Source organism: Balaenoptera physalus, assembly GCF_965194825.1.
Source record: "Balaenoptera physalus genome assembly, chromosome: 15".
Taxonomy (NCBI): domain Eukaryota; kingdom Metazoa; phylum Chordata; class Mammalia; order Artiodactyla; family Balaenopteridae; genus Balaenoptera; species Balaenoptera physalus.
The window spans coordinates 55,017,487-55,089,575 of NC_138894.1; positions in this window are offsets into that span (position 1 = coordinate 55,017,487).

The following is a 72,089-nucleotide window of genomic DNA, read 5'->3' on the forward strand; positions in this document are numbered from 1 at the left end:
AAACTGTTTTACCAGTTTACACTACATCAGTAACATATGCCAGCTTGAAATGCTGTACATCTTCACTAACACAGGAATTTTCAGTGTTTTTATTTTGCCATTTTAATGGGTGTTTAGTGGTCTCAGTGTTGTTTAAATTTGCATTTTTCATTTGGTCAGAATTAATAATTCTGGCCAAATGTATATGCTCTTTCGCTGTTTGGGTATTCTCATTGATGAAGTTCCTATTCAAGGCTTTTGGCCAGGTTTTATCTTTTAAAAAATTAACTTGTAGTTTCTTACATATTCTGGTTATGACTACTATGTCATATATGTGAATTGCAACTGTGTTTTTCCACTCTGTGGTTTCCATTTGTGCTGTTTTAAAGATGTCTTTTTAATGAAGTTCTAAAATGTTATTTTTTTTCCTTAAGCATTCCTTTAATGTTTTTCATATCCTGCTTAAGAAACCTTTCTTTCTCAAGTTCTTGAAGATATTATACTCATGTTTTCTTTTGAATCTTTATTATTTTACCTTAAATACTTAATTTCCTTCTTGAGTAAATTTTTTGACTAGTGAGAGCAAGTAATATTTTTTTTTTCTATGCTGTGCTGATATTCAATGGTTCCAACACCATTTACTGAAAAGACTAACACCTAACTTGCTCTCAACTGCACAGCAGTCGTTGTATAGATTAGGTGACTATGTATCTGTGGGTCTGTTTCTGGGATCACCAATATTTTCAGTAGTCCTTTTGTATACACATGTACCTATATCACATTATCTTAATTATTGTGGTTTTATAGTATGTCTTTACTTTGGTTGTATAAGTATTCCAATTTTATCTTCTTTAAGACTGCTTTGGCTATTCTATATTTCTTGTATCTTCAATATTTTGCTTGATCATTGAATATTGAGTGGTACTGAATTCAATCTATAGTCAGATCAATTTAGGGGACGTTGAAATGCTAATACTGAGTCTTCCCATTCATGAGCATCTATTTAAGTTTTTAATTTTCCTTAGCAATATCTTAGAGTTTTCAGTGTGGATATCTCGCTCAGTTTTAGTTAGATGAGTCCTAGATATTTTATGCTTCTAGATGTAATTTTAAAAGGTAATATTTATATAATTTGCCACTTGTTTGTTGGCTAGTATATGTAGATAAAATTTTTTGGTTTATCAATTTTGTGCACATTAACTTTACCAAATTCACCTATTAATTATAAATGTTTATTGATCCATCTGAAATTTTAAAATAAGTAATAAGGTCATTCTGAAAATAGCAATGGTGTCACTTCTTCCTTTTTAATTTTTAAACCTCTTAGCTCTTCTTTCTTTATTGCACTGGTTAATACCTCTAGTAAAATGTTGTATAGAACGGTAGTCGTGGACATATTTGCTTCCTACCCAAGGCAGGAGAAAAGCACTCAGTAGTTCCCCAGTATGATGTTAGTAGTAGACTTTTTTGTAAATAGCTCAGATTATGGAAGATTCTTTCTACTCTTAGTTAGCTTAAAATACTTTTTATTTTGTTTTTTAAATAAATGAATATTGAAATTTATTAAAGAACTTTATTCCTTTATTAAGATCATCATGATTTTTATCCTTGCTGATCCACAAATGGTTAGCCAACCTTGCATTTTTGGAAAAAAAAACTATTTGGTAATGGTTTTATCATGTTTGTATATCCCTATATTTTTAGGTTCATGATATATTGGTCTGTAACATTTCTTTCTTGTAGTTTTCTTGTGACTTTTGATGTTAGAGTTGGGCTAGCCCTATAAAATGAGTTAGAAAGTGAGCTCACATTTTCATTTTTTGGATAAATGTGTGTAATACTGATATTATTTTTCCCTTTAATATGTGGAAGAATTTATCAGTGAAGCCATCTGGGGATAGAAAGTTCTTCTCTCCTTCCTTCCTTCTTTCCTTTCTACCTTCCTGCCTTCCTCTCTTTTTTTGGAAGATTTTGGGCTATAGATTCAGTTACATCAAGAGTCATTGAATTCTTCAGCTTTCATAATAATTTTTGGCAGTAGAATTAGTTCAGTACCTGCTAATCTATAATGACCAGACAGAACACTGTTTCAATTCTTTTTTAAATTAAGAAAATGCTGTTAAAGTATTTTTGTGTACATGTAAGAATTATTGAAAGATATTTTTTAAGTGGTTGCAGCTTTTAACTCTGGGTAAAGTGATTTAGTGACTGTTCACTTGTCTTCATATTCTTATGTATTATCTGATTTAGTTTTCAAAAAAAGGTACATATATGATTTTCATTCAGAAAAGTAATGAGATTTATTTCTTTAAAAAGTTTTAACAAGAAAAATATAGAAATATTTATGTTACTTTTATTCAGAACTTGAGTTAGAGTACTGTTTTAATAAAAAAACATAGCTGAGACAATAAAGATAAGACTTAATATTAACAGAAGTTGAAAGTGTTTTCTTAGTTTTCATCACTGTGACAATCAATACAAGCCCTTTGGAAATAGAAACCATTTGAACCCTAAGTAGCAGCATACTGTTAACTGTGTCAACGATTCCTATGATACCCATTACTTTCATAATCTGAATCATTCTCTTGATCCCTCAATTCATGTGTAAGATGCCAAATTTTAATGGGGAATACATTTTTCTATTTTATTTTTTCATGCATGATTGGAGGCAGAATTTAACAAACAGATCAATAACAACTCTCCATGAGAATAAACAGCATAAGAAAACAAAATCCCTTCTCTCTAATAAGCCAGGAAAGGAGACAATACCTTAGTTATGCTAAAGCATGGGTACCTAATAGAAGCAACTATTTAGTCCTTTAAATTATAAAAGTATGTTTACTAAAATTCTAATTTAACAGGTCTAAGGTTCCTCAAGTTAAACACAATGTTTATCCAGACCCCAAGCACCCTACATTTTTAGTGCATGTCCTCACAGCTGGTGTCATGACTTTGTTAAATTAATATTTGTTAAGTAGACCCCAGGATGTCAGATGGTGAACCAAGTTTCAACAAAAGATCACAAAGGAAGTGAAATACAGAAGTTTGTTACACATCCACAGCAGCAGGAGGAGGTACACTGCATGCCTCCAGGGACCACACAGGGAGGTCAAAGCAGGGTGCAGACTGAGAGACTTTGGCAGGACATAGAGCACATGCCTTTATTAGGGTTCATGGGTGGAGTGCTTTGAGGTTCCCCAGGCTAAGGCCTGATTGGTCCATTCAAACCAGAAAAGTGGGGCTTTGCTGAGCTTCACAGTAGTCTTATCTAAGAGGAGCACAAGGGGAAAGCCCTGGAAGGCAGGGGACAGTGCTTATCACAAGGGCTGTAGGGGGAATCAAATCAGGAACTTACGTTTACTTGTGACTCTATGTTATGTGCTCAAGGGAGGGGACTGTGTCAATTCAAGGCCCCTGCAGGCCTCTTGGCCACTCAAAATGGATGCCGAAGCAGTGATATTATGAAGTAGTCTAACTACACTCTTAAGAGCTGGTGACTTTGAAGGCTTATTCCAGCCCCGTGCATGTTTCCTAGTCACTTGGAACAGGAATCACAAGCTCCTCCTCTCTTACAAGATCTGAAAGAATTATGTAGCAGGTCTTATCCAGGACTGCTACTAGGGAAACACCCTGACTAGAGAATCCCTCTATTACTTGCAAGAATAAGTTAGGGAAGTTATTAGAACCTAATATATCATTCACAGTTCTTATTTGGGATCTTAAAATTGGGTCTGGGTAGCTGGTAGATACAGTCCTGATTTATTGGTAAAGATGTTAATAATAAGCATACCTGCCTTCATTCAAAGTGGATAAAAGCCTTAGAAAGAGGACACTTAGAGCCACTCTTTCCTGTGGAATCTAGTGTGTAATTGTCATATAAATGTAATGACCTAAGGCACACCCTAATGAATGATAAGGAAAGTGTAGAGGATATATGTCCACTTTATTGCTGCATATACCTATGTTGACACTGAATGGGTAAACAGCAAAGGGGACAGTTTAGTATTGCTTCCTTCCAAATTTAATAATCAGCAAGTTATGTAGAACACTTAGAATTGAAAAAATGCTGATGAGACCAGAGGGCCATCTACCTCGTACACACTAAGCCTGAAAATATACTGCTAATCCTGACCCTTTTAATCATGTATCATTCACACCAACCACCTCAAGATCATTTCAGCTGGCGAGTGTTTCACAGCAACCATTACTGATGCAAGTGTTAGAGTTTGCCAGGGGAGAATTGGGAGAAGGATTTTAAAACCCACTGGAGTTTATTTCTTTTCCCTCAAAAACATTTTCTATAATGGCTATTTTTTTTTGTATTGGCTTCATTTGAAAGTTTCATAAAAATTAGCACTCTGTATACTTAATTGTTCTGGAAATTGGCTGCCAGGGCAGGAAGGAAATCTGGAGTGATTTTTCCTGGGACTCTGTAACCCATGAGTTCAGAACAGACATCACTTGGTGCTTCAGGAACACTGACATCAATGGTTATTTCATTGGTACTAGCCCTGCCTAAAAACCTATGAGTATGAAAGCATGCTGGAAGATAAAAAGATACCTGCCACACATAGCATAAAGGAGGATGAGTCAAAGACATGTTTGCTGACTCTAATTGGGATGTTTTGCTGACTCTAATTGGGATGTTTTGCTGACTCTAATTGGGATGTTTTGCTGACTCTAATTGGGATGTTTCTAGGCAATCACCTTGGAGCACTTGCAGTAATTCAGAGGCAGTGGCCTCTGAATATTTTCACTCCTCTTAAGAGAAAATTTGTGCCCATTAGCTGTCACTTCTCCATTGCCTCTCAACTCCCTAACTTTAAGTCATCAACAATCTACTTTCTCTATTCTGGACACAGCCTATTCTGGATAGTTCATATAAATAGGATCATACAATATGTGATCTTTTGTAACTGGCTTCTTTTACTTAGCATATTTTCAGGATCAGCCATATTGTGGTACATATTTCTTCTTTTATTTTTTTTAATTGGCAAATAAAATTTCATTGTGTGGTTATATTACATATATTTATCCACTCATCAATTGATAGACATTTTGATTGTTTCAAATTTTTGACTACTATAAATAAAAATGCTGTGAACATTCGTGTGTAAATATTTGCGTGCATGTATCTTTGTATCAATATTTATCTTGTATATGTATGTTAAAGAAAAATTGCACCTAATGCAGTTAAACAGGAAAGGAAGATTTTATTCAAGACTACTGCAAAAAAGAAGAGAGACTCAATTCAATTCTGCTGAAACAAAAGACAAGAGGATTTTTAAATGTGGGGGTGAGCTAATGGAAAAGTACTGGAGGACATTGTTGGAGAGGTTGGTCAATGTGATTAGGCCATTAGTGTTTCATAATTGTCTCTTATGAAAGTAAGGCTCGATATATTGGTTCAAGATGGCAGAGTAGAAGGACGTGCTCTCAATCCCTCATGTGAGAACACCAGAATCACAACTAACTGCTGAACAATCATCAATAGGAAGACACTGGAACTCCCCAAAAAAGATACCCCACATCCAAAGACAAAGGAGAAGCCACAATGAGATGGTAGGAGGGAAGCAATCACAATAAAATCAAATCCCATAACTGCTGGGTGGGTGACTCACAAACTGGAGAACACTTATATAACAGAAGTCCACCGACTGGAGTGAAGGTTCTGAGCCCCACATCAGGCTTCCCAACCTGGGGGTCCGGCAACAGGAGGAGGAATTCCTAGAGAATCAGACTTTGAAGGCTAGGGGGATTTGATTGCAGGACTTCGACAGGACTGGGGGAAACAGAGACTCCACTCTTGGAGGGCACACACAAAGTAGTGTGTGCATCAGGACCCAGGGGAAGAAGCAGTGACCCCATAGGAGACTGAACCAGACCCACCTGCTAGTGTTGGAGGGTCTCCTACACAGGCAAGGGGTGGCTGTGTCTCACCGTGAAGACAAGGACACTGGTAGCAGAAGTTCTGGGAAGTAGTCCTTGGCATGACCCCTCCCAGAGTCCGCCATTAGACCCACCAAAGAGCTGGGGTAGGCTCCAGTGTTAGGTTGCCTCAGGCCAAACAACCAACAGGGAGGGAACCCAGCCCCACCCATCAGCAGACAAGCAGATTAAAGTTTCACTGAGCTCTGCCCACCAAAGCAACAGCCAGCTTTACCCACCAACAGGCCCTCCCATCAGGAAACTTGCACACGCCTCTTAGATAGCCTCATCCACCAGAGGGCAGACAGTAGAAGCAAGAAGAACTACAATCCTGCAGCCTGTGGGGGTGGGGGGGGAAACACTCACAGAAAGATAAACAAGATGAAAAGGCAGAGAGCTATGTACCAGATGAAGGAACAAGATAAAACCCCAGAAAGACAACTAAATGAAGTGGAGATAGGCAACCTTCCAGAAAAAGAATTCAGAATAATGATAGTGAAGATGATCCAGGACCTGGGAAAAAGAATGTAGGCAATGATCGAGAAGATGCAAGAAATGTTTAACAAAGACCTAGAAGAATTAAAGAACAAACAAACAGAGATGAACAATACAATAACTGAAATGAAAACTATACTAGAAGGAATCAATAGCAGAATAACTGAGTCAGAAGAACAGATAAGTGACTGGGAAGACAAAATTGTGGAATTCACTGCCACAGAACAGAATAAAGCTAAAAGAATGAAAAGAAATGAAGACAGCCTAAGAGACCTCTGAAACAACATTAAACGCAACAATATTCGCATTATAGGGGTCCCAGAACAAGAAGAAAGAAAGAAAGGACCAGAGAACCTATTTGAACAGACTATAGCTGAAAACTTCCCTAACATGACAAAGGAAATAGCCACCCAAGTCCAGTAAGTGTAGAGAGTCCCATACAGGATAAACCCAAGGAGAAATATGCCGAGACACATAGTAATCAAATTGGAAAAAATTAAAGACAAAGAAAAATTATTGAAAACAGCAAGGGAGAAATGACAAATAGCATACAAGAGAACTCCCATAAGGTTAACAGCTGATTTCTCAGCAAAAACTCTACAAGCCAGAAGGGAGTGGCATGATATACTTAAAGTGATTACAGGAAAGAACCTACAACCAAGATTACTGTACCCGGCAAGGATCTCATTCAGATTCAAAGGAAAAATCAAAAGCTTTACAGACAAGCAAAACCTAAGAGAATTCACCACCACCAAACCAGCTCTACAACAAATGCTAAAGGAACTTCTCTAACTGGGAAACACAAGACAAGAAAATGACCTACAAAAACAAACGCAAAACAATTAAGAAAATGGTCATAGGAACATACATATCGATAATTACCTTAAACGTTAATGGATTAAATGCTCCAACCAAAAGACACAGGCTTGCTGAACAGATACAAAAATAAGACCCATATATATGCTGTCTACAAGAGACCCACTTCAGACCGAGGGACACATACAGACTGACGTGAGGGGATGGAAAAAGATATGCCATGCAAATGGAAATCAGAAGAAAGCTGGAGTAGCAATACTCATATCAAATAAAATAGACTTTAAAATAAAGATTGTTACAAGAGACAAGGAAAGACACTACATAATGATCAATGGATCAATCCAAGAAGAAGATATAACAATTATAAATATATATGCACCCAACATAGGAGCACCTCAATGCATTTTGCAACTGCTAACAGCTATAAAAGAGGAAATCGACAGCAACACAATAATAGTGGAGGACTTTAACACCTCACTTACACCAATGGACAGATCATGCAAACAGAAAATTAATATGGAAACACAAGCTTTAAATGACACAATAGACCAGATAGATTTAATTGATATTTATAGGACATTCCATCCAAAAACAGCCGATTACACTTTCTTCTCAAGTGTGCACGGAACATTCTCCAGGATAGATCACATCTTCGGTCACAAATCAAGCCTCAGTAAATTTAAGAAAATTGAAATCATTTCAAGCATCTTTTCTGACCACAATGCTATGAGATTAGAAATCAATTACAGGGGAAAAAAACGTAAAAAACACAAACACATGGAAGCTAAACAATATGTTACTAAATAACCAAGAGATCACTGAAGAAATCAAAGAGGAAATCAAAAAAACGTAGAGACAAATGATAATGAAAACACGACCATCCTAAACCTATGGGATTCAGCAAAAGTAGTTCTAAGAAGGAAGTTTACAGCTATACAAGCCTACCTCAAGAAACAAGAAAAATAAATAAACAATCTAACCTTACACCTAAAGGAACTAGAGAAAGAAAAACAAACAAAACCCAAAGTTAGCAGAAGGAAGGGAATCATAAGATCAGAGCAGAAATAAATGAAATAGAAACAAAGAAAACAGTAGCAAAAATCAATAAAACTAAAAGCTGGTTCTTTGAGAAGATAAACAAAATTGGTAAACTATTAGCCAGACTCATCAAGAAAAAGAGGGAGAGGACTCAAATCAATAAAATTAGAAATAAAAAAGGAGAAGTTACAACAGACACCACAGGATACAAAGCATGCTAAGAGACTACTACAAGCAACTCTATGCCAATAAAACGGACAACCTGGAAGAAACGGACAAATTCTTAGAAAGGTATAACCTTCCAACACTGAACCAGAAAGAAATAGAAAATATGAACAGACCAATCACAAGTAATGAAATTGAAACTGTGATTAAAAGGCTTCCAACAAACAAAAGTCCAGGACCAGATGGCTTCACAGGTGAATTCTATCAAACATTTAGAGAAGAGCTAACACCCATCCTTCTCAAACTCTTCCACAAAATTGCAGAGGAAGGAACACTCCCAAACTCATTCTATGAGGCCACCATCACCCTGATACCAAAACCAGACAAAGATACTACAAAAAAAGAAAATTGCAGACCAATATACCTGATGAATATAGATGCAAAAGTCCTCAACAAAATACTAGCAAACAGAATCCAACAACACATTAAAAGGATCATACACCATGATCAAGTGGGATTTATCCCAAGGATGCAAGGATTCTTTAATATATGCAAATCAATCAATGTGATACACCATATTAACAAATTGAAGAATAAAAACCATATGATCATCTCAATAGATGCAGAAAAAGCTTTCAAGAAAATTCAACACCCATTTATGATAAAAACCCTCCAGAAAGAGGGCATAGAGGGAACCTACCTCAACATAATAAAGGCCGTATACTGCAAACACACAGCAAACATCATTCTCAATGGTGAAAAACTGAAAATATTTCCTCTAAGATCAGGAAGAAGACAAGGATTTCCACACTCACCACTATTATTCAACATAGTTTTGGAAGTCCTAGCCATGGCAATCAGAGAAGAAAAAGAAATAAAAGGAATACAAATTGGAAAAGAAGAAGTAAAACTGTCACTATTTGCAGATGACATGATACTGTACATAGAGAATTCTAAAGATGCCACCAGATAACTACTAGAGCTAAGCAATGAATTTGGTAAAGTTGCAGGATACAAAATTAATGCACAGAAATCTGTTGCATTCCTATACACTAATGATGAAAAATCTGAAAGAGAAATGAAGGAAACACTCCCATTTACCATTACAACAAGAAGAATAAAACACCTAGGAATAAAACTACCTAGGGAGACAATAGACCTGTATGCAGAAAACTATAAGACACTGTTGAAAGAAATTAAAGATGATACCAACAGATGGAGAGATATACCATGTTCTTGGATTAGAAGAATCAATATTGTGAAAATGACTATACTACCCAAAGCAATCTACAGATTCAGTGCAATCCCTATCAAATTACGAATGACATTTTTTACAGAACTAGAACAAAAAATCTTAAAATTTTTATGGAGACACAAAAGACCCCAAATAGCCAAAGCAGTCTTGAGGGGAAAAAAACGGACCTGGAGGAATCAGACTCCCTGACTTAGACTATACTACAGAGCTACAGTAATCAAGACAATATGGTACTGGCACAAAAACAGAAATATAGATCAATAGAACAGGATAGAAAGCCCAGAGATAACCCCACACACCTATGCCTCAACTAATCTATGACAAAGGAGGCAAGGATATACAATGGATAAAAGACAGTCTCTTCAATAAGTGCTGTTGGGAAAACTGGACAGCTACATGTAGAAGAATGAAATTAGAACACTCCCTAACACCATACACAAAAATAAACTCAAAATGGATTAGAGACCCAAATGTAAGACCGGGCACTATAAAACTCTTAGAGGAAAACATAGGAAGAACACTCCTTGACATAAATCACAGCAAGATCTTTTTTGATCCACCTCCTCGAGTAATGGAAATAAAAACAAAAATAAACAAATGTGAATTAATGAAACTTAAAAGCTTTTCAAAGCAAAGGAAACTACAAACAAGACGAAAAGACAACCCTCAGAATGGGAGAAAATATTTGCAAACGAATCAACGGACAAAGGATTAATCTCCAAAATATATAAACAGCTCATGCAGCTCAATATTAAAAAAAAAAAAAAACCCAATCCAAAAATGGACAGAAGACCTAAATAGACATTTCTCCAAAGAAGACATACAGATAGCCAAGAAGCACATGAAAAGCTGCTCAACATCACTAATTATTAGAGAAATGCAAATCAAAACTACAATGAGGTATCACCTCACACCAGTTAGTACGGGCATCATCAGAAAATCTACAAACAACAAATGCTGGCGAGGGTGTGGAGAAAAGGGAACCTTCTTTCACTGTTGGTGGGAATGTAAATTGATACAGCCACTATGGAGAACAGTATGGAAGTTCCTTAAAAAAACTAAAAATAGAATTACCATATGACCCAGCAATCCCAGTGCTAGGCATATACCCATAGAAAACTATAATTCAAAAAGACACACGCACCCCAGTGTTCACTGCAGCACTGTTTACAATAGCCAGGTCATGGAAGCAATCTAAATGCCCATCAACAAACGCATGGATAAAGAAGATGTGGAACATGGAATATTACTCAGCCATAAAATGGAACGAAACTGGGTCATTTGTAGAGACATGAATGAATCTAGACACTGTCATACAGAGTGAAGTAAGTCAGAAAGGGAAAAACAAATATCATATATTAACGCATATATTTGGAACCTAGAAAAATGGTACAGATGAACTGGTTTGCAGGGAAGAAATTGAGACTCAGATGTAGAGAACAAACTTATGCACAGCAAGGAGGGAAAGTGGTGGCACTTGGGGGTGGTGGTGTGATGAATTGGGAGATTGGGATTGACATTTATACCCTGATGTGTATAAAATGGATGACTAATAAGATCCTGCTGTATAAAAAGATAAACTAAATTCAAAAAATAAATAAATAGAAAATAAAATAAATAAAATAAGCTACAAGGATATATTGTACAACACAGGGAATATAGCCAGTATTTTATAGTAGCTATAAATGGAGTTTAATCAAAAAATTGTGAAGTACTATATTGTATACCTGTAACTTACATCATATGGTACATCAACTATCCATCAATAAAAAAATAAATAAAAATTTAAATTAAAAAAAAAAAGAAAGTAAAGCTCTTTCAGTCCCACAGGGACTGGGATATAGGGGCAACTACCTTCTTAGATTATTACATTTCACAGGAATGGCTCCCACATCGTTCAGAAAGATATTACTGAATTCTAAAACTGGTTAGGGCTGGTAGAAGGTTTGCATTGCAAAAGAACAGAGAAAAATTGTGCAGTTAAACATTTTCTAAAGTAAATGCTCTAAGAAAATGGAGGTCAGTGGGCTATAGTCAGGAAGAAACCTGCCTAAATTTTAGTCAAGCTGAAGGGAAACTTAAGGCTGTCCAGATCATAAACCTAGGAGTGGAGTTGCTGGGTCATGTGATTACTCTCATTTTAACTTTTTGAGGAACAGACTGTTTCCATAAGTGGCTGTGCCTTTTTACATTCCCAACAACAGTGTATAAAAGATACAAATTTCTCCACATCCTCACCAATGGTTGTGATCACTTGTCTTTATTATTATTATTATAGCCATCCCAGTGGGGATTAAGTGGTATCCTATTGTGCTTTTGATTTGCATTTTCCTAAAGACTAATAATATTGTTTTCATATGCTTATTGGCCATTTGTAAATCTTCTTTCAAGAAATGTCCATTCAGATCCTTTGTATATTTCTCAGCTGGGTTATTTCTCTTTGTCACTGAGTATTTTCCCTCTATTATTGATTTGTAAGTGTTTGCATGTGATTTAATTTCATTAACATATATTCTGGATAATGGAGATGACAGGAGAAATCTTTTCACATTTCTAATTCAATTTGTCCTATGTAGACACTGAAAAGGGTGAAATTGCAAAGAATTATATATTTCCACATAAAAATACTGCCTTAAAAAATTTTTTAAACATCTTTACTGTAGTATAATTGGTTTACAATGATATGTTAGTTTCTGCTGTGTAACAAAATAAGTCAGCTATACATATACATATATCCCCATATCCCCTCCCTCTTGCGTTTCCCTCCCACCCTCCCTATTCCCCCCTCTAGGTGGTCACAAAGCACCGAGCTGATCTCCCTGTGCTATGCGGCTGCTTCCCACTAGCTGTATATTTTACATTTGGTAGTGTATATATGTCCATGCCACTCTCTCACTTTGTCCCAGCTTACCCTTCCCCCTCCCCATGTCCTCAAGTCCATTCTGTACGTCTGCGTCTTTATTCCTGTCCTGCCCCTAGGTTCTTCAGAACCATTTTTTTCTTTTTTTTAGATTCCATATAAATGTGTTAGCATACGGTATTTGTTTTTCTCTGACTTACTTCACTCTGTATGACAGATTCTAGGTCCATCTGCCTCACTATGAATAACTCAACTTCGTTTCTTTTTATGGCTGAGTAATAGTCCATTGTATATATGTGCCACATCTTCTTTATCCATTCATCTGTCAATGGACACTTAGGTTGCTTCCATGTCCTGGCTATTGTAAATAGAGCTGCAGTGAACATTGTGATACATGACTCTTTTTGAGTTATGGTTTTCTCAGGGTATATGCCCAGTAGTGGGATTGCTGGGTCCTATGGTAGTTCTATTTTTAGTTTTTTAAGGAACCTCCATACTGTTCTCCATAGTGGGTGTATCAATTTACATTCCCACCAACACTGCAACGGTGTTCCCTTTTCTCCATGCCCTCTCCAGAATTTATTGTTTGTAGATTTTTTGATGATGGCTATTCTTACTGGTATGAGGTGATACCTTATTGTAGTTTTGATTTGCACTTCTCTAATGATTAGTGATGTTGAGCATCCTTTCATATGTTTGTTGGCAATTGGTATATCTTCTTTGGAGAAATGTCTATTTAGGTCTTCTACCCATTTTTGGATTGGGTTGTGTGTTTTTTGATATTGAGCTGCATGAGCTGTTTGTATATATTAGACATTAATCCTTTGTCAGTTGTTTCGTTTGCAAATATTTTGAGGGTTGTCTTTTTCTCTTGTTTATGGTTTCCTTTGCTGTGCAAAAGCTTTTAAGTTTCATTAGTTAATTTGTTAATTTTTGTTTTTATTTCCATTTCTCTAGGAGGTGGGTCAAAAAGGATCTTGCTATGATTTATGTCATAGAGTGTTCTGCCTATGTTTTCCTCTAAGAATTTTATAATGTCTGGCCTTACATTTAGGGCTTTAATCCATTTTGAGTTTATTTTTGTGTATGGTGTTAGGGAATTTTCTAAATTCATTCTTTTATGTGTAGCTGTCCAGTTTTCCCAGCACCACTTATTGAAGAGGCTGTCTTTTCTCCATTGTATATTCTTGCCTCCTTTATCAAACATAAGGGAACCATATGTGCATGGTGTTATCTCTGTGCTTTCTATCCTGTTCTATTGATCTATATTTCTGTTTTTCTGCCAGTACCATACTGTCTTGATTACTGTAGCTTTGTAGTATAGTCTGAAGTCAGGGAGTCTGATTCCCCCAGCTCTGTTTTTCTTTCTGAATTTTGCTTTGGCTATTCAGGGTCTTTTGTGTTTCCATACAAATTGTGAAATTTTTTGTTCTAGTTCTGTTGAAATTGCCATTGGTAGTTTGATAGGGATTGCATTGAATCTGTAGACTGCTTTTGGTAGTATAGTCATTTTCACAATGTTGATTCTTCCAATCCAAGAACATGTTATATCTCTCCATCTGTTTGTATTGTCTTTAATTTCTTTCATCAGTGTCTGATAGTTTTCTGCATGCAGGGCTTTGGTCCCCTAGGTAGGTTTATTCCTAGGTATTTTATTCTTTTTGTTGCATTGTTAAATGGGAGTGTTGCATTAATTTCTCTTTCAGATTTTTCATCATTAGTGTGGAGGAATGCAAGAGATTTCTGTCCATTAATTTTGTATCCTACTATTTTAGCAAATTCATTGATTAGCTCTATAAGTTTTCTGGTAGATCTCTAGGATTCTCTATGTATAGTATCATGTCATCTGCAAACAGTGACAGTTTTACTTCTTCTTTTCCCATTTGGATTCCTTTTATTTCTTATTCTTCTCTGATTGCTGTGGCTAAAACTTCCAAAACTATGTTGAATAATAGTGGTGAGAGTGGGCAACCTTATCTTGTTCGTAATCTTAGTGGTAATGGATTCAGTTTTTCACCATTGAGAACAATGTTGGCTGTGGGTTTGTCATATATGGCCTTTATTATGTTGAGGTAAGTTCCTTCTATGCCTACTTTCTGGAAGTTTTTTATCATTAATGGGTGTTGAATTTTGTCAAAAGCTTGTTCTGCGTCTATTGGGATGATCATATGGTTTTTATCCTTCAATTTGTTAATATGGTGTATCACATTGATTGATTTGCGCATAATGAAGAATCCTTGCACTCATGGGATAAACCCCACTTGATCACGGTGCATGATCCTTTTAATGTGCTGCTGGATGGTTTTTGCCGGTATTTTGTTGAGGATTTTTGCATCTATGTTCATCAATGTTATTGGCCTGTAGTTTTCTTTTTTTGTGACATCTCTTTCTGGTTTTGGTATCAGGGTGGTGGTGACCTTGTAGAATGAGTTTGGGAGTGTTCCTCCCCCTGCTATATTTTGGAAGAGTTTGAGAAGGATAGGTGTTAGCTCTTCTCTAAGAGTTTGAGAAGGATAGGTGTTAGCTCTTCTCTAAATGTTTGACAGAATTCACCTGTGAAGCCATCTGGTCCTAGGGTTTTGTTTGTTGGAAGATTTTTAATCACAGTTTCAATTTCAGTGCTTGTGATTGGTCTGTTTATGTTTTCTATTTCTTCCTGGTTCAATCTCAGAAGGTTGTGCTTTTCTAAGAATTTGTCCATTTCTGCCAGGTTGTCCATTTTATTGGCATATAGTTGCTTGTAGTAATCTCTCATGATCCTTTGTATTTCTGCAGTGTCAGTTGTTAATTCTCCTTTTTCATTTTTAATTCTATTGATTTGAGTCTTTTCCCTATTTTTCTTGATGAGTGTGGCTAATGGTTTATCAATTTTGTTTATCTTCTCAATGAACCGGCTTTTAGTTTTACTGATCTTTGCTATCATTTCCTTCATTTCTTTTTCATTTATTTCTTATCTCATCTTTATGATTTCTTTCCTTCTGCTAACTTTGGGGAGTGTTCTTTTGTTCTTCTTTCTCTGATTGTTTTAGGTGTAATGTTAGGTTGTTTATCTGAGATGTTTCTTGTTTCTTGAGTTAGGATTGTATTGCTATAAACTTCCCTCTTAGGACTGCTTTTGCTGCATCCCATAGGTTTTTGGTCCCCTTGTGTTCATTGTCATTTGTTTCTAGGTAAGTTTTGATTTCCTCTTTGATTTCTTCAGTGGTCTCTGGGTTATTTAGTATCGTACTGTTTAGCTCCATGGGTTTGTAGTTTTTCCATTTTTTTTCCTGTAATTGATATCTAGTCTTTTAGCTTTGTGGTCGGAAAAGATACTTGATACAATTTCAATTTTCTTAAATTTACCAAGGCTTGATTTGTGACCCAAGATATGATCTATCCTGGAGAATGTTCCATGAGCCCTTGAGAAGAAAGTATATTCTTTTGTTTTTGGATGGAATGTCCTATAAATACCAATTAAGTCCATTTTGTTAATGTATCATTTAATGCTTGTGTTTCCTTATTTATTTTCATTTTGGATTATCATTCCATTGGTGAAAGTGGGGTGTTAAAGTACCCTACTATTGTTGTGTTACTGTCAATTTCCCCTTTTATGGCTGTTATCATTTGCCTTATATATTGAGATGCTTCTATGTTGGGTGCATAAATATTTACACTTGTTATATCTTTTTGGATTGATCCCTTGATCATTATGTAGTGTCCTTCTTTGTCTCTTGTAATAGTCTTTATTTTAATGTCTATTTTGTTTGATATGAGATTTGATACTCCAGCTTTCTTTTGATTTCCATTTGCATGGAATATCTTTTTCCATCCCCTCACTTTCAGTCTGTATGTGTCCCTAGGTCTGAACTGGGTCTCTTGTAGACAGCATATATATGGGTCTTGTTTTTGTGTCCATTCAGCCAGATTATGTCTTTTGGTTGGAGCATTTAATCCATTTACCTTTTAGGTAGTTATCGATATGTATGTTCCTATTACCATTTGCTTAATTGTTTTGGGTTTATTATTTTAGGTCTTTTCCTTCTCTTGTGTTTCCTGCCTAGAGAAGTTCCTTTAGCATTTGTTGTAAAGCTGGTTTGGTGGTGCTGTATTCTTTTAGCTTTTGCTTGTCCTTAAAGGTTTTAATTTCTCTCTCTAATCTGAGTGAGATCCTTTCTGGGTAGAGTAATCTTGGTTGTAGGTTTTTCCCTTTCACTTTAAATATATCCTTCCACTCCCTTCTGGCTTGCAGAGTTTCTGCTGAAAGATCAGCTCTTAACCTTATGGGGATTCCCTTGTATGTTAGTTGTTGCTTTTCCCATGCTGACTTAATATTTTTTCTTTGTATTTAATTTTTGATAGTGTGATTAATATGTGTCTTGGCGTGTTTCTCCTTGCATTTATCCTCTATGGGACTCTCTGTGCTTCCTGGACTTAACTATTTCCTTTCCCATATTAGGGAAGTTTTCAACTATAATCTCTTCAACTATTTTCTCAGTCCCTTCCTTTTCTCTTCTTCTTCTGGGACTCCTATAATTTGCATGCTGTTGTGTTTAGTGTTTTCCCAGAGGTCTCTGAGAGTGTCCTCTATTCTTTTCATTCTTTTTTCTTTAGTCTTCTCTGCTGTAGTTATTTCCACTATTTATCTTCCTGGTCACTTATCCATTCTTCTGCCTCAGTTATCCTGCTATTGATTCCTTCTAGAGAATTTTTAATTTCATTTATTGTGTTCTTCATTGTTGTTTGTTTGCTCTTTAGTTCTTCTAGGTCCTTGTTAAATATGTCTTTTATTTTCTCCAGTCTATTTCCAAGATTTTGGATCATCTTTACTATCATTACTCTGAATTCTTTTTCAGTTATGCTGCTTATTTCCTCTTCATTTGTTTGGTCTGGTGGTTTTTTACCTTGCTCCTTCATCTGTTGTGTATTTCTGTGTCTTCTCATTTTGCTTAACTTACTGTGTTTGGGGTCTCCTTTTCGCAGGCTGCAGGTTCGTAGTTCCCATTGTTTTTGATGTCTGCCCACAGTGGATAAGGTTGGTTCAATGGGTTGTGTAGGATTCTTGGTGGAGGGAACTGGTGCCTGTGTTCTGGTGAATGTGGCTGGATCTTGTCTTTCTGCTGGGCATGTCTGTGTCTGGTGGTGTGTTTCGGGGTCTCTGTGAAATTATTATGATTTCTGGCTTCCTCTCTGCTAATGGGTAAGATTGTGTTCCTGTCCTGCTAGTTGTTTGCAGGGGGTGTCCAGCACTGGACTGCTTGCCATTGAGTGGAGCTGGGTCTTAGCATTGAGATGGAGATCTCTGGAGAGCTCTCGCCAATTGATATTACAAGGGGCCAGGAGGTCTGGAGGTCCAATGTCCTGAACTCAGCTCTCCCACCTCAAAGGCTCAGGCCTGACACCCAGCCGGAGCACCAAGACCCTGTCAGCCACACGACTTAAAATGTACTGTGATGTTCCAAGGAAGAGCTGAACTTGATGCAGGAAGATCAAATAGCAAACCAGTTGGATAATGCATAATATGGTTCTGCCTCCCGTTCATTTATCTCATCCTGATAAAGGGTGAAGCAAATTGGAATTCATCTAAACCACACATCTCGAAGCACATCTGTGTCATCTGTCATTCTTCCAGTGGTTAAAGCAGTACATATAGGCTAAATTATTTTTTAGTCAAAGCCAAACAGAAGCTCCGGCTTCTCCTCTGGCTTCCTGCACTGGTGAGGATGCTTGCATCCCAGGCAGGGTGGGCAGCGGTGGAGAGCACCAGACACACTGTCCCACAGAGATGCACCAGACCGGGCTCCCACTGGTCCGCACTGCTGCAGCATGCCAATATATAATTTTTTTACTAGAATTATATCAGATGAAATAAAAGGAATGGTAACATTTTATTAAAATTCAGCTTATTTAAAAAACTAAAAGTGCTTGCTAAAAGTATCTGTGATATTGTCCTGGTACTCAGGATTATTTTTTTTCACCTTTATTCCAACTTTTTTAGGTTATCCTGAGTTGTTAACATGTCACCTTGGACCTAGAACTCAGTCCTCTCTAGCACTTTTGAAATGATGCATAATTGCCCAGGTGTATTTGGTTTCAGTTTGACTTTAGTAACTGACTCTTGGATTGCTCCAGCCTCTACAGGCAAGACTAGTACCACTCCTCCCTCTGCCTGCTCCTAAAATCAGTATTCTTATCTCCTGCATGGCCAGGCTAGTGGAGAGGAAATTGAACACAGGGCAAGTGTATGTTACATAGCAGAATTGAGGGAAGACAGGGGATGGTCTCCTGAGTGACAAAATAATTGCAGAATGGTGAAGAGTATTGAAATAAAAGGATTTTTTTCTCATTTTTGGTTTGTTTTATATGTGAGCAGTTTCATTATCAGCTTTTACCTCTCAGTAGCATACAGACATCATCAGAAAACAATACACATTGCATAAGTAGTGTCCACATTTTGATTTAACGAAAATGTAAGTAGTCTTTGTTTTTAATAGTTTTTTCCCTGCCTCCCATGTGACTTTACAATTTCCTCTGGTTAAGCACTGTGAAAAAAAAAATTAACTTCAGATAAATTTATACATCCTCACTAATTTCTATTTTGAACTGTTAGAGAGCCAGTCTCCAGGATCTCTTTGCTTCCAAGCTGGAAATATTGGGGGAAATTTATTAAATAGTATTCTAGTAAGGGCACCCCCCTCAGGGAAATTTACAGAGATAAATAAGCACAAAAAGTGCCTCACAGATGATTTATGAGACAAAATGAAGCTGACTAATAGAATCTTTACATGGTAATACCCAAAAAGAAAGGAAATTATTTTCTCTAAAATAAAAGATACAATAATACAATAGGCTTTTTTATGATAACAAGTGATCACAAAAATCTATTCCTGGCTGGTGCTTAATAAAAAAAAAAAATTAGAAAAAAATGTAAAAAACAGCAAAAATTTGAGGTTTATATGTGACTGGTTAGCTTAGTTTATTAAAATGTGGTATTAAGCACAACTTAAACCAGTTCATTATAAAAATAAGAAAAATGAGGTTTATAAAGGTCAAGTAAATTTTCCAAGAAGGGACTTATGATTAGTGCCCTCTCACATATAAATTCTGTTATTTTCTCTTTTTCATACTGTTATTATATGTTATTTTTCCCTATCCTTTTCTATAGCACACAGATTTTATGTCTCATATATTTTTGTGTCATCTATATGCCAGACACTATATTTTGTGTAAGTCATTCATGATTTCAAAGTGAATATTTCAAAATGAGTATTAGTATTTCACCCTTATTTTATAACTGAAGAAACTGAGGCTCAGAGGAGTTATGCAGATTCCCTAAGATCCCAGAGTTAGTTAAGTGGCATGATTAGGATTGTGATCCAATATGGTCCTATCAACCAAATCTAGTAATTTTAGCAGATAGTAATGATTCTCTAGCTTTACCTCTGCTAAAGATCAAAGCAAGAGGTATAGTAAGGTAAATTAGCAAAAATCCTGCTTCAGTGTAATAAAGATTGATGTCATTGCTCTATAATAGGTATGTTATTGGATTATATAAGTAGACAAAAACAAAGAATGAAAATCAAACCATAAACACATCCATATCTCTTGGAAACAAGTTTAGTACCACATGGTATTTTATAATCTCTCAGTGGAATTATGAAAGTAAATACATATTATTATATATAATATATATGTATATACATATGTATTATGTGTGTGTGTGTGTGTATATATAGAGAGAGAGAGAGAGCGGGGGGGGGAGAAAGTGTATAGACTTTCACTTCAGACCATGATAATTAACAGGAATTGGATTTACCCTCCCACTTTAAACTATTGGAAACCAGAAAACTATATGAAACAATGGTTTTCAGGTATTGGATAACTGCTGTTACCCTGAGACATGGAAAACAAATGAGATAAACTCTATAATTGCAACAGCTTACTTTCTGGAGGTAGTTTCCAGGCAACAACAGAGAGAGCAGAAAGCCAAACTAACCTCAGAAGTCTCAGTGAATGGAGAAAAAAAATAGATTACACTTTGGATAGACTAAGTTGCCCATAATTTGTGGGACAGACTACTGGAGTAAAGGGAGCCATGCATACACACATGCACAGACACATGCGTAGATAGAGTGAAAGCGAGAGGGAACTTGAGAGAGAATTGAGAGAGGGAGAATGCATTAGAGATCTGAAGAGTTGTCACCCTAAGTCTCAAACTGACTATTAATTATGCATGACTGAGAAGTGACTAGCGAAGGCTGGAAGAAAAAGAAAAAAAAAAAAAAAAACACCAGAAAGTAATAGACCAAATAATTTCTTGAGTTCATACAGGGATGGGTATAATTTTTGTTCCCTCCAGCCAGAGTTGAAAGATCATATAATATACAGGATATCTGATAGAGTTCTCAAAAGGATATCACCTTATATAAGGAGATAAATTATCACCTGACTAAAGAGTGCTCTGGTTTTACCTTAACCAAGTAGAAAAACAAGTCTTGAAAGGATCTGATTCCAAATACAGGCATACCTCAGAGATATTGTGGGTTTGGTTCCAGACCACCTAATAAAGTGAGTCACAAGAATTTTTTGGCTTCCCAGTGCATATAATAGTTGTGTTTAGATTATACTGTAGTCTATTGAATGTGCAATAGCATTATGTCTAAGAAAAACTGTGCATACCTTAATTTAAAAATGCTTTATTGATAAAAAATGCTAACCGTCATCTGACAATGCAGGGGTGCCACAAACCTCTGATTTGTAAAAAATGCAATATCTGTGAAGTGCAATAAAGCAAAGCACAGTAAAGCGAGGTATGCTTGTAACTCAATTGCATATCAAAACAAAGTATATAATACTAGTTAAAGAAATACAACACAATCCAGAAACTAATAATGCAATGTTCAAAATGTAGAGCATACAATCAAAAATTACTAGGCAGGCAAAGAAGTAAGAATATATGATCAATAATCAGGAAAAAATCAAACATAAACAAATACATAAATAACATTGATAACCTACTAGACCAAGTAATCTTTAGAACAGTGTGAAACACTGAAAATAGAATGAATGGATTAATAAATTGTCTTATAATATAATTATTTTTAATTCTACTGTGAAAGAAGACATTTTATAATTATTATTGATACCAAAAAAGAAATGTATCTTTATGTTCTAGAGCAACACCAACTCTAAAAATACAACAGTATGGGAAAGACTAACTAATAAGAAACTGTAAAATAGTTTACAAAATAGGAAAATGTTTAAAATATTGTCATGTTTTGTATTATCAGAACTGTAAAATATGTGCACACAGATAAGCTACTGGTTGGAGTGAACAATAATACTTTATTTCAAGAAAATATTATAAGTGCAATTATTCTTTAAGGTAAGTTAGGCAATACATATATAAAAATCCTTAATAATATTTATAGGCTTTGAAGTAGTACTTTCATTTCTAAGAATTATCCTAAAGAAATAATGATATGTACAAATATACTAAAAATTGTTTAATCATTATTTGGAATAGTAAAAATTGAAAGCAATGTAACATATGTTATCAAGTGACTACATTCATTTCATCAAGTCATCTGGTGAGATCATATGCAGATAGTCTTAAAACATAGCTAAGATAATGAGAAAATTCTGATAACAAATAAATTAAGTAAATTACGATTTCAAAAAATATTTTTTTTCCAAAAAATATTTTTATTTTTATTGTCATTCTTATATTTTTACAAAAAACTATATTTTAAAAAGCACCTTTAAATCAATCTCTCCCTTTCTCATGTTAAGAATGGTTGTATAATTAAGAATGGTGATATAACCATGAGTTATTTTTATGATAGCTTTATATTTATCTGTGGTTACTTTCTGTAGTTTTTACTGTTATATGTATAGTGTTTGTGCAATTTTTAAAGCAGCAGCATATTCAGTCAATAAGTTCAAAATTATAACTAAGTGGTGGAGGTCAGAATTGATTTTTGGTTGTGGTAATAATACCACAAATTGGTATTTGGTTGTGGTAATAAATACTAACAGATTTTGGTTTGTTAGGTTACCAAAGAGATACCTTATTGATTACTGCCTTTTGAAGGTCGTAACAAGATCCTGCCTACTTTCTAAAAATGTCAACTAACTTAAGGACCCAGGTTAATAATTCTTATTATTCATTCTTTAACTTCCCATGACAAAGTTTTTGTCTATCTATCTATCTATCTATCTATCTATCTATCTATCTATCTATCTATCAAGTTCTACCTTGGCAATAGAGGGTGTTAGAAGATCAAGAATTTTCTGGTTTTCCTTCCAAGGTCCCTAATTCTACAATTGCTGACTAGAAAACTACTCCCTGTGCGGTTGCTGTGAAATATTACCTCACATATTGATCTTCTAGACTATTCCTCTTTTTCACTAGACATCAATAATTGCTCTATTGTTATTCTATCTGCATGCCTTAATTAATTTAGGTACTGCCACTAAGATTAGAACCTCAGATATATAAAAACATAATTTCTTTTTTTCTGATATATAGATCTTTTAAAATATAATCTAAACTGAAAGCAAAATAAGACATTATACATTCTGTTAACATTTGGCAGAGAGATTGCCACAGCTTATAGGGTCATAGTCATATATTCATACAGAGAATTACCAGAAAAGGTAAATCTGATGCAAGATAATTTCTTTTTATGAGGTTTTTCAGGTGACCAGTTCAAAGCTTCATTTTAATAGATTAGAAAATGATGCCTGGAACTTTTAGGCAACTCATTTTTTACTGCATAGCTAGCCAGTGGCACAGGAAGTACTGGAAGCTAAAGGGTGCATCTTAACCCAGCCATCCTTCCAGTACACGAAAAGTCTACATGGTGAGGGAAAGAAATATTTGGTTGAGCGTATCACCTTATGTTAAAAATGAAGAGACTGAAGAAAAATTGATCAAAGTTGCAAGACAGTGGCAACTATCTTGGAGTATAATCAGGTTTCATGATTAACAGCAGGATGCTACTTCTCTACAAAATTTCTTTGTTTCCTAATAGCTTGAGACTTTAAAATATCACCTTAGCTACAGCACACCAAAGTTTCAGAAAACAATTGTAACTTCATCTCCTATAGGCAAATTTTACCCTAAACATTTTTTGAACACCTACTATGTCAAGAAGAATGATAAATACATGCAAGTATTTCACTGATTTATATCAACAGCCCTTTAAGTAGTGTATTTTTCCATCTTGCTATGAGAGTAAGTAAAAGGAGAAACTTTCCCAAGGTAATTACTCCTCTTTTTTAATGGGTTAATCAATAGTGAAGCCAGGATTGGCACCCAGAACTGACTGGCTTCAGAGCCTTATTTCTTAACCACCATATGGTACACACAGATTCCACCTGCATCCAGTCATGGAAACTATTCTGTCATTTCTGTATGTGACCATCTCATTTTTTCTTCAATTTTCAATTTGTTTTGGCCTAAATGAGGCCTAGGTTCCTTCAGTTACCTATTTCTTTTCCTCACCTCATTCCATTAATTCTCATAGAAGTTCTCAACTGTCTTTGGAATTTGCATAATCTGTTATGTCAGTGTCTTAGGATTTTCCCTCATGTATTACATTGACAGATACCACAAATGTCATAGCTTAGAACAGATATCAGCAGACTACAGTCTATGGGCCAAATATAGACCAGTATTTGTTTTTGTAAATAAAGTTTTATTGCAGCATACCGTCGTGGCCATTTGTTTATGCGTTGTCTATTGCTGCTTCCATGCTGTAACAGCTGCGTTAAGTAGTCATAACAGAGACCATGTGGCACACAAAGCCTAAAATATTTATTATCTGGACCTTTCCAGAAAAAAAACAGTTAACTACTCAAAGTCCCATCTGTTTGTTACTGTCAGTGAGGATATATGTACAGAAACTGGGAGTAAACATTTCAGAAATTCGCGTTGCGATTTGACAGATTAATAGCATGTCTTTGAATCTAATAATAACAAAAAGACTTGGGCTGTTTTTTGTACTTCTTTCAAAATTTTAATTTTACTGATAATATATTTATTGCACTTTACAGAAATATTCGGATTGAAATTAAGAAGAAGATAATACTTGGTTTACACAGTGTGGGAAGCACTAGATTATAGTTTCTTCCCTAGCTGTAGACCAATGAAGTAAATATTCCTTTAACTTTTTTCTTGAGGATTTCATCCAATTAATTTCCAGTTTAGTTAAACTTTTTCAAGGACAGACCCTACTAGAGCAAGAGGAATTTGGCTGATCAGATTAATATATAGCCATGAAGAAATATGCTTCTTATTATCGAATTCAACTTACATAAAGCTGAAGAAGAAAATATGATTCTAAGTGTTTTTGTACGCTGTTAGTTTTTTGTGAATGTCTTCTCTGTCTAGCTGTGGATAATCAAAAAAAGTTAAATCTGGTTGTCATTTAGATAGCCTAAGTTACATAAGGTGACATTTAGCTTAATGATTTCAATTTTCTTCCATCACTACTTCCACTAAATTGCTCCAACTGTAATATTGCTACATTGTACTTTATGTGAAGAGCAAAATTATAGCATTCAAATTAAGAAGTGTTTGCTCTGCTTTATCTTCTATGTGTTTTTCAAAAAGAATACAACTTATTAACAAGTAGTCAAATAAATACAACTTGCAAATGCTTTTTTCTTCAGCAAGGTTAAAAGAATATTCTGGCTTCTCACATGGAAGTTCTTCCTACTGAAATTTACAATCCAGCCTAAGGTGTTTGGGAGAAATATGTTTAACACTTATTTCCGATGAGATAAGCATAATTGACTAATTTGCAGAAAAGAACCAAAGCTAACATTTGTATCATATTTTTCATATTTTATTGTTTATAAAGTCCTTCATATATGGCCCCATTTTTTTATAGGATCTTAAATCTCACTTCACAGAAAAGAGGCAGGGGCAACGATTGACTTGTGCAGAATCACACAACTAGTGAAGGATGTGGGACTTGAATTTGTGTTTCCTGAACTCAGTCTTCTGTTTCTCTGTTGTCTAACTTTACTCTGCAGTCTCATCACCTGTGCTCTCGACATGAAACTTCTTTGCCTGGCTTTGTTTACTGCATGTTGACTTAAGGAAGCTGTATCAAATCCCTCAGTTAGCATGGTAAAAATCCAAACCCTTTCAAATGTTCACTACTCATGAATGTTCATTCATTGGAAACCACTACCAAAACATGCTGGGTTGTTTTAGGCTCTGAGGTATAAAGAGAAGAAAGAGTTCAGATGCATGAGAGAAACTGAACTTCTAAAAATGTTGCAAGTAATTGACATCCCTAGTGCCACTTTCTGAGTTTATGTACATATAATCCCACAATTCCAGAATAATCTCATTCCCATAAATGAAGCATCCTAAAATTGTAGTAAAAAATTTCTGGCATTGGTGGGTTGGCTATGACTCTGCGGAAAATGCAATTCCCCTAGAGAAAACTTTTGATATGGAAAATAGCTCGAATTTATCCCAATGCCTCTCACAGTTAGTTCTTTACTAAATGGGTCTATTAATCTCAATATTTCTAGGATAATTGTTTGTGGCTCAGTGATAAATAGCAAGGCACCATCTGTACATAAAACCTCTTTATATTCCTTTTCTCTCATTATTGTAATTTGATGCTAATGCTATTCTTTTTTATTTATTTATTTATTTATTTATTTATTTTTGGCTGTGTTGGGTCTTCGTTTCTGTGAGGGCTTTCTCTAGCTGCGGCAAGCGGGGGCCACTCTTCATTGCGGTGCGCGGGCCTCTCACTATCGTGGCCTCTCTTGTTGCGGAGCACAGGCTCCAGACGCGCAGGCTCAGTAGTTGTGGCTCACGGGCCTAGTTGCTCCGCAGCATGTGGGATCTTCCCAGACCAGGGCTCGAACCCGTGCCCCCTGCATTGGCAGGCAGACTCCCAACCACTGTGCCACCAGGGAAGCCCCAGATGCTAATGCTATTCTTAAGGCCATACTTTTGTTGGTAAAGAATAGGTACATGCTCTTCATTGAGTCTGGGTGAATTAACACACACCAAACACATTTCCTAATTTATCTTTTGTGGGGAACTCTTCTGCTGTAAAAATTAACAATGAGTAAGGATTTGTGTAACCAGTTCACTTAAGGTGGCAGTTCTAGTTCACCTTGTACTGGGGTTGTAGCCACAGTGTATATAGTACAGATAATTAGACAGTTTGGGTGGCTGAATAATAAAGATGTTCATACCAGTAACTTATTTGTAAATGGTAAATTGTATAGAACATTTAAGTGATTGTGACATTGATAGTCAGGGAAAAGAAAATTCATGTAGGTAATGACCTGTTTTCACATGCTATTTATGACCAAATGGAAAATTTAACCATTGTTAAATTTCATCAAAATAACCTCAGTGTATTTATATCCATAATGTGCTTAATTCTGATTATAAAAGAGGAGTAACATTTGTCACCAGTTTTTCCTAACACTGAAATCAAATGTTGTTGTCAACATAATCCGTATCCTTCTATGGGGCAATGACTTTCAACATAGGGGGAAGGTGCCATATATCATAACAAATCTTGTACACATTAAATGAAGTATCTTAATTTCCATTTCACAGAAAATGTGCAGATGCATTGATTAACTTGTTAAAGAAAATCTGTATTGACTTTTCTTTCCTCTCCTGCTTAAAAATCACTATTCCACAGATTTATAAAATGGGAGATAATAGTTCTTCACTATTTATCATCTCTATTTCTTCATTTCTTTCTGTGTGTATTTGCTAAGTGGGAACAGCTGGGCATTATCTTCATAAACTATTTCTTTTCATGTACCATTGGGCTTCAGAATCATTCCTGCATTAATCAATTCATTTACTTTTTAAATATCCTGAGCATATTCTATACTGTGTATCTTGACAAGCAGATTTACCTCTCTGTAAAATTTCCTTAAGACTGTGTGCTGTAGATATAATAACTTCTATTTTACTGATGAGAAAGAAGGACCAGAAAACTTAAGTGAATAGCCCAAAGATATATATCCAGTAAATGAAAAAGAAAGAATTGGGAAATTAATCTTCTAAAATTAAGACTTGGGTTCTTTCAATTCTTTCCAGTTGCTTCTCAAACAAATGTTATGAACTTATTTGGACATGTCTCTATGACATCTCCAGAGAAGGACAGAGAAGCATTAGAAGTAAATGCTTATGGTCTTAGAATATGAAGAGATAGAAAATGGAAATAATATTTACTGAATACTTTTATTTTCAGGTACTTTATACTTGCGGGTTTTTTTCCTAGTCTAATTTTTAGTTTTTTAAGGAATCTCCATATAGTTCTCCATAGTGTCTGTACCAATTTACATTCCTACTAACAGTGTAGGAGGGTTCCCTTCTCTCCACACCCTCTCCAGCATTTATTGTTTGTGGATTTTTTGATGATAGCCATTCTGACGGGTGTGAGGTGATATCTCTTTGTAGTTTTGATTTGCATTTCTCTAATAATTAGTGATGTTGAACGTCTTTTCCTGTACCTCTTGGCCATCTGTATGTCTTCTTCGGAGAAATGTCTATTTAGGTCTTCTGCCCATTTTTTGATTGGGTAGTTTTTGTGATATTAAGCCACGTGAGCTGTTTGTAAATTTTGGAGGCTAATCCCTTGTCTGTCACATCATTTGCAAATGTTTTCTCCCATTCTGTGGGTTGTCTTTTTGTTTTGTTTATGGTTTCCTTTGCTCTGCAAAAGCTTTTGAGTTTAATTAGATCCTATTTCTTTATTTTTGTTTTTATTTCCATTACTCTGGGAGACAGATCAAAAAAGATATTGCTGTGATTTATGTCAGAGAGTGTTCTGCCTATGCTTTCCTCTAGGAGTTTTATAGTGTCTGATCTCAAACTTATAGGTTTTAATCCATTTTGAGTTTACTTTTGCATATGGTGTTAATGAGTGTTCTAATTTCATTCTTTTACTTGTAGCTGTCCAGTTTTCACAGCACCATTTATTGAAGAGACTGTCTTTCCTCCATTTTATAGTCTTGCCTCCTTTGTCATAGATTAATTGACCATAGGTGCATGGGTTTATTTCTGGGCTTTCTATCCTGTTCCATTGATCTATATTTCTATTTCTGTGCCAGTACCATACTGTTTTGATGACTGTAGCTTTATAGTATAGTCTGAAGTCACAGAACCTGATAAACTCCAGCTGTTTTTCTTCCTCAAGATTGCTTTCACAATTTTGGGTCTTTTGTGTCTCCACACAAATTTTAAGATTTTTTTGTTCTAGTTCTGTGAAATATGCCTTTGGTAATTTGCTAGGGATTACATTGAATTTGTAGATTGGCTTGAGTAGTATAGTCATTTTGACAATATTGATTCTTCCATGAACATGGTCTGTCTTTCCATCTGTTTGTGTTGTGTTTGATTTCTTTAATCAGCGTCTTATAGTTTTCACTTACAGGTATTTTGTCTCTTAGGTAGGTTTATTTCTAGGCATTTTATTCTTTTTGATGTGATGGGAAATGGGATTGTTTCTTTAATTTCTCCTTCTGATCTTTCATTGTTAGTGTATAGAAATGCAACAGATTTCTGTGTATTAATTTTGTAACCTGCAACTTTACCAGATTCAGTGATGAGCTCTAGTAATTTTCTGATTTCTTAAAGATAGATTGTTTGCAGTACGGTGAAGATGTAGCTTTTTTTTCTAGTTCCTTAAAACATTATGAACATTAGGTGTTGGATTTTATTAAAGGCCTTAACAGCATTTAATTTTCTGATATATTTGATACATTGATTGTCCCTGCATTCCCGGGGTATACCTACTTAATCATGGTATATTATATTGCAGTTATTCTGTGGAATTCAAATTGTTCTTATTTCATTAAGTATTTGTGCATCTATATCAACCACTAAGACTGGTTGTGAATTTACAGTTCTGTTCCATATTAGGTATCTGCTAGTTGTGCAATATGCATAGAAATGATTTTCCTTTCTTTTAAGATTTGAAAAAATTCCTCAATTTGGATAATTCAGTGATAAAAAATATTTGTACCCAGATTCATTTTGAGAGATAATTTTGTAATATTTTATTTGAATACTGATAAATTCTGTTATTCTTTGTCCTCTCCAATTTTGATTGTTTATATTTTCTTTTTTTTTTAATTTAAATAAACTTTTTATTTTAGCATAGTTTTAGCTTAACAGAAAAATTGTGAAGATAATAAAGTTTGTAAACATCCAGTTTGCTCTTTTTTTAACATCTTACATTAATATGGTATCTGTGTTCATTGATTAATGAATCAATATTGATACATTATTATTAACTAAAATCCATACTTTATTCAGACTTTCATAATTTTTTCCTTATATCTTATTTCTAATTCCAGAATTCCATCTAGAATATCACATATTTAAGAGACAGGTCTCCTTAGGGTTCTCTTACTAAGCTATTTTATTGAGATTTTTTTCAGAAGAAGCAGTTGTACAATATGCAGTGATAATTTAACTGATCTATTTTCTGTGTCCTTGTTGCTAGTCTTAATTTATTTTTCTCTCTTGTTGTTTTGATTAGACTTTCCAAATTTTTTGGATATTTATGACTGTTTAAAAAAGAACTACATCTAGTATTTATTAAGTCTAGCTTTTTTTTTTTCTCATTCCCTGTTCATTAATATTGAGTTTTACCTTTATTATTGCCCTTCCTTAGGAATTTTTTGGTACTTTTACTTATTTCTAAAAATAAATGCACTGTACTTATTTTTACTCATATAATAATACATAAATTTAATATTATGTGTTTGCTGATAAATGCATCTTGAATATATACTATAGATTTTCATATCTGAGTCTCATCTTATTATTTAATTAAAAATTGGTAACTGTGTATTTCTTATTTGACCCTAGAATTATATATTTCTTAAAAAGAACTTTATTTTGCTTATTAAAACTTAAATATATTATCAATATCAATAAGCCTTTTAAAATTAATTTTTACAGTGACGTTAATTTGTTACTATACTTATTTTTCTTTTATATATATATTAAAATATGTATGATATATAAATAAATAATGTAATATATGTCTGATAAATATAAAATATAAAGTTAGGTGAATTTATCTAACTTTAACTTTTTGTCATCAAAGTTTCTACACCACTTTGGTTTTAGCAAAACTTTTATAGATATCAAAGGATTGGATATTAACTCTTAATCCATACCTAAAAGTTTTGCATTTTAGAAGTGATTTTAGCCCATCAATGATTTTAGGAAATGAAAAACATTTTTCTGAAATTTACGAAACATTTCATGTTTTATTTTTTCATTCATTATAATCCCTTTTTATATCTTTGTGCTTACTCACACTTTTTATTTCCCTATATAACTAATATTTATATATTATACCTTTTTAATATACTGTGCTTTACTTAGAAATTTTTGACAAACTACTTTGAACAAAACTTCCTGTTATTCTTTCTGTAAAAACAAAAGTTATATGTTGGTTTGTTCACAGTATAAAATGAGAAATATATCATACACTTATTTTTCTCAGTATCTTACATCACACCTTTGTTTTCTATGATATAAGATTTTCAAATCAAATTTTGTAAATACGCATTATCTTGAACAATATTTTCTTTTAAAATATATTTATAATATTTATATATTTATAATGTTAATAATCATATGTATGTGTATATATACCCTGTGTTTATGTGTATGCATGTATGTGTTTTCTAATCCTGTTGCTTACAGTGTATTGGGAAGTTTTAATTTTTAAATTATAATTTTGAGCATTGTGGAATATAAATGCATTGTGATCAAATATAAATTAATGAATATAATATATTTTCATTTATATATTAATATAATTAAATTAAAAGTATGATATAGATTTATATTTTTAATATTTTTGTTTTTAAAAATAGTTACTTTTATAGAAAAATATTTCTGATTTTTTCCCATTACATTATCATAGAGTATTTCCTATGTCCGTATGTCTGATGAATTATTTGAATTGTTATAAAGTATATTTCATGTATGGAATGGATGTAGCATATTTAATTTAGTCAAGACCTATGAGTAGGTATAAAGGGTTTAATGTACAGTTTAAAAAAAATCTGAAATGGATATTCTTGTATAGTGCTGCATATATGCAACTATTCTTGAAAATAGATTAGAACTAATTAGTTGCAGGATGTGTACATTTTTAATTTTCATAAGGCTGCTAAATGAACCTTCAGTGTGACTTTGCCCTTTTATATACCCATCAAGATGTATTGGAATACCTATATCTTCATATTCTAGCTAAATCAATAATATTATTCTTTATAAAAATATTTTTATTATAAAATAAAATAAATTAAAATTATTTTATAAAATAAAATAATATAAATTCAGAAAAGGGCATGATTGTAAATTAGTTACTAATTAGGAGAAATTATTTTGGTTCTTTTTCCTGTTTATCATGCTCCCAGTTCATTAGCCATTTCCAATAACGGTAAGCAATATCTTAATTTCTAAAAGTGTAAATTATTATTGCTTAGTTTTGTACTTTATATAAATGGAATTATATAATATTAATGCCTCCATTTGTTTCCTTTGCTCAACCTTATGTTTTTGGAGTAATTCACTCTGCGAAGTTGTAGATTACTCACTCTCATTGCTATATAGTATGCCACTTTGTTTCTATGCCTCAATATTCTATTTATTTTATTCTATAATAATAGAAATATACCTATTCTAACTATTTTAAATGTTGATTAAGGCTGTCGTGAATAGTGCTACAGTGACTATTCCAGTACACATTTTTGGCTGAATATATGTATACATTTCTGTTAAACATATATCTAGGAATAAAATTGCTGTGGCATAAGGTATGGATATATTTAGTTGTAGTAGACACTGCCAAACAATTTTCCAAAGTGGTTTTACAAATTTACCATCCAATCAGTTTCTTCATGTCTTTGCCAACAACACTTGATACGCTCTGTCTTTTTTATCTGAGGCATTATTGTGGTTGTGTAGTGACATCTTACATTTTTGATTTGTTTTTCCCTGATAACTAGCAAAGTTGACTGCCTTTACATGTGCCTAGTGACCATTTCAATAAGTTTAGCCCATTTTTGTTATTTGTCTGATTTATTTCTGTTGATTTATAGTTTTAAGAAGTCTTTTGTTGGATGCAAGTATAGCAAATACCTGCTCATACTCCCATGATTTTATTATACATTTACATGATCTCTTTCTCAATGGCTAGAACTAATTTGTGTTTTAATTTGCATTTCCTTAGTTACTACTTAGGAGAAACATCTTTATGTTTATTGGCTACATTATTTTCTTTCCAGTAAAATGTCTTGCAATATTATCATAATTTTCTTGAGTCATTTGTCTTTTTCTTATTTACTTTCAGTAATTTAAAACACTATGGCAAAAGTACGGTAGTGTGTTAGACATTCAAACACTAGAATGTTAACACTGATATCTCTGGTGAATGAGGAATGAGACAGATGTCATTACTTAGTCAAAAATACAAAAGCCAACACAACAGTTTACATAGTATGTACATTTTATAAAGCCATCTTGAACAATTTGGTACACTGTCCACTGTGATGCTACTAAATAAGAATAAGTTTGATTCTTTTTTTATAATTTTTGGTGAGAAAAATTTTTTTAATCATTTTTAAAATTAAGAAGGACTTAGAATGAAAATGGAAATTGAAAAGTAAAAATCACACTTAATTAATTAGATCACTTGACATTCCAGAGGACTGCATTTAAAGTTCTTCTCCAAGATAATTTATGCTTCTGCAAGAATTAGAATCACAAATTTGGTAGTGGTGATTTTTGACAATTGTTAAATTTAGAGTCATATTTATATAGATCAATTTTATTCAAAAAAGGAAACTATAATTATAATTCCGTCAATCTTCTCTGTAACTCAGATTGCTTTGCATATACAATTTATGCAATCTTGATGGTAGTTTTTGCAACAGCTTAGAGAGAAGCTATATAGATCAAGGGAAAATGTAAAATCACCATTTTCCTTCTGTACCACTTTTTTACTCTTTTTCCTTATACTTAATTTCTTTAGCTGTCTAAGAACAGAGGCTATGAAATTGGTATGTGTTCTTACATATATTGAATTTAAAGAATAATGTACATTTGATTACATTGTGTGGTTCATTTTAAATGCTGAAATAACTGCTTTCACATTAGAGATATTTTTATTCAGTTTAAAGTTATAATGACTAGTTTATTAGGTAATGCCATCCACATATTTTAGAAAAACGTCTGTAACTATGTTCTTATAAGATTTTCACCTTTATTTTTGCTTCTGAAAAGTTGACTTTCACTTACCTTATTTTAAAGTCTGGCTAAGCTTAAGTATGCCACTAAAATGTGATATATGGAACTTGCATTAATAATAAGCATGATGGTGTCTTTCTTCATAGCTGTACTAAATATATTTCCTTCTTGGCTTTTTGTTTGTTTGTTTACCCACAGTTTAAGTCCTCAATATTTTGTTGTTGTTGTTAAATATGAATATGAAATAATGGAAAATTACAAATGAAGAGAAAGGGGGAAAAAGCACCCCTCAAATAACTGGAGCCCTAAAAATTTCACTGAGGTAACAGGCTCTTGAATTTTTGTGGGTTTTATTTCCTACCCTCTGGCCCATAATTGTCTTCCCAATGTGTCTTAAGAAATTGCAACTTACTACTCAGTAGATCCAATCAGTGTAATATAATGAATGATACAGATCAACATTATGTTCTATTGAGGGGAAAGGCAAAGTCCCTGCTACCTAGACATGACATAGGACTTGAAAGGGGATATGCTCTCAAGATACTGTGAAGGTATATTGCAGGCGTTGTCTTTTGAGAGTAAATTGCTTCTAACGGTCTTTACTATCAAGTATATAGAAAAGAAAAATCATCTTCCAGATCAATAGCTGCATACCAGGTACTAGGAGATCTGTTGTTTTTTTCTCCAACAACAAAATTAGAATTAGAACAACAGTTGTAATTGGAGTCTCAACCTGATTAAGTTTTTGATACTCCATCATCATTCTCCTAGATCCACTTACCTTTTGCCAAGGCCAAAATATTAGTTAAAGGGGATGTAGTAGGAATCCTCACCCCTGCGTCTTTCAAGTGATTGATGGTGGTAATAATCTCTTCAACTCTCTAAGAATGCAACATTGCTTTTGGTCTACTATTTTCATAGGTAGAGGCAGTTTTACTGGTTTCCGTTTGGCTTCTCCTACCATAATAGTCCTCATTCCGTGGGTCCAAGAACTAATATTAGGATTCTGTCAGTTGTTGAGTGTGTCTATTTAAATTGTGTATTCTATAACTGAGAAAATAACCACTGGGTGATTTTGCAGAACCACTGGGTTCATTGTGAGATATACCTGGTCTGAAACTCCATTGATCATCTTACCTCCAAACCTCCTACTCAAATCGATGGACCATGACGAAGTTGTGAGTCTCCAGATACCTGTGTCAGTTCAAAGCCAGTGTTTAGGAACCCTTCAAAATGATTTTCTCCTTCCCAATACACAGTTACCTTGAGGAAGATTATCAGTACACATTTTCGGCAGTGTAGTTCTTCTTTACTTGAAGTGATTCAATTCCATTCAGGGGGCTTGAGGTCTGTAAACTGACTCAAGTCTTGGACTTAGTGGAGAGGGCACAACTTATTGTTTTAGTGGTTTGAGTCATATTTCTGTTCTCTAGACCTAGAGCTTTTCTGCTTATACAGATCAAGTAAGACTTCAATAGACTACCCATCAATTCTAGTTGTAGAGACACCATAATCAACTAGCCAGTGCTAAAAATATCTTTAAGTCGGACTATTTTAAATACTGCTTTGGCTTCACTCTCTGTTATAGTAAACACTCTATTACAGTAACCATACCCACCTTTTCTTTAGAAATTAATTGTTACTACTAGACCCTTAATGCCACAAGATCCCATCATTTCCATTGAGTTTATGGATCCCCTTTGAAGGCATCAGTCCCCACTGTGATTCCAACCTATAGAGAATAACCAAAAAAAAAAAAAAAGTTCTGGCATTTAATCTTTATTTAGTATAAACCCACCTTTGAGTCCATGTTTCAGTTAACCAAGAAGCAAACTGTTAGGACCATCCCTTATCATTTGATTTAAAACATTGAATGTGGAATCTCTGTTTAGTGAACTCACATCAATAAATTTGGTATAATCCCACTTTACATTACTTTCAACTTGACCCCTTGATTGCAAGATCTATTTCCACACTGTTTTCTAGGTTTCTGTCAGTAAAAGTGGGCACAATAAAGTAATATTTCGGTGTACCTTACATCTCCTCATGGGTAACACTTTGTACATTACCCTTTTGGGCCTGCTGGGACCCAAATCTGCAGAATCTGGTTGTACACAAGAAAAGATTGCAGGGTAGGTCCTAAGGAGGATCAGGCAGTACCTTGCAAGGCTGCTATTTTAAGGGAGACCATTACAGGCTCTTGAGGAAGGAGGGACTAGCCTCCTCAGGCAGTAGTGGAAGATGGTTGGGTGGGAATTAGAGAGTCAAAGCCTACAACCTTGTAAGAATCCACTGTAATCACAGTGCCTAGGTAACTCTCAGAGAGTAACTTATGCTCCCTTCGAAGTTGCATTAATAATTTCAGGCATCATTAACTTTATTCTCCAGAGAGTTATTAGCAAGGATTACACTGTTTTATTGACTTGGCGAGTTATTCATCAAAAATGCCAGAATTCAATCAAACTATTAGATGTTTCCCATAAGTAATTGGAATCCAGATTTATATGCAGTATACTACTTCTATAGTGTGTAAAATTAGTGAAAAGAATTTTTTTTTTGTTACTGAGTCTATACAGTGAAATGATCACTACAGTTACTATAAGATGTCAGAATCTGAGTCTTCAAGGATAGTGATTTAGTCAACATTTTTTAAGGATAAAGTGGGATAATCTAGATGAATATACAAATTTCAAATTTTAAATATCCTTATTTGAAAATACTAGAACAGGAAACTTTAATTATATTGAAATTAAGGGAGACAGTCCTTACCTGTACAGTAACACCTCCTCAATACGCACACTCTCTGCCCTAAATGATTTGCAAAGAAGCCAATGTTTGATCTGTCTTTGGCAAAATCCTAGCCTTATCATGGTCATCTCACAAGTTTGGGGGTAGGGAAGGGAAAAGTCGGAAGAAAAACATCATAATAAACTAAAGAAATATAATACAAAATGACATTCAATAGAATGTATTAAATTTTCCATTTTATATTCTTAAATTCTATTATTTGAGCTTTGCTGTCACTTAGTGAAAAATGCTTTCTTCTTAGGCTGATATTGAATTAGCATCAATCACATCATGAATACATCATCATGTCTTGTGGACTGTAGCTGAGACACCATAAGGCTATTCAGCTGCCCAGGTTCAAGGTCTTAGGCCATAGCTATATCACAGCAAATTTCAGAATTCTCTGAATTATCAAGGATATTCTTTCTCTAGTAACAACTTTCAGAACTTAAAAACATATTTTTCAGTTAGTGTAAAAGGGAATATAATAGTGTTCTTATTGTTAATAAGCTTAGCCAAAAGATTTATTAAATAGATACTTTGAAAGTATTCATTTCTTTTCCAAAGAGGCTTATGAACAAGGGACTATTCTTTTTTTTTTTAATTATTTACAATTTTTAATTTTTTTATACACACACTGTATTTTATATTTACAAGAGATAGACTGACACCAAGCATTGTAAATGCATGACCACAACAAAAGCAACAATGATTGCAATTACCAAACACGAAACACACTCATACTGTGTCACAATATTGACATTCAGTCCAGTAATCCTCCACTGTAACAGCTCCTTTACTTTGCAGTGAAAATTGATTTGTATACTTTTTGCCTCTGAGTCCTTGTGGGTTTTTTTTTTTTTTAATTCAAATGGAAAGTCAGAAAAATTATAATCATCCTCATCAGTTCACTCAGTCCCATGTAATTAATTTTTTTTAATCTTGATCTTTTGTTAGCAGTTTTATGAGTTCATCAGTTTTCCTTTAGAGTTCTGAAAATGCTTATTCATTCAGTTCAGTAGTATAGTCAGTTACCAGAAACCTGTACTTGTCAGAGTCTTTTCCATGAATTCCTTGAAGATGAAACCCTTTTATAGGAACATTTTTGCAAAAGCATCAGAGTACACCCAGAACTGTCTGTAAATGACAAAAGACTTAAAAATGACCACGGTTGAAGATTTGATTCAAGTTCATAATAATGCAATTGACAAGGAAATTTAGTTATTTCTGAGATATACATTTTAAAGTAATAACTAGAATTATGGCTTATAACATTATACCAGAACATATAAGATTTTTAGAAATTTCATGTAATGTCTGAAACATTTATATTAACATATTTCCATACAAATAACCCAAAGAAAGTTTAGTATTAGTTGTTTTGTTTGTTTGTTTATACTGCAGGTTCTCATTAGTCATCAATCCTATACACATCAGTGTATACATGTCAGTCCCAATCGCCCAGTTCAGCACACCACCATCCCCACCCCACCGCGATTTTCCCCCCTTGGTGTCCATATGTTTGTTCTCTACATCTGTGTCTCAACTTCTGCCCTGCAAACCGGTTCATCTGTACCATTGTTCTGGGTTCCACATACATGCATTAATATACGATATTTGTTTTTCTCTTTCTGACTTGCTTCACTCTGTATGACAGTCTCTAGATCCATCCACAGCTCAACAAATGACTCAATTTCGTTCCCTTTTATGGCTGAGTAATATTCCATTGTATATATGTACCACATCTTCTTTATCCATTTGTCTGTCGATGGACATTTAGGTTGCTTCCATGACCTGGCTATTGTAAATAGTGCTGCAATGAACATTGGGGTGCATGTGTCTTTTTGAATTATGGTTTTCTCTGGGTATATGTGCAGTAGTGGGATTGCTGGATCATATGGTGATTCTATTTTTAGTTTTTTAAGGAACCTCCATACTGTTCTCCATACTGGCTGTATCAATTTACATTCCCACCAACAGTGCAAGAGGGTTCCCTTTTCTCTGCACCCTCTCCAGCATTTGTTGTTTGTAGATTTTCTGATGATGCCCATTCTAACTGGTGTGAGGTGATACCTCATTGTAGTTTTGATTTGCATTTCTCTAATAATTAGTGATGTTGAGCAGCTTTTCATGTGCTTCTTAGCCATCTGTATGTCTTCTTTGGAGAAATGTTTATTTAGGTCTTCTGCCCATTTTTGGATTGGGTTGTTTGTTTTTTTAATATTGAGCTGAATGAGCTGTTTATATTTTGGAGATTAATCCTTTGTCCGTTGATTCATTTGCAAATATTTTCTCCCATTCTGAGGGAAGGGACTATTCTTAAAGTTACACTTTGTACATTTTTATGAAGAAAATATTTAAAAAGCAAATGGTTGAGGAATGCTCCCTTAGCACTTCAATTGTGTCATATTGTATTTTGAATTTCTCAATGTCAATTCCATAAATGGGAGGAATAATCTCATTCTAAAGGGTAAAAAAGAGAAATGTTTTCAAGAATGAATATAGTATAAAAATGCAATATTTAAATCAAAATTGGGAGTCTTTAGTAAGACATCAACTGTCTCTTTTTAAATCGGCAGAGCCTAAGAATAGGAAGAATTTCAAGAATTTAGAAACTAAATGGACATATCATTTGATCCAACACCATCAATTTTTTTAGATGTAATGACCCCTCCGTAATTTCTTTTCATTTTCTTTGCCCACCAACCTTCTAAACCAGGGTTTGGCAAACTATATAACACAGTCTAGATGTATTTCTAAGTAAAATTTATTGGAACAAACCCACACCCGTTTATTTAAGCATCTCCTATCTGCTTTAGCACTACAAGAGCAGAGTTAAGTGGCTGCGACAGAGATCATATGGTCCACAAAGTTAAAATACGTGTTATCTCACCCTTTAAGAAAGTGTTGGATAATCTCTGCTCTAGATTCAAGATATGGTGGGCTTTTACACTTGAACTATTTATCAGTCACCAGAGATCATGACTGCTGCCTTCACTAGTCTTCCGAACCAAATGATTACATTCCTTCTAAAACTGTCTGGTCTGAGATATCTCAGCATGCGTCATAGGAAAGGATTCCTAACTAGTTTCTATAATGAAATCATTAGTGAGTTAAAGGTGCTAAAAACATTTGACTTCTCCGTGAAAAATTTCAGAGATATCTACACTAATTAGTTGTTAAATTTTGTTTATTGGTCACCTCATCATAAAAATGTTTGAATAAATATTCAAGATTTTTTTTGTAAGTTTGAGAAGCTTAAATATTTCCTGTGTGATTATATGCATTTTTAGTATTTATTGACAAATCTCTTTTTTATCATGTATTGTACAAAGCAAACCAATGCACTACCTTCTAAACTACAGGTAATTTAGAAATCAAATTGGTTGAGTCTCTATTAATGAAAATTTCTTATAATATTCACAGTGTCATTTTTCTTTCAGGGATATTAGAATGTTGCATATATTCATGTGGGTCCTTCATCACATCTCATAGTTTCTCTGTGTAGGTCAAGCTCCTCTGTTTTAGAACATAATCAAGGATACAGAGACTAGGCTATATGATAAAGGTCAAATAACAATATGCCGTAAAGCTTAGAGCAGGACAACACCACAGATTTTCAAGATGATAATATCTGTTTTGGCACTACAGCTTTCATTCTTCTGAATGTGAATAATCAAAGTAAGATTTATCATTTTAGAGAATAAGTTGGGATTGCCATGAACATAAATAGATATCATTTCTAGAATTTAACCAGCAACTCATCTTTTACCATATATATATATATATATATATATATATTTTTTTTTTTTTTTTTTGCAATCTTTATTTCCTGGAATTAAGTCACAGCTCATGTATTGACTTAAGGCAGATAGAATTCATGTGACATCATTTGCCCTATCACAAATGACAACTAATCCCTAAACCACCAGCCGCTAAACTCAATTCAGAGAATAGACTAAAAAAGTAGAGTAAATATGAGATGAGCTATTGAGTTATAGCATTAGGATAATCCTACCTGCTTCTGATTTTCTTAAGATACAGTATTCACTTATAGGTGGACATTTTTCCTTCCCAGGACACAAACAGGAAATACTACATTTATTAAATATTTTTAAAGTTTATTAAAATTCTAATTATGCTTAAGAAAACGTATGTTCACTGGGTTAGATCAAGATCTAGCTTTTCTAATAATGACTAACAAGGTATGGGGTAAGAAAGGTTGACATTTAGGATGCTGATTTAAAAATAGCAGCAGCAACAATGATTTCGTGATCCAAGACTGGATTTTAAATTCTTTTCAATTCAGTGGAATTTTCAGTCAGACCAGGTCCTGTGAATATAAGTTCCATATGTTTACTACCTACCATGCAAAATAAGTGGTTACTCTATAGAGTTACAAAACCACCACTTTTAATTCCAGGTGGTCCATCTAATATTATAAGCTTAATGAAAAATAGAAGTTTACTCTACCCTTTCATTTGTATTTCAGAGCTAAAACAGCATTGAGAAATCACCAAATTAAATCTTCTTATTTTTCAGGGAAAACTCAATCCCATAAAATCTCAGTGACTTTGTCTAAGTATCAGAGAATATTGATATATTTATCCTCTAATAAAATATCCTTATAAATCTCAAGACTACCCATTCATATCTTATTTTGCTTCTCAATAATTTCTTTACCTTCCTGTTTGTTCAACAACAAATATTTACCAATATTTGCAAAAGAAAAGATTTGAAGGAATTGAAAACATTGCCAATGCGTATATTATGAAAAATAGAGAAAATGTTAAACAGAATATTCTAAGAGAAAAAAATATAATAGAAAAAAATTGTTTTTAGTCCACAAGAAAATAAGAAAGTACTATGATTTTTAAAAGATCTTGTTTCATTTGGCATTGCGGGAACTAAAAATACAAATGGATAATATCATGACTATATTACCAGGAAATGAAAAGGAGAATGACAGGAAAACATGAAACACAATTTTTTCACTAAAGGTTGGATGGAGAAAGATTACTTGATGAAGTAGATAGTGAAGTAATCAAAGAAATTTTAAAAAAAAGAAACAAGATATTTATATGACTGAAAACAAGGAAGAGATATTTTGAAAGAACGAATAACTAAGTATATTGAATGATTCGGGATCATTAGTAAGTGTAAAAAAAAAAGGAACCTGCATTTAATGATTTTCTAGACAATATTTTCCATAAAAGAGAAGTGTGGGCTTCCCTGGTGGTGCAGTGGTTAACAATCCACCTGCCAATGCAGGAGACATAGGTTCGAGTCCTGGTTCTGGAAGATCCCACATGCCGCGGAGTGGGATCTTCGTGCACCGTGGCTGAGCCCGTGCGCCGTGGCTACTGAAGCCCGCACATCCTGGAGCCCGTGCTCTGCAACACGGGAGGCCGCTGCAATGAGAGGCCTGCGCACCGCAACTAAGAGTGGCGCCTGCTCGCCGCAACTGGAGAAAGCCCGCGCACAGCAATGAAGACCCAACGCAGCCAAAAATTAATTAATTAATTAAAAAATAAATAAACTGCAAAGAAAAAAGAGAAGTGTGGGAAAAGAATCCAACTACAAGAAAATAACTAAGAGAGACAAGTTTATATGTGTTCTGGAAGGGTTGTTGGTTTAAGTTATAGAATATAAATAGCAAATGGTCTGTTTTGAAATTTCATACTGCCTTTTAAAAGCTCTATCCCGCTAGCTATGTTTTCTTCACAATAATCCCAAGAGGCCAGTAAAGCAAAAAGAGAAATAAAACAGAGAGAAAAAATTACATATCTTGTGATGCAAGGTTCATTAGTAGAAGAACTGATCTAAACCTAACTTCCTGGACGTTTAGTCAAGTGTTCGTCACTAGTCCCTACTTAATGGCCTTAAAAGAGAACAGTACTCTAAAGCATTTATATGATTGCTTGAATTCGACTATAGAGAAAAATATTTTCATTGTCAAGAATGTGTTCTGTTCTAAATATTTTTTCAGCCTTGGGTTATGATTACAGTGATTACATCTGACAAAACACAAAAACAACCCTCAAGAGGGATCTATTCAGCCTCATTCAGTCTCTCTCAAGGGTTTGTAATACATAATATCAGAAATTTTGGAAGTTCCAAGGGTGCCCAGGAAAGAAGTAAATGCAGAAAACTGCAAACTGCAAAGACAAACCAACTACCAGCCCTGTTCTGAGAGGGGGTGGTGGTAGTTGGTATCTTCTCCAGAGAGGGGAACAATAAATGTTTATACAACACAGTATCTCAACTCCAGTTATAGGAACTGTGCATGCATGATGAGTTTAGTAGGTAACAGTCTTAGGTCTCTAATCAGTATCTCTAATGTCAAGTCATCCTTGGCATCTTGACAATATCATTAAAACAAGTTTCTGTTACACTTCCCAGGGATTGGTGGGTGTAATTAATTGAATTGCATCAAGGTGCTTTAAAAAAAGTATTTGATGGAGGATTTCCAAGAAGTTTGCAAAAAGAGTTATGGTATCATATATGACTACAAATTTTGTTTTCTATTACTATGGTACATTAATTTGATAAAGATAGTGAAATTGACTAAATTGTTCATTCAGGGCCTCTGCTTTGACTGGAATAGATTTAAGACATCCAAAGCATAGAATCTTAAAGACATGGTGTCTGAGATCCAACATAGTATCTTCAAGAAAATACACAGCCAGCTCTTCTGGAGCTGAAGTCAACCTGCCCCTATTTTCTTGGCAAAAAGTATTTGCATTGTTTGAAATATACACCTTTTAAGTGGTGAGGGAGGGCTCATTCCTTTGGTGGATGACTATGTGAGATATCCTCAATTTTTAGAAGAAAAAATGGCTAGAAGTGGCAACAGTTTCATGATATTGAACTTGAAATTCCATCAGTCATATCTTCCCATCCATGTGACCTACTGACTATTATATCAGTGAGTAAAATAAATTTTTGTTGCTGATGTTACCCAATTAGCTACACTTCTAAGCTCTATCAGATCAGACATTGCCAGTTATGTTTGTAGCTGTATCTTTAGAGCCAAAGACAGTGTCTTGCAATAGTTATGCTCAATAAATATCTTCAAAAGAATGAATGAACTCCCATCTCTAAATAATCCCCCAGTCTTGTTTATCATATCCACAAATAATTGTTAGTCTATGATAAATATATGATGTATTTATCTTGTCCTGAATGCAACACTAGGTTTTCAGATCAGAGAGAGAATTATTATTACTTACAGTAATGACCGCATTGGTCCCCCACACCTCATTCTCCCCTTTCAGGCTGGTGTGATGACAGCCAGATGTCACCCTACACATGTAAAAGGGATTTTTGCCCTATACCTGAAATTATGACTCTGGAAATTTACACAGGAGCTAAACAGCTGCCACTCCTCTCCCACAAGAGAGGGAGAAAAACTTTGCTTTCTAATGTCTTATCATCCTTTGAAATGGAAGTGGCTCCTCTGAGTTTCATTGCCCTTTGAAATGTAAACATATGGCTCCACAAAGATAAATCTCTAAATATCTCTGGAGGTTTCGCACTATCTCAGTTTTGCTTTTCAGTCACCTTTAACTTCTGAGAATTTTCTTTTAACTAAGGTTCCAGTTCTCTTTGCTCAGCAAACCCTGCCCGAACAGAAACACAAAATAATTCATATTACTCTCCAACAGTCTGCATTATGTCTACTCTTCTCCAGTCTTCACTACCAAGTTATCTTACTTTCTCACCTGGACTGCTGCCTTCTCTCCATCTTCCCTCATCCCCTAATGATCCTTTCCCCCACCAAGCATCCCAAAAGTAACCTTTCAAATGTGTACTGAATTATATCAGACCCTCAGTGGAAGCTAGGTTATGAACCCTCTGATTAAGTTTTTGGTCTCACTCGCCCCTTAGCCCGAATCACCTGCCATTCTTCCCTGCTAGAGTAGTCACAGTTTTCCCAAGTTCCTGAGGTCATCGTTGCTCATCTCTTAACACCACCACTGTTTGTCTCAGCCTCCCCCTGGGGTGAAGGCCAGTGTTCTGCATTGCCTCCATTGTGGCTCTTGTTGAAAGCCACATCCTTTCTAGCTCCCAGTTCTCCTACTAGATCCATGAAAACTTTGTCTTCTCCAGAGGCTGCCTGAAGGGGCCAGGAATATGAAAAAGTCACTGACATATAGAACAAATGTCAACCAGTGGGATTCAGAAGACCACATGAATCCAGATAAATTGATCTTTCCTTATCCCAGAGAGAGTGCTCCTAGATTCATTGACTCCACACAGCCTCTTGGAAAAGGTCTTGTGTGACCAGGAAACTAGAAGCGTTTTCTTATGAAGCGGGCCCAGCTCACTTAAAGACACATTGCATTGGCTTTCTCTGTTTTTCGTCTCTTACTTACTCTTGGCCCTCCCTCTTGCTTCTTTTGAATTGAAACCCCAAGAAAGCATTGTCAGGTAAGCTTGTTTCAGGCTCAAGGAAACTCAGACTATGATTAACTGCTCTTTAAAATGTGTCATACTTTATCATTTTAATGAGAAAAAACACTGGGATCTTTCACATGGCCTCTATGGTCCTATAAGGTCTGGCAACTGCCTCTCATCTTGAGCCACTCTTCTCCTTGCTCTTGAAGCTCTGCATACTTGGATTTTTTTTTCATTTCTTTCACTATATTAAGATTATTCAAACCTCAGAAGCTTCATATGTACACTCCCTTTTTCTGCATTGCTTACCCCACTCTTACTCTTCCCCATGCGTCTAGAATTTATATCCATCTTATATCCAGGTCTCAGATGAAATATCACTTATTCAAAGTTTTCCTTTTCTCACTAAGTCTAGGTAAAGTTGCTTTGATATACTATTATACTGCCCTCTACATATTCTTCACAAATCTCCACTCAATTCTAAATAAATAATCTGTGATACAAATATTTATCTGTTTAATGTTTGACTAACTCCTCCAACTGTAAACTCGATGAAGGCAGAAATTATGTCTTTTTATTCTTCAGCTGTAGACACAGTGCTTCATAGAGTCTGGCAAGAAGTATGCATTCAATTAATATTTACTGAATAGGTGAATAAGTAAATGAACAACTCAAAAAATCTAAAAACATTTTCTTCACATTTTGGAAGTGACATGGCTTGACCAGTTATTTAATTTCAATAGTGCTTGATGTACTGCAAAATTAAAAAAGCACAAGGAAAGTAGAGCTCTTTAAGAATTGGGGCATAATTTGGAAAAAATGTCTGCTTAAAAGTCTATTAATGCTTCAGTAACAGGGCCCAAAGGGGTATTACTCTGTTTTACCATTTCTTAATTAGAAGACAGTTTTCCTTTGCAAACTCATTAAAGCGAGAATACATTTATGTATCTCAGCTGAACTTGCGAAACAAACATATATTCATTTAAGATGTGTCTTGACTTTTCTCTCACATGCCAAATCTCAAGTTTTATTCATTCAATTATTGTTTTAAGAAAGTGAGTATATGATACACAAGAGTTAGGAAATAATATTTCAGGTTAGCAACAAATTTTGCTTGGATTTGCACAGTTGATTTTTGAGAAGAAATGAAAGAAAAGGCAAAATAATCAACATTAGTGATTAGAGATAAGGAAAATTGAACATTTGACAAAAAAAGCTTGGTTTTTTTTAAACTCAAGATTTTGGATCCTGTTTTCAACTTTGATTTAATTTTGATAGGCAAGTTTTTATTTTGTCTCAGCCTTAACATTTGGATGAGAACTCAGGCATTACTTGCAGGCTAAATGTTGTTATAGAGAGGAAAATAAATAAATAATTATCAGAGGAGTATGTCATTCAATGTATTGGGTTGGCCAGAAAGTACCTTTGGTTTTTAAGTAAAAATAAAGGCACATTTTTCATTTTCACCAAGAACTTTATTGAACAACGTATTCACCCTTTTGTTCCACTACCTTCTGCCATTTTTCAGGCAACTTCATAATTCCATCTTCCCAAAACTTTTTATGTTTTTGAGCAAAGAACTGCTCCAGCTGCCCTTTACTGTCTTCCAGGGAATTGAAATTTTTTCCATTAAGAGAAGTTTGTAAAGACCTAAATAAGTGGAAATCCGGAGATTCAATATCCCGTGAATACAGCGGATGAATCAGAACTTCCCACACAAGCTGTAACAGTTTTTGCCTGGTCATCAAAGAAACATGTGGTCTTGCGTTATCCTGATGGAAGATTATGCGTTTTCTGTTGACTAATTCCAGATGCTTTTTGTCAAGTGCTGTTTTCAGTTGGTTTAATTAGGAGCAGTACTTGTTGGAATTAACCGTTTGGTTTTCCGGAAAGAGCTCATGATAGAGGACTCCCCATATGCACAATATCACCCTCTTTGGATGAAGACCAGCCTTTGGTGTGGTTGGTGGTTCATTTCGCTTGCCCCATGATCTCTTCTGTTCCACATTATCGTACAGTATCCACTTTTCATCACCTGTCACAATTTGTTTTAAAAATGGAATGTTTTTGTTACATTTAAGTAGAGAATCGCATGCAGAAATATGGTCAAGAAGGTTTTCTTTGCTTAACTTATGTGGAACCCAAACATCAAAGCAATTCACATAACCAAGCTGGTGCAAATGATTTTCAACGCTTGATTTGGATATTTTGAATATGTCAGCTATCTCCCACGTGGTATAACGTTGATTGTTCTCAATTGATGTCTCGATTTGATCAATATCAACTTCAACTGGTCTACCCGACCGTGGAGCATCGTCCAGCAAGAAATCTCCAGCACAAAACTTTAGAAACCACTTTTAACATGTTCGATCAGTCACAACACCTTCTCCATGTACTGCATAAATCTTTTTTTGCATTTCAGTTGCATTGTTACCATTCTTGAAATAATAAAGCATAACATGCTGAAAATGTTGCTTTTTTTCTTCCATCTTCAATATTAAAGTGGCTACACAAAAATTCACCAATTTTGATGTCTTTTTTTAAATGCACACTATGACAGCTGTCACATACAATCTAACAAAATTGTTTCGAATGAAGTTAAAGACAACTAAGTGCTACTAGAGCCATCTTACAGAAAAAAAAACGAACAAATCTTTTGGCTAACCCAATACAATAAAAAATAGCACAGCAGGCAGAATACTAAGATTATTCCTAATGACTTTCACCCCTATCTCTTGAATGTAGGGCAGAACCTGTGAATATGCTAAAGACATCATTACTCTGATTATATGACAAAGGGATTTTTCAGGTGTAATCAGTATATCAATCAATTGACTTTGAAATAATGAAAAAGGGGATGAGGCTGTTATCCTGGGTGGGCCTGAATTAAGCAGTGAAGCTTTCAAAAGCAGAGATTTTTGTTTCTTTGTTTGCTTGTTTTTTCCATGTGATCTCAGAGGAGGAAAACAAATAGTCATATTGCAAACAACCTACCTAGAGAGGAGGCATCTAGGAGCTGAGAGAAGTCCTCAGTGAATAGTTAGCAAGAAAACAAAGATCTCAGTCATATGACCAAAAGGAACTGAATTTGACTAACAAATGAGTTTGGAAGAGCACTTTAGCACCCAGATGAAAACTGTGGCCCCAGCAAACACCTTGATTGCTGCCTGTGAGATCTGAGGGGAGAACCCAGCTAAGCTGTGTCTAGACTCCTGACTCATGGAAACTGTGAGATAATAAATTTATGTTGTTTTAAGTTCTTAAATTTGCAGTAATTGTGACACAGCAACAGAAACCTAATACAAGGAGCATAGGCTGTTTCATTTTTTTTTACTTTTTTTTCCCCCTACAAGAAAGCAAGAATTTAAGCATATCAATTATAAGAAGTCTTGGCCACTAACATCAAGGAATTTAAAGTTCAATAGAGAAAAAAAAATTACAGAAAGACTTGCAAATAAGTTTGAAGATTCCTCCTTACCCATCTACATGATTCAACTGAATTGAAGACTGAAAATATTAAGTTAAACGAGAAAAGAGTCCTACTTCTCTGATATTATAGACAAATACAGAAATATGAAATTAGCCCATCATCCTATCTTCCAACCCTTCTTTCCAATACTATGCATCCTCAAAGTCTAAACTTTTCCCCTCGGGGTAGGTATGGCTGTTAATGAATATAACATTAACTGTTCATCTTGCTCATGTCCTTAGACATAAGCAAAAATGATGGCTTCTTCAAGACTGGCATTGATTATTGAGTTATGATCTTCAGCCTGCTGTATCAGAATTACCTAAGGTGCTTATTAAATTCCAGATTTCTGCTTCACAAATCAGTTTGAGTGAATTAGCATTGTTGGGGATAATTTCAGGGAATCTTATTTTTACAATAACCTAAAGCGATTTTTGTATGGGTTGAAGTTCAAAACCATGGCTCTAAACTACAAATTTTGTGAAAGATGGGGAGGGAGTGTCATGACTTTCAGGTTTACTAGAATTTCTCCAAAGACTAGCACATGCTATCTATTCAAACATGTTTCCTGAGGAAATTAGTGAAATCAATAGAGGAAGGAAAACAAACTATATCTTCTTGTCTAAACTATTTACAAATATGAAAAGTTAGACTTTCAAGAGTCACAAATATACAAATGCACAGTTTCATTTCTTCATACTAAACTTCTCTTTCCCAAAGCCAGTGCTATATCTTCCTTGTTATAGAATAACAACTTTGAAATGGCAATGAGATAATGTTGGCTTTTATAAAGTTGAAAAAAATTAAACCATAAGTGTTTCTGATAAGTTCATGAGAAAAATCATTCTCACATGGCTGTTTCAAAGAGGAATCTAGAGATATTAATAAAAGTGAAAAATGCACATCTTTTGAGTTACTTGTTCCGCCTCTGGGAATTAAACCTAATTGAATAAATATGCAAAGACATAGACATAAGAGTGTCCATTGAATTATTACCTGTAATAGGAAAAATCAGAAATAACCTAAATTCCATTGTGTTTATTATGGAAATGAATTATTATGCATTTATACTTTTAAAAAGCTTGCAGCTATTACAAAAATAACACAGATAAATATATTCTGATGTGGGTATATAATAAGATCCATTTAGTGAAAATATTACTGAACAGTATATATAGCATAATACCACGTACAAAAACATGGTATTTAAATATGTATGATCTTTATATTCATGAAAAACACCTGGAAACTTGCAAATAAAGCTGTTAATGACATTAAGTTGGGAAAAAACCTCAGTCTTCCCTCCTGTGATTTTCCTTTATTCTCACATCACTACCACATTCACAATACTTCTGACACCAGATGTGTGGGGGTTTTCCTCCCACCGAGTAATTCTCTGACATCAGCTGGGTGTACTATAATTTAACTCCATTCTAACACTACCTACCTGGAGATAGCGTCAGATCCTACAGGTTAAGAGCTCAGTCCCATAGGATTGCCTCTTACTTCAGATGCCAGTTGCTAGTAGGTACCCAGGTTACTCACAACTTCTGTCCAACTTGGCTACAAACTGGTGATTCCCATGAGTCCCTTTTCAGGTTCAATTAATTTGCTATAGCAGCTCACAGAACTTAGGGTGACACTTATGTTTAACAGTTTATTAAATAATATGATAAAGGATACAGATGAACATCCAGATGAAGAAATACATAGGGTGAGGTCTGGGAGGTTCCAAATCCTCCAGAAGCATCTGTCCCTATGGAGTTGGGGTGTATCACCCTCCTGGTAAATTGGATGTGCTCACCAACCTGGAATCAGAATATTATACAATTAGGATTTTATGGAGGTTTCCTCACATAGCCATGATCAAATATTAACTCCATTTCTAGCCTCTCTCCCCTCTCTAGAGAAGTGGAGATGGGGATGCAGCAGGGCTGAAAATTTGAAGCTTCTAATAATGGCTTGGTCTTTCTGTTGACCAGCCCCCATGCAGGAGCCATCTAAGAGCTCGCTCAGAGTTGCCTCATTAGAAAAAAAGATGTTCCTATTCCTATCACCCTGCACATTCCAAAGAATTTGGAGCCCTGTGTCAGGAACCAGGGTCAAAGACTAAATATTAGAAAGAAAGATGCACCTAGTTCTCTTATCACTTATGAATTTATGTTCAAGGGTTTCAGGAGCTCTGTGCCAAGAACTGGGTGTAGAGGCCAATATATATATTTTCTATTATCTCACAAACCGTTACTTGTATAACTGTGATTGGTAATAGGCAAATAGGGTATATTTCTTATACCTTGTTCCTTCTGAACTTCAAGCACATATTACTTGTATTGTATCAAGTTAATAGAGATTTTTAAATGATATATACCTAACACGTACAGGAGCTCCATTTTATCATAGATAACTTTTCAGATATAAAAAGATACTTATAATAAAAATAATGTAATATATAACTTAGTGAAAAAAGTTAGGTAAAAGCATTTTTCCTTATAATTTATCTGAGAAATAGGCATATGAATACTTGTGATGGTGTAAAAAAAAATGGATAAATATATACAAAATAATAATTTGGGGTAATTAATGCTGGTAATTTTTACTTTAATTTTGTTTTGTGTCTGAATCTATGGAAACAAATTAAGAAAAAAGACATTTTAATTTGTTTTAAGTGATTTATTTAAATTATTTTTATATTTAGAATACTCTTCTAAGTTGATCTAACCTATTTTCATATGAAAAAATTTAACTCCTGAGCTATTTTAAAACTCTAGCTATAGTTAGATGAATATTAAATTTACATCTATTAATGCTTAAGCTATTAATTGAAATCCACTTAAATTTACCTCAGTTATTTTTAGAAATTGAATACATTTCACATAATTTCTATCCTAAATTTAACGTGTTAACAAAAATGCATAACATTTTCTAATTCTCCTTTGATATTAAGTTAATTATTTGTCAATTAGATTTATTCCTGTCATTATCATTAAAAGTTAATATATTTCAGTATTCTAATAAGATTTTGTTCCAAGCCAATGCTGAAATGCACAGTTGATTCTCTCTTTGGTTTTTTCATCATTCAGCAGGTCAAGTAGTTAACTACAGTGGAATCACTCTTAATTGCTATCATCTGTCAGTAGTTAACCCACCCAAATTTTCCAAGACTACTGTCAGGTTCTTGAATTAAAAGAGAACATCAGTGACTAATCAATTACTGTTCGTGTCATCTAATATTATAAGAAATGAAGGATCATTTAGAAAACAAAATTAAAAAGAATCATGTATTATTGCCCATTTGATACCATTTTTATAGGGTTAACCCTTAGAATAATTAAGTATGCCATTAGCAATATAGAGCAAGTATAGCTCACATTAATTCCAATAAATAAGCATTACGGGACTTAAAATATGTGCCTAGTTCTATTTTCTATATCAAAAATACCTTTGCAGAAGATGGGGGGGGCGGGGAGGGCAGAGTAGGAAGATCCTGGGCTCGCCTCCTCTCACAAACACACCAGAAATACGACTACATATACAGAAACTATCTCTGAGAACAACCTGAAGACTAGCAGAGAGACTTTCCGCAACAAAAGATAAAAAGGAAAAGCCTCACTGAGATGGCTAGAAAGGGTAGAGATGCGGTCTGGCCAGGACCCACACCCAGGACACTGTGACTCAAAGGTGGGAAGGATATCGCAGGTTTTGAGGTTCTCCCTGAGGAGCAAGGGATCCAAACCCCACATCTGGCTTCCCAGTCTGGGAGATCTGTACCAGGAAGACAAGCCTCCATAACATCTGGCTTTGAAAACCAGTGGGGCTTATGCCAGGAGAGCCTGGAGGGCTATAGGAAATGGAGACTCCATTCTTGAATGGCATATGCAAAAACTCCCTCGCTCTGAGTCCCAGTGAAGAGGCAGCAGTCTGAAAAGTGCTTGGGTCATATGTAAAGGAAATTCATTGATTAATTTTAGAGCATGTGCTTGAGGGACAGGGACTTCTTGGAACTTTCTCTTGGTACAGAGGAGCTGGTGGGCACCAATTTTATGTTTGTTTGTTTCTTGTTTGCTTGGGGTTTTTGGAATGGCTCACCCTGTACCTAGCTGGCCTGGCACTGGCAGGCATCGTTTCTGACTCTTCCCATCTAACCTATTGGCACTGCTCACCCCTCCCCTGGTTTACCTGTGGGCTTTACACAGTTAGCACTCCTTCAAAGCAGGTGTGCCCCTCCACCACCACCAGTCTGCCAGATCCAGTAGCCACCCTCTGCCAGCAGCAGAGCCCCTCCAAAGTGGCCTCCTGCCCCAGACCCAACTGATTCCCTCAGCCAGCTCCAGCATCTCACCAAAGCAGCTCCTGCCCTGGGGGTTGACCCCACACACCAGAGTGCTTAAAATAGTTATGACTGGGTCTTACCACCAGCTGCACTAGGGGCCAGCCCCCCACCCTAGCATGTCTGCAGTAAGTGCAGCCCAGCCACCATGAGAGGACCAAAGAGCCCACACAGGGAACACTCCTGGAACACCTGGCTCTGTGACCAAAGGGGCCACATTACTGGGCCCCACAGGATACCATCTACACAAAGCCACTCTTTCAAAACTGGGAGATATTGCTGATCTACCTAATATGTAGATCTACCTAATATATAACAAACACAGAGAGTTAAACAAAATGAGGAGACAAAGGAATATGTCCCAAACATAAGAACGAGACAAAAACCTCAGAAAAAGAACTAAGTGAGAACTTCCCTGGTGGCGCAGTGGTTAAGAATCTGCCTGCCAATGGTCCGGGAAGATCTCACATGCCGCGGAGCAACTAAGCCCATGTGCCACAACTACTGAGCCTGCACTCTAGAGCCCGCGAGCCACAACTACTGAGCCTGTGTGCCACAACTACGGAAGCCCGTGTGCCTAGAGCCCGTGCTCTGCAACAAGAGAAGCCACCCCAATGAGAAGCCTGCACACCACATCAAAGAGTAGCCCTCACTCACCACAACTAGAGAAAACCCGCACGGAGCAACGAAGACCCAATGCAGCCAAAAAAAAATAAAGTAAATAAATAAATATTAAAAAAAAAAAAAGAACTAAATGAAACAGAGATAAACAAACCTCCAGATAAGGAGTTCAAAATAATGGTCATAAAAATACTTACTGAACTCAGGGTAAGATTGGAGGACCTCAGTGAGAACTTCAACAGGGACAGAAAATATAAAAAAAGAAACAATCAGTAAAGCAACCATACTCCAATAAAAATTAATTTAAAAAAAAGAAATGATATTTCACATATATTGGGTTAAGTAAAATGGATTAAAATTTTAAAAAAAGAAACAATCAGAGCTGAAGAATACAGTAACAGAAATGAAAAATACACTAGAGGGAACCAACAGCAGATTAGATGATGAAAAAGAATTGATCAGCAATCTGGAAGACAGGCTAGTGAAAATAACCTAATCGGAACAGCAAAGAGAAAAATAAAACAAAAAAATGAGGATGGTTTAAGAAACCTCTGAGGCAACATCAAGCATATAACATTCACATTAAAGGAGAAGAGCAAGAGAAAAGGACAGAAATCCTATATAAAGAAATAATGGCTGAAAACTTCCTTAACCTAGCAAAGGAAACAGATGTCCAAGTCCAGAAAGCACAGAGAGTCCCACACAATTTGAACCCAAAGAGACTCACACCAAGAACATTGTAATTAGAATATCAAAAGTTAAAGGTAATGAGAGAATCTTAAAAGCATCCAGAGAAAAACAGCTAGTTGCATAAAGGGAATCCCCTATAAGACTATTGGCTGACATCAGCAGAAACTTTACAGGCCAGAAAGGAAAGTCATGACATATTCAGAGTACTGAAAGGAAAAAATAAATTACAACCAAGAATACCCTATACAGCAAAGTTATCATTCAAAATTGAAGGAGAGTTTCCCAGACAAGCAGAAGCTAAAGGAGTTCATAACCACTAAGCTGATCTTACAAGAAATGTTAAAGGAACTTGTTTGAAAAGAAAATACCATAATTAGAAATATGAAAATGATAAAAGAAGAAATCTCACTGGTAAAGGCAAAAATACAGAAATGTAATAGATCAACCAAATATAGCTAGTATGAAGGTTAAAGGACAAAGCTAATAAAACCGTATATGTCTATAATAATTAGTTAAGGGATAGCCAAAATAAAAATATGTAAAAGATGACATCAAAAGCATAAAACATAGGTGGGGAATAAAAATGTAGTGCTTTAAAATGCACTCAAACGTAAGCAGCCATCAATTTAAAATAGACTGCCATATACATAGATTGTTACGTAAGAACCAATGGTAACCACAAACCAAAAACCAATGACAGGTACACAAAAAAAGAGAAAACAAACAAACATAATACTAGAGAAAGTCTTCAAATCACAAGAGAAGAGAGAAAAGAAGAAAGAGATGAACAATAAAAATAATCAGAAAAAATTAACAAAATGGCAATAAGTATATTTTTATCAATAATTACTTTAAATATAAATGGGCTAAATTCTCCAATCAACAGACATAGGGAGACTGAATGGATAAAAAACCAAAACCTTTATATATGCTGCTTACAAGAGACTCACTTCAGATCTAAAGACACACACAGACTGAAAGTGAGGAAATAGAAAAAGATATTCCATGCAAATGGAAACTAAAAGAAATCTGGTGTAGCAATACTTATATCAGAAAAAAATGTACTTTAAAACAAAGACTGTAGCAAGAGACATGAAGGACATTGCATAATGATAATGGGGTCAATTCATCAAGAAGATATAACACTTGTAAATATAGATGCACCCCACTATAGGAGCACCTAAAAACTTAAAATATTTTTTTATCCAATCAGTCACCCTATGTCTTTTGATTGGAACATTTAGTCCATTGACATTTAAGTGTTTACTGATATGTATGTATACTTATTGCCATTTTGTTGCTTGTTTTCTGGTCCTTTTATAGTTCTTCTCTGTTCTTTTCTTCTTTTAGTTTATTCCCTTGTGGTTTGATTATGTTGTTTAGTGGTGTGCTTGAATTCCTTTCTTAGTTTTTGTGTATCTATTGTAGGTTTTTGATTTGTGGTTACTATGGGGTCCATATATGTGACCTGTAACTATATCTACTTGTTTTAAACCAATAGTCGTTTAGGTTCAAACATATTCTGAATGATCCGCATTTGTATACTCCCCTCCCTCATGTTTTTTGTTTCTGATGTCATACTTTACATCTTTAACATCTTTTATTTTCTAATGTGATCGTCCCATTCTTCCTGATCTGAACAACATCTGAGTATTCTTCTATATTGATTTATACAACATGCCTGGAACAAAATACTACATTGTTTTCTTTCTTTAAAAGGTGATCTCTTCACCTTTTATGGAATGCAAATGACAGTAGATGTTCCAAAACACTGATGAGAAACACATGTGAATCTCTCCATATTTGTCATATCTTTTTAATATACAAAAAATAGTAATGGGGCATCAAGAATTTCTCTCTTAAATTTCCCTCCCTTTCCATAAGCACAGAATAAGATTCACTTTTTTTTCTTTCCCCTCTCAGTGAATAGTCTCCTTTAACAAATTTTGTTACCTGTTACTAAAATCTGTTGTTCAAACTCCTCTGTACTCGAATTGTTTCATCCTTTCTAACCTTGTACCCAGACTGTTTCCATAAGCCCATGATCAGCCCAGGAAACCCCAGAGTGAAACAGCAATGTTCCACATCCCATAAGATAGCAGTACAAAGCATCCTGATGCACCATGAAGAACCTTTTTCTCTATAGGGCCTCTATGAAAAATCTAACCTGCTAACACAGTACAGTGTCACAATATCAGATAATTATTTTCGTTTTTTCTGTATTAGCCATGGTTAGAACAGAATCTAAGGAGTTCACTATGACTCTTCTGAATGGATCTGCAAAGGAATCCATCCATACATTTTTCTTTCTAATAATTTTGTTAACTTCAGATGAGAGCATGTTAGAATGTTCTGCATTATTACATTCTTGTGACTTTTATTCCTCTTGTGCTCCTGGGAATTCTTAATTTTTATGTAAAAGTGATTCACCTAACAATAGATAGGCTTGCTTGATATAGAATATGACCCTATCATAAGTTCATTAGGACCAATGGAAGAATCTGATACAAGACATATCCAGGTCTAATATATTTTAATGGTGATATCTGCTAAATGTTAGTTCATTATTGAGATTGTCTATATAGTCCCAGCCCTTGAGTTTTGTAATTGTCTGATACAAAGAAGCCAGCAGCCAGGGAATTTAAGGACTGGCCAAAGCAAATCATTCATTCCATGTCTTGATAGACTAAGCATATGTATGTAAGTACTAGATAACAGTGAGTAGTTTGTGGCGAACACCCAGTGACAAAAGTATTTTCTACTTCACTTACATAGCTAAACTATATGACTTTTTTTCAACTTTTGTTAACAATAATACCATTATTTAAATTACCTCTTTTATTTGCCCACCAATAAAGAATATTTGTTTATTAAACTGAGGATACTTACATATTGTAAAGTCAATAAATAACCTGACTTTTTAATAAAAACAAATGTTTGCAGTAAAGGGTTATGAGTTGAATTTGAGGTTTCAGCTTCCAAATTCCTGATTTTTTTGTTGCTCAATAACATGAAATGTCCCATATTTTTAAATGTTATACATTTTAAACAATTCATCCTCCAATTTCCAGATACTTTCAATTTCATCAGTCCAGAAGGTTGAGAGAAGAGTAGCATGAAATTTTTAAAACAACTATTTTAATTCTTTATCGTAAACACAACTTTAAACAGGAAATGTCATAAACCTGTAATTGCTAGAAGCACCTATAATTAAATGACACAATATGTAATTATGCACTTGTAATTGCACAATTGTCTGTTGTATCTAATGAGATAAATCTGACACTCAAAAAACCTTGTCCATAGGTTTTTGGGTTTTTTTTTACATCTTTATTGGAGTGGTCCATAGGTATTGATGTAGTGTGTTTAGTTGTATAAATTTATGGGAATAGAAATGTACAGGTCCAAGTTTTTTTAAAACACCAGTGCAGATCTATAAGCTTCCTAATTAATTGCATATTGATAAGTGATTAAAATCTCCTTCAGGAGAAGATGTATTCCCAGGTATGCACAAAAACCAGAAAAAAAGTTAGCCCAAGTCAATGAATTAGTGAATTCCATTGTGTTCTCTTCTGGTACATAATATATAAGAATCTACTTTTTGCTTTGCAGTTATACTTTAAAAAATAAACAATATTATTAAAAGTAATTTGAACATGTATATATATATATATATATATATATATTTTGGTGGACTCCTTTCATATTGCTATATGACATTTTTGAATCTCAGTCTTTCAGGTGTTTTAAATATCTTTGTAAAGTGTTGTTCTACCTGTGTCTATTGCATAATAATTTATTAGCTCTAACTCTGATCCTAATCCTATAGAAATGGCAGGAAATTCAGTCCCAGTTTTGTTTTAGGAGTGAGTTATCCCCTCTTAGAATTATGAGCAAAATCTCCAGAAGCTTTTGCGGCACATTAAAGCAGAAACCAGGTCAGTTTCAATATGTCAAGTGGCTGTTGCTGATATTTTCCTTGTCCAAACACATATTGTCCCTTGGCATGGCCAATAACCTATCTTTCTCTCCAAGTAGGGGCGTGGTAGGCTTTTGGTAATCTAAACATCCTGATTCCTGATAGGATCTAGTCTATATGCATGCATTTAGAAGCAATAGACCTCTGGGAGTTTACCATACACCTGGAGATTAGCTATCTACCCATTCTGGATGTATGCACTAACCTTCACCACCTATTCAAGAAAAATACCTTCTTAGAGTGTAGCCTCTACTCCAACTCAATGACTCGTTTTCCTCCCCTCTCACTTTGGAATTTTTAACACAATATCTTAAATTGTTTGAATCTTTCATAACATAAAGGGAAAGGCCATCTATGAGCAACTTTTAATTCTTCCCACAAAATCTTCCAAACTAACTGAACACTAAAAGTAAAAAGGGAATTAGGGAAATAATGGTGAGAATAATTACAATACACTAAACGTCATTCTGATTATTCCACAACAGCGATATTTTTAAAAATAATACTTAATATATCAGTAAGTATTCTGCTATAGCTGCAATTCATTCTACCATTTCTTCTCAGATACTTTGAACTTGGTAAGTCAAAGCCATGGTCTTCCAGTGAGAAGAAGGTGTGACTCCAAATGAATTTGGAAATTCTACTAGGAGAGTTAGTCTTCCTAAGGTCTGAGACATGTTCTTTTATTTTAACTTCACACTTGACCTCCTTAGATGGCAGCAAAGGAGACTCTTCCTATATCTCCTCCATTTGGACTCACATCCAATTGATAAATCTTTGCCTTTACTATGAATTGATAAAGAACAGTAACATAATGAGGTAGAGATGAGGGAAAGAGTGAAGGACCATAGAAAAATGAAAAACAGAAAGTTGAGAAACAGTAAAAAAGAAAAAAGCAAACAAATTAGAATTAGTTCTAGAATACCAATTGGCTTATTCACCAGGTTGGATTTGGAATAGATCTAAGACATAGTATTTGTTATTCTCCTTGTTTTCTGCCTCTGGTACTTTAATTACTCTTAAGCGTAAATGCTTATTTGATATTTGGCTGCTTTCAAACAACTTATTACAGATATAAAACGCAATGTCTAATCTGGTCTTAATTTGGCCAGAGGTTTCTTGTGTGTGTTTGGCAGTTGGAACCATTGCCGACCTATTTGAAGAGCTAATGTCAAGTTCTTGGAAGATAAAATTAAAACAAAGCAATAAATATAGTTTTTGCAATAATTTCTAAATAAGATGAAAACATGTATTTTTATTTGTTTCTACTATTTGAGTTCATCCAAATGCTGATTTTATATTGATCTTAACAGATTTCTCAAAACCAAAGTCTGTAGCCAAGTACTATTCCAACAGGAAGGAGACAAGTTGTGGTATCCTAAAACTTAGAATTCTATAGAATTTCACTTCCACTCCCCACATCCATTTTGTCATCATAGTGTCATAATTAGAAGAGTCCAAAAGAGAGTCCAAGTCAGTCACAGTTAGGTAGAATGTGCTTGACTTCTCTTAGGGCTTATCCAACCTGTGCTTGAATGCCTCTGCTACCGGGAATTTAAACTGCATTGCTGCCTGTTCTTATGTTGGTCATTTTCTAACAAGCATCTAGGCCATCTTTATGTTTTGACCAAATTGGTTCACATCTCTGATTTTTACATCTAAGAGTTTATATCTTTAGATTACATTATTTTTTTCCTTCCAAATGGTGATTCTATAAACATTTTCACACAGCTGTAGTGTCAATTTGTGAATTACTTCTCACCTTTCATTTTAAAGTCATTCAGTCAATCCTTAAATGATTGATAGGACTTGACCTCCCCTTTTCTTTTTCCTCAGAGTACCTATATTTTTCTTATGATACCTTGAAACTTCTGGAATTAAAAATATGGCAACATTTCATGATGTGCAACCAAAGAAAGGATATAAATTTTGGGATGGATTACACAGTAAAACCATTTAAGCATTTAAACATACTTTTCTAGACTTTCAGCATTTACTACAAATATTTGTCATCATCATTTTTCTGAGCCATTTCTGGTCCTGGTCCAGATTGCTGAAAATCCAAACAACCAAAACTTGTTCCTCGCTCAGTATTTATTTTGGGGAAAATTAATACAAGAAAAATTAAACAAAATAATCCAAAATAAGGAATAAGATATTTGCAACAAAGTATCTTAAAAGAATACAAGATAGAAAAAATTAATGTGGATTTGACTTGTATATATAGTAATAAAAAACAGAACTTACAACTTTACTGTACTTATATAGTATTATTTGTTTCAGACACTGTACTGAGAAATACATATAAATGCGTATATGCATTAAAATATGCATTACATCTATGCATATAATATATATATTATATATATAATGCATTATAAGAGAGTTTTTAAACAGCCTAGTACAATGCCCATCACATAATTACATAAACAGATAAATATTTTTAAGTGTCCACAAATTTAGATGCTCAGTTCTCATATGTAGTTAAGTTTCTTTTGGTTCAATTCATAAAAAGTAAGACTGGGTTCCACATCACTAAGTAATTTTTCAAGACAGACAGAAGAAAGTCAAGCACCTCTATTAGCACATCTTCAACAGCCCTAAATCCAAGAAACAACATTTAAAAAGCAGCTCTAACTTGCTAGGAAAGATTCCAATTTTTCTTTAATCAACAATTGAAGAGGGGCTGAGAAAAGTTTCATCTTCCAAATTTCTTTATATCTTTCAACCACTGTTAAGTGAAAAGCAAAATGTACTTTAAGTTACACTACCTTTTTTATTAATTCTAATTTCTATAATCATTTATTTCACTCGTTGAAGCTGATTTTTTATTTGGTACTTGTTTTGGGCTTTAAACTTTTTTACTACAATCCTGCTTTTTAGTTATGAGACACTCATATAAAAAAACAGAAAGGTAAGACTTTTCTGTGAAAGAGAAAGAATACCAGCTCTTTCATTTGTCCTTAAGATATATGTATTTAAGTTTTGTATACTAAATGATATCATTTTTTGTTTCTGATTTAACAGACTTTAATTTATATAATAAACATAAAATATTTCTTATACCAATAATTTATATTTATGAAAATAGTAAAACTAATTTTATTTTACATGTCTCTGGGTTATGTGTAGCTTTCTGACATTTCCTTAAATGTAATTAAAATAAGCTATTCATATCCTTATTGAGGTGCATTTAAGATCACTTCCTTATAAACAATGATGCAAGTTTAAATAACTCAACTGTGACATATTAACAGAACCATCTGTTCAGTTCGTTAAATGTTTTACGTTAGAATACAGGGTCTGTAATGCAGCACAGATTAAATCTGAAATAGGGTAGCATAGATTTTATGTCTCGTAAGTATAATAGATTCCTAGATGACTTAATTTTTTTAAGATGTGCAGAATACTCAATATCTTCTTAATTTAGGGAAAACTCAGCAGTCTGGACTTCCGTTTATTGCCCTAATTTGGCTAAATTTGCTAAATACTTTTTTTCAGGTTGGAAAAATATAAAATGACCTCTTCCCTTTTTATCCAGCAGCTATCAAAATTCTTTGTCTAGAATATATCTTACTCCATCAAATTACAAATTTTTTATTCCTTGCTCATATTACAAACAGAACTGGTCCATATAAGTGGAAACCAAAGTCCTCAGTGACATTTAACCCCAGAGATGCTTATATAACCCTGTTATATCCTTAGACAGTGGGATTGTAGGAAGATGACTGGTTGAAGACTGAACCTCCATCTTTTAAATTTATCACCTGTTCTACTTCAGTAAATGGCACAGACTCTTAAGTCTGACAAGAGAGTACTCCTTAATTGTTTGCAAAGTTCCCTCCTTAACAAGTAATATTTGAATAATACCAACAGCAGATGTTTTCAACTTTCTAGCATATCATTTTTCTGCATGTTGCCATGGTCACTACTTCTTAACTTTTTAAATTCTCTGGTTTTCCGATATGACTTTGTTCTATTGTTGCTCACATTTTTGACTGTCTACTGCTATCAAGACAACTAGACACAATGACCAATACTTATTGATAGTTTAAAAAATAACATTCCCAAAATGTTGATGAAGTTGCACATTGGCTAATTATTTTTTTTAGCACAATTAAGAGGCATTTTACTTATTTACAGAGTTATTGATTCTTTCCTTAGATAACATCATGTACCAGATAACTTTATTTTTTGATAACATTGGTGAACTTCTTACTTTTAGGAGGACTTCAGAGAAGAATTATTACATATTGATTCCATCAAATGTTTAATTAATTTACAATGTCAGACATAAGCACACATAAGGCTGTAATCCCAATTGCAGTACAGGTCTGCAACTATCTAAAATCAATTCACAGATTACTTTTTCCAAAAATGAATATTACATAAAAGGAACACAAAAATTTCAGTTAGATCATGAGTATAGTGACTCAGGCACTTTCTTAACATGGGGAGTTTTAATTTAATTCATCCTAATTTTGAAAGTAATTATTTGGTGCTGTCTTGGTTAGAATAATTGAGATTAGTGCCCAAATTTTGTTTCCAGAACTTACCAGTATTTTGTTTGTGTGCTTGCTTATTTTAGACAAGTTACTAACTGTCTTTCTTAACCTTAGATTTTTTATATTCCTTTCAAATATATAGTGAGTATGTGTGATGTGTGTGGAATATTGGCCCCATGTGATACTGACAGTGGCAGAAGGGATAGACAGTAAGAGTAGCTAGAAGCCCAGGTGCAATAAACAGTTTGATTAATTTTTTGTTGGCAGCAAGTGCAAAAATAAGGTCAACTACTTACCAGTACACACTCCACCTAGATTTTCACTAGTTGGGAACTGGGGCTAAGTAAACTATGATGTATCAGTATTATGCAAAGTGATGTACCGTTTAAAAGGATGATTTAATTTTATGTCTGCTATTATGGAAAAATCTTCTAAGAATATTCATAAATGAAAAGAGATTATTACTACATAGAATGTTACATCTATATTAAAATACACACAGAAAAATTCTGTTACAAATACACATAATTCTGTACATTTTTATATGTATTTTCTAAGAGAAGTAGGAAAAAGTGACGATTTCACCTGGGAAGATAAACATCAGATTTAAAATAGTGGTTACCTCTAAGCAGAACAGTCATTTTGGACTGTGTATGCATCAACAGAAATCTAAACTTAATGAATATTGTCTGGTGATTTTAAAATATAAGAATGTATTCATCATGTATAATAACAAAATAAGTGTTTTTATATTATCAAACACCTTCCATTAAAAATACAGGCTGATTTCCATGTAGGTGTTCAGTGAGACATATTGTAATAAAACATCAAGTATCACTTGTAATTGGTACATATTTGGAATGCAAACTATTTGAAAACAGTTCGTTTTCTCAGGTAAAATATTTCTATTTTACCTGATAAATATTATTTATCATTATTTTTAATTTAGAAGATTACTTACACCTTATCAAATATTAACCTTTCTTATACCCTAATTATCATAAGTACAGAATTAGAGCTTGCTGGATTAATCATTTCTTTTTCATAGGACCCATGTAAACTGAGCTAATGCTAAATTCCAAACAAACTATACTGGTTTTAGTTAGTCTATTAGTCAGGGCTGTTTTAGATTATAAATGACAAAGGCCTAACTCAAATAACTTAAAAGAAAACTATGAAGATACATTGGAGTTGTTAAAAAAAAAAATGAAGGTCACTTTGCAGGAGCCAGAGAAGCTTTGAAAACTTCAGGAACTGAAACCTTGACCTAGACCTCCAGGGTTCTCTCTTATCAGCTATTCATCTCTGATAGGCATTTTTCATTGGTAAAATTTTTTAAAGGTAATCCTCTCAGTGAGGGGGTGAGTAGGAGTGGGGTGGGATAGGGATAGGACTATGGTTTTCAGAGCTTGAGGATGAAGGGTGAGAATCCAGGAGTGGTTGTCCCGCTAAAATCTTGCCATTGGAAGCCAGAATGAGCAGTTTCCTTCCCAAAATGAGTAGGGAGTGAGGAGAGGTGTGTAGAGTTCTAGTACATGCTACTACAGTGAGAATGTCAGTAGGTATACAATGCTTTATGTGTTAACTATTATTGCTTGCTTGTTATGCTTCCAAGTCTGTCGATCTGGGTTTTCTCTTTAATATTGCTCGATGATTTTATATGTCTGCATTTGGCATCTTTTCTCTCGCTGAAGCATATTTTTTGCTATTTTACCCAACCCCCTAATTTTATTTTTGCTTTTTCATTCAGAAGACTATCTGGAAAAGTCAAGGATCATCCATATAAATATATATAAGTATGTATTATGAAAAATTTTAAGTGGAGTTTTTATAAAGGCTTAACACTGTTGTTACATAAGCTTGTAAATGGTTTGTACCTTAAGATAATAGAAACATCAAACAACAGTTAGTTGTTTTTAAAGCACACACCTTGGTCTGTATACACTGAACTGCAATTATTGACCTGCATAATCTGAGCAGGAAATAACAAGAGAAACTTTATCCTTGAGCTTAGTACCTGCCTGTCATTTTATCCCCACTGGCATGGTATATAACAAAAATAAAATAGAACAAGTGTTTATGAATCAGAACTGCCTCACTGGCCTGCTACAAGGGCCCTAGGCCTGGACTTGCAGAGCATATTCTGCTGGTTTCATGCTTTGACTTAGCTACTAGCAACTGTGGCAGCTTGATGTCTTCATTGCTTTCCCAGTCTCCTATTACTACCAAGGAGGAATGGGTTAAACCTATTCTGAGGGAATAGAATAGTGTTCAATGCATTTCTTTTTCCATAGACATCTTATTCTTACCCTTCCTTACATACGACCCTTATATTTTTGCTCTCAATTTTTGGCCTCTTTTCTCCTCTGTGACTTTGCCCAATTATTCTTCCTATTTCTTTCTTCTGCTTTTATCTATTGCCAGTCCAAAGGGTCAGTAAAAAGGTTCAGTTCTTCTGTATCTTAAAAAAGTATCTTAACCTCACTTCTCATTCAAATTTCATATTTTATCTTTTAAAAGTATTCTCAAAATTAAATGTACCCTTTCTGTTTCCAGTTTCTTATATCCCACTCATTCCTCAAAGTACTACAAACTTATTTTGTCCCCATAAATTGATCTTAATAGGGAAGTTAAAGACCTTCAAGTTGCCAAAATCAACAATCAACAATCTGTTTTAGGCTTCGTTCCTACAAAATTTCCACTGTTTGGCAGCATCTTCTTGATACTCATTTCATCTTTAATTCTGTGATAATACTGTATTCTGCTTCTCCTCTTGTCTCTCTTAATGTCTCCTCCTCAATTTTCCTTTTTTTTTTTTTTTTTTTTTAGTTTATTTATTTATTTACTTATTTTTGGCTGTGTTGGGTCTCCATTGCTGCACGCGGGCTTTCTCTATTTGCGGTGAACGGGGGGCTACTCTTCGTTGCAGTGTGCAGGCTTCTCATTGCGGTGGCTCCTCTTGTGGCAGAGCACAGGTTCTAGGCGCACAGGCTTCAGTAGTTGTGGGTCGCGGGCTCTAGAGCGCAGGCTCAGTAGTTGTGGCACACAGGCTTAGGTGCTCCATGGCATGTGGGATCTAACCGGACCAGGGCTCGAACCTGTGTCACCTGCATTGGCAGGCGGATTCTTAACCACTCCGCCACCAAGGAAGTCCCTCAATTTTCAAACATTTGTCACTTTGATATTTACTTAAAGCATTTCATGTTAGAAAGCTTAATGTGTACAATATGATGATTTAATTTTGATACATGTTTATTTTGCAAATGATTATCCCAGTAGGTTTAGTTAAACCCGCCCCCGCGCATCACCTCACATCCTTTAGTTCTTGTATCCATTTTCCTCTTTTTTCTCTGCTCTTTTTCTTTGCAATGATATCCCTTCACATAATTTTGATTTTTATTTGTATGATTACAATAGCCAAATTACTATTGCTGATAATAGCATCTCCTCTGAAGTCTAAGATCTTATTTCCAAACTCCTGTTGAACATGTTTCTGAAGATCTCTCTCATAGGTACTGCAAACTTATGAGGTTTATACATGGAAAAATAGTATTATCTTTCTAGCCTGTTCTTCCTTTTATTTTCTATCTCAGGAAATGTCCTTATAACCTACCAAGTTAATCAAGTTATTGATCTTATTGTCCTTCTTAACCATTGTATCTCCCTTCATCCCTGCATGAAGTCTTTTTCAAGTCAAAAGTTTCTGTCTCTCCAGAGTGTCTTTGGAATCTTTTTATTCCATTCCAAATAAATTTTCATAGATCAGATCTTTTTTAAGGTATTGTTATTTTCTAATTTCTTTCTAAGTGTTCTTTGACACCTCATCATTTCTCATCTCCCAACCATTCTCTCAGAATGCTACTAAAATTTTATTCACAATAAAAATCTTTTTGTTGTAATCTATTGTTCAGTTACTGAAATGAGATAAAATTTCCTAATATGAATCACTTAGAGTCCTTTCATTCATGTGTAATATTATCTAAATTTTCCTAAAATGCCTGTCTTTTGTTAATAGAATCCTTTCTAACCTTGTAGACTTAGGTCAAATGCCAAACCCTTCCTGAAGCCTTTTCTAATGCCCTGGGTCAAAAAAGTTTTCCATCCACTTGACTCTGTAATTAAACTACAGTTCTCACCGAAATGTATCACAAATTAAAATTTTGTTTTTCAAAACTTTTTAGTTTTTTGGGTTTTTTTTTTACTTATTTTTAATTTTATGTATAGTAAAATCTATTAAGATCTGTTAATCCCATACTTCTAATTTACCCTCCCCTCCCCTCCCTTTCCCCTTTGGTAACCATAAGTTTGTTTTCCATAGCTGTGAGTTTCGTTTGGTATATAGATTCATTTGTATTATTTTTTAGATTCCACATGTAAGTGATATCATATAATATTTGTCTTACTTCACTTAGTATGATATTTTCTAGATCAATCCATGTTGCTGTAAATGGCAATATTTCATTCTTTTTTATGGCTGAGCAATATTCCATTATATGTATATTTATGTGTGTATATATATACACACACACACACTCATATAAACACATCTTCTTAAACCAGTCACCTGTTGATATACTTTTCAGTTGTTTTCATGTCTTGGCTATTGTAAATGATACAGCTATGAACATTGGGGTGCATGTATCTTTTTGAATTACAGTTTTCATCTTTTTTGGATATATACCCAGGAGTGGGATAGCTGGATCATATGTTAGCTCTATTTTTAGTTTCTTTTAAGAAACCTCCATACTGTTTTCCATAGTGGCTGCACCAATTTACATTCCCACCAACAGTGTAGGGGTGTTCTTTTTTCTCCACACCCTCTCCAGCATTTATTATTTGTAGACTTTTTGGTGATGGCTGTTCTGACTGGTGTGAGGTGATACCTCATTGTGGTTTTAATTTGCATTTCTCTAATAATTAGCAGTGTTGAGCATCTTTTCACGTGCCTCTTAGCCATTTGCATGTCTATTTAGGTCTTCTGCCCATTTGTTGATTGGGTTGTTTTTTTGATACTGAGTTGTCAAAAAGACTGATATGAGCTCTCTGTATAGTTCAGATATTAACCCCTTGTGGGTCACAGAGTTTCTCCCATTCCATAGGTTGCCATTTCATTTTTTTGGTGGTTTCCTGTGCTGTGCAAAAGCTTTTAAGTTTGAATAGGTGCCATTTGTTGTTTTTGTTTTTATTTCTTTCACCTGGGAGACTGGTCTAAGAAAACATTGCTACAATTTATGTTGGAGAATGTTTCGCCTATGTTCTCTTTTAGGAGTTTTATGATGTCATATCTTATATTTAGGTCTTTAAACCTTTTTTTTTTACTTTTGTATATGGTGTGAGGGAGTGTTCTAATTTCATTGATTTCCATGTAGCTGTCCAGCTTTCCCAACACCACTTGCTGAAGAGACTGTCTTTTCTCCACTGTATATTCTTGCCTCCTTTGTCATGGATTAATTGACCATAGGTTATTGGACTCTCTATTGTGTTCCATTGATCCATTTGTCTGTTTTGTGCCAATACCGTGCTGTTTTAATTACTGTATCTTTGTAGTATTGTCTGAAGTCTGGGAGGGTCATGCCTCCAGCTTTGTTCTTTTGCCTCAGGATTACTTTGGCAATTTTGGGTCTTTTGTGGTTTTATATAAATTTTAGGATTATTTGTTTTAGTTTTTTGAAAAATGTCATGGGTATTTTGATAGGGATTGCATTTAATCTGTAGGTTGCTTTGGGTAGTGTGGCCATTTTAACAATATGAATTCTCCCAATCCAAGAACATGGGATATCTTTCCATTTCTTTGAATCATCTTCCATTTCCTTTATCAATGTTTCACAGTTCTCAGCATGTAGGTGTTTCACCTCCTTGGTTAGGTTTATTCCTAGTGTTTTATTTATTTATTTTTTGATGTGATTTTAAACAGAATTGTTTTTTTACTTTTCCTTTCTGATATTTCATTTTTAGTGTAAAGAAATTTAACATATTTCTGTGATAATAATCATGTATTCTACTACCTTGCTGAATTCACTTATTAGTTCTAATAGTTTCTGTGTGGAGTGTTTAGAGTTCTCTATATAAAGTATCATGTTATCTGCAAATAGTGACGATTTTACCTCATTCCTTCCAATTTAGATACCTTTTATTTATTTATTTTTCTTGTCTGATTGCTGTGGTTGGGACTTCCAGTACTGTGATGAATAGAAGTGGTGAGATTGGCATCCTTTTCTTATTCCTGAATTTAGCAGGAAGGCATTCAACTTTTCACCATGGAGTATTGTGTTGGCTGTGGGTTTGTCATAAATGGTTGTCATATCATGTTGAGATATGTTCCCTCTATACTCACTTTGGGTGAGAGTTTTTATCATTAATGGATGTTGAATTTTATCAAATGCTTTTTCTGCATCTATTGAGATGATCATGTATTTTTTGTCTTTTCTTTTGTTGATGTGGTGTTTCACATTGATTGATTTGTGTATGTTGAATCATCCTTGAGACCCTGGAGTGAATCCAACTTGAACATGATGTATGATCCTTTTTATGTATTGTTGGATTCAGTTTGCTAATATTTTGTTGAGGATTTTTGCATCTATATTCATCAAAGATATTGGTCCATAATTTTCTTTTTTTGTAGTTCCTTTGTTGATATCAGTGTGATGGTGGCTTCATAGAATGACTTTTGGAGTGTTCGCTCCTCTCCAATCTTTTGGAATAGTTTGAGGATAGGTATAAGTTCTTCTTTATGTGATTGGTAGAATTCCCCAGTGAAGCCATCTAGTCCTGGATGTTTGTTTGCAGGGATTTTTTTTTTTTTTTTTTTTTTTTTACAGATTATCATTCACTTCTAGAGATCAGTATGTTCAAATTATCTGTTTCTTCTTAACTCAGTTTTGGCAGGCTGTATGTTTCTAGAAACTTGCCTATTTCTTCTAGGTTGTACAATTTGTTGACCTATAACTATTCATAGTGTTCTCTCATGATTTTTTGTATTTCTGCAGTATTGGTTGTTATTTCTCTTCTTTCATTTCTTATTTCCTCTCTCTTTTCTTCTGGGTGAGCCTGGGTAGAGGTTTGTAGATTTTGTTTATCTTTTCAAAAAGCAATTCTTGGTTTTATTGATCTTTTCTATTATTTTTTGATCTCTATTTTATTTATTTCCTCCCTGATCTTTATTATTTCCTTCCTTCTGCTGACTTTGAGTTTTGTTTGTTCTTCTTTTTCTAATTCTTTTAGGTGGTAGATTAGGCTGTTTATTTGAGATTTTTCCTGTTTCTTGAGGAAGGCCTGTATTACTATGAACTTCTCTCTTAGAACTGCTTTTCTTGCATCCCATAGATTTTGTAAGGTTGTGTTTTAATTATTGTTTGTCTAAAGATGTTTTTCTGATTTCCTCTTTGATTTCATTTTTGACCCATTGATTTTTTAGTACCAAGTTGTTTAGTCTCCATGTGATCATTTTTTTCCCTGTTTTTCTTTCTCTGGTTGATTTCTAGTTTCATACTGTTGTGGTCAGGAAAGATGCTTGAAATAATTTTTACTCTGTTTAATTTGTTGAGGCTTGTTTTGTGTCCCAGTATGTGGTTAACCCTAGAGAATGTTCCATGCGCATTTGAAAAGAATGTGTATTCTGTTTCACTTAGGATCTCTGTTGCCTTATTAATTTTCTGCCTGGAAGATTTTCCATTGATGTCAGAGGGGTGTTAAAGTCTCCTACTATTATTTTATTCCTGTCAATTTCATCCTTTATGTCTGTTAGTATTTGTTTTATATATTTCGGTTCTCCTTTATTGGGTGCATATATGTTAATGAGTGTAACAGCCTCTACTTGTATTGCTCCCTTTGTCATTATATAGTGTCCTTCGTCTTTCTTTATGGACTTTGTTTTAAAGTCTGTTTTGTCTGATATGAGTATTGCTACCCCTGCTTTCTTGTCATTTCCATTTGCATGAAATGTCTTTTTCCATCTCCTCACTTTCAATCTATATGTGTCTTTCACCCTAAAGTGAGTCTCTTATAGGCAGCATATTGTAGGTTGTTGTTTTTTTATCCAGTCTGCCACTCTTTGTTAATGGAGAATTTCTCAATGGCACAAATCAAAGCACTATGATATGCAGCTCTTGACACACTTACTTTTACTAAAATTTTGCTGAATTAAGTATTTTGAAATCTCTATACGTGTATGTATAGATTGTATGGTTAATCAGTTAACTATACACCTGGCCTTATAGTTGGCACCACTGGCCTACAAACATTTGGTTATTAGACCAACAATGAGACTACATTACTTATTTTCATTCTTTTTCTCTCTAAGTTTGGCAAATTCCATACCAAACCTTAGGGTGGCTTAGTTGGATGAAACTAATTTTCAGAAGCCAATACTTTTCTACTCTTTTTATGACTCTTGTTTAGGGTCTGTAATATTTTTATTGTGTAAAACCTCTAGTCAGCAGAAGGGGATAATTCTAGTCATCCTAGACTTTTCTCATGGAGGAGTTGATTCTATGATCTCTTGAGAGAATCTCTAAAGTGGCAGTTTTCACAGGCATGGCACTGTATCTTGAGACTATTTAAAATGAAGAGTTTCGAAAATTGCAACTCTCAAAAAATGGTGAAATGGTTTTGAGAAGAAAACACCAAAATGGGATTCTGCAAACCTGAGTTCCAGTTCTGATTTTTTTATGACAGTAACAATTTTTATTTGTATTTACTGTATAAAATAGAGATAGAAAAATATTTCTACATATCTCTATATGCAGGTTTTGTCACTTCTCTACAGTGTATGAACCCCACTTGCTTATTTGTATTGGAAATAATTCCTACTCTAGAGAGTTGTTTTAAAGTTTGAGCAAGATAATCTTTTAAAGCACATATAATAGATTCTGGCATATGTTTAGCACTCAATAAAATGTAGTCATATACTACTGAAATGTCTGAAGTTTTTTAACGATAATGGCATAAATAAGAGTTTTTTTAACATCTTTATTGGAGTATAATTGCTTTACAATGGTGTGTTAGTTTCTGCTGTACAACAAAGTGAATCGGCTATACATATACATATATGCCCATATCTCCTCCCTCTTGCCTCTCCCTCCCACCCTCCCTATCCCACCACTCTAGGTGGACACAAAGCACTGAGCTGATCTCCCTTTGCTATGTGACTTCTTCCCACTATCTGTTTTACATTTGATAGTGTATATATGTCTCTGCCACTTGCTCACTTTGTCCCAGCTTACCCTTCCCTCTCCCTGTGTCCTCAAGTCCATTTTCTACATCTGCATCTTTATTCCTGTCCTGTCCTGCCCCTAGGTTCTTTAGAGCCATTTTCTTTTTTTTTTTTAGATTCCATATATATGTGTTAACATGCAGTATTTGTTTTTCTCTTTCTGACTTACTTCACTCTGTATGACAGACTCTAGGTCCATCCACCTCACTACAAATAACTCAATTTCGTTTCTTTTTATGGCTGAGTAATAGTCCATTGTATATATGTGCCACATCTTCTTTATCCATTCATCTGTCGAT